At 33.5% G+C, this 62,956-nt stretch overlaps 1 protein-coding gene across 2 annotated transcripts; it reads right to left on the reverse strand.

Annotated features, from left to right (window-relative positions):
- Positions 1 to 1,161: 1,161 nt before the first annotated feature.
- On the reverse strand, positions 1,162 to 53,912 carry LOC101898905 (protein spaetzle). Of its 2 annotated transcripts, XM_059126615.1 has the most exons (8): positions 52,724 to 53,912; positions 11,647 to 11,850; positions 11,414 to 11,581; positions 8,925 to 9,053; positions 3,157 to 3,193; positions 2,727 to 3,090; positions 2,400 to 2,663; positions 1,162 to 1,938 (listed from the first exon to the last, which is right to left on the reverse strand). In XM_059126615.1, exons 1-7 carry the CDS (start codon positions 52,781 to 52,783, stop codon positions 2,480 to 2,482), a joined length of 1,146 nt encoding a protein of 381 aa, XP_058982598.1. In that variant the 5' UTR covers positions 52,784 to 53,912; the 3' UTR covers positions 1,162 to 1,938; positions 2,400 to 2,479. The 2 variants fall into 2 exon arrangements, with proteins under 2 accessions (XP_058982598.1, XP_058982599.1); XM_059126616.1 differs by lacking the exon at positions 8,925 to 9,053 and having other exon boundaries at positions 52,724 to 53,911.
- Positions 53,913 to 62,956: the final 9,044 nt, after the last annotated feature.

Genomic DNA, 62,956 nt, shown 5'->3' on the forward strand with positions numbered 1-62,956 from the left:
CATTTTTCACGGATTTGTCTAAAAATTGGTATTTGTCATAATGGGTTCCAGCTCCGGTGGCGAAACATTGCATGTATGGGTCTACGATTTGGTATAGCCCCCATATAACGGTACCTTCCGATATTGGGTAAGTTTTTGCCACATTTTTTCACGGATTTGTTTAAAAATTGGTATTTGTAAGTCATAATGGGTCCTAGTTCATGTGGCGAAACATTGTAGGAATAGGTCCACGTTTTGGTATAGTCCCCATATAATGGTACCTTCGATATTCGGTATTTTGATGATTTTTGCCACATTTTTTCACGGATTTGTTTAAAAATTGGTATTTGTAGGTCATAATGGGTCCTAGTTCATGTGGCGAAACATTGTAGGAATAGGTCCACGTTTTGGTATAGTCCCCATGTAATGGTACCTTCGATATTCGGTATTTTGATGATTTTTGACACATTTTTTCACGGAAAATTGGTATTTGTAGGTCATAATGGGTTCTAGTTCCTTTGGCGAAACACTTTATGTACAGGTCCACGTTTTTGTATAGCCCCATATAGCCGTATTTCTCGATAATTGGTATTTTGATGATTTTTGGCACATTTTCCCACGAATATGTCTAAAAATTGGTATATGTGGGCCATAATGGGCTCTAATGTTTCCTTTATCCTAAGGTGAAGGGTATTAAAAGATTGGCCCGGCTGAACTTAATGTTTTTTTTTACTTGTTAGCTCTACTTACTACCTCGTAATTATATTTTGTGTTGCACAGTGTAATAGAGGGTATTTTGACGCTAAACCTAACATTTTTTTATAATTTTTTAGTATTTTTATGATTTATCTAAATTAAAACTATTTTTATGAATACAGAGCACCATTTAAATTCACTCTTAAATCATTTACTTATCTTTAAATTCAGTAACCATAGAAAATTAAGTATGATATGGCTGCTTTTATTTTGTTTTCTAGGCATCCACGCTTCTTTACATAATTTTCCTTTAGGTTTTCCTCAAATTTAATTCTTATTTTCCCAAGTGAACCTTTAATTTTGTTCTTGATGTATATACACACATGCATACATACCCTCAGTCAAGATGCGACCCAAACGAACGCATATGTTATTCTTCACTTGCGCTCAACCACAATGTGTCAACACCAAAACAAGCCAGACACGTAATCCAATGGAAAAAATACAGTTTAATTTATTACAAAAAAGGAAAATAAAACAATAAAAACGTTCTACTCTACTTTTCGTTATAAGAAAATTTAATTAACATATAAAAAGTATAAATTGTCTTTTGGTTATACATACATATAAGCTAAGAGAATGTTGTAGTGTACAATTTGGGAGGCTTATCAAATGAATTTCTGAGCATTTACTTCTCCTCTACTTAATAAATCTTCTTTTTACAAATATTTAAGGAAAAATATTTAACAATTTAAAAACAAAAATTACTTAAAACTCTGCTCAAAGAAACAACCCCAAACACTAGCCCGAAAGGGGGTTAGTTCATACATATTTACATAGAGTCAAATCACTGGTCACTTTTTGAAATCGTATTTAGAATGCGCATTAAAATGTCATTTTGACAGTTACATGGGTGCTGTGTAAACTTTATCACAAACCTACAGCAATGCAAATGTACATAAAGAGTATTGTAAATACATACATACACATGTTTGTGGTTGTTTTTTGAACTAAAGTTGGACTTAATTATAAATTCAGGGTACCAAAGGCCCCAACCCTGCCAAAAATAATTTCTATATTATTATTTTTGTTGTTAGTTGCTCTTAACTAATTATTTTTTTCTTTTAAATAAAATTTACTGTAATTAAACCCGTGTAAATATGACATGAAATTACTAGAAAATTGTGAACGCGAAAATAATTCTCTTAAAACCTAAGAAATGGACAATTTGGCCTGCCATCCATCCTGTGAGTGTTTGGGTTTCTGAAATTAGATAAAAGAGGATAATATTTTTATGTATTACTAAATTATTTAAAAGGCGTCGAGTTTGGCCCGTCCAAATATTCCACCAAGAGGTAAAAAAACTTTAAAAAAATATTCAATAGAATCGGAATACCATAAGGTGGATGGTATCGTTATATGGAGACTATAAAACCTGAGTCTACTTAGTTTTTCTAGTTTTTAATTCCGAATTTGAAAAAATTTCCCTGAAAATTTGGAAAAAAAATCTTTGATATTACGAATATTGGAACGTAAAGTTTGGAAGGTTCCATATTTTATCAGTGCCAATTTTAAATGCATTACAATATCTCAAAGAGTTTAAGCAGAAGGCATGTACATTCAATTGGAAACGCTAAAATGAATTGAAAATGTCGACCAACTGTATGACCAAGGTAATATTCTATCCAAAGTGTATTATTTTTTGTAAGAATTTCATTACATACCTTAAAATCACAATCGAGTTTCATTAACATTATTCATCCAGTTCTTTTAGAGCAATGAACTTCAATATAAACAAAACTATTTAGTAGTTTTTCAATGGTTTCATCACACATTTGCAACAGGAAGGGAACTTGAATGAATTCGGCAACACTTTTCCATCTGCTATCGAAACGAGGGAACGATAAATATAGCTCTGTTTGCAGGTTATGTTATAGCCAGGCGGCGGATCAATCTTCTGTTTTGGTCCACAAACGGAACCTTCGTTACTGCAAAAGGTGAGAATAATTTGACTTGATTCTGATTAACGTTATTTCAAAAAAAGTACTCACATGCACTCTTCGATTTGTATAGCCTGTTTGTATTTATCCGTATTGACAATGAGTGTCCAATTCGATTCTATATTCCAACCAGCCTGGGGTGTAATCAACGTGGTCCGTGATTCACAAAGCGACTCAACATTCGGTTCGTTGTTCATGCGCTGACTGAAATCGTCCGGACTTATGGTATCTTCGCCAAAGAAAATGTTCAAGTTGATGAAATTCTTTTTTAATATCTCCTCTACAACCGTTTCGGGCGGATAGTTGCGTACATCGGTACAAAATGTTGCTTTGCCCTCAACGCAATCATCCGAGCTAATGACGTAATTCATATCCAGATTTTTCTGTTCATCTTTTTGTACCGGATGACTATAGTCTGTAAATAAAATAAGGAAATTGAAAATTCATCTTTGATGCAAATGCATAAACGATGCATACTTACGAGAATCATCGTGCGAACGATCTGAATACAAGTTACCCTGAAAGGAAATGTGATCGAAAGAGAAAATACAAGTTATAACTGTTTGTTTATTTCAGTGACGTAAATGAAAAAATTGCTTGTACTGGTAATTTCTTTTTCTAAACGAAAATTGATATAACGATGTCAGGAAACGATAAAAAGGATATTTGTCTAATCTAACTGAGGACTTTAAATGTCCTTTCCGCATGTCCATATATGTTTTCTAACTGCCTAAAAGGTTGCGTTTGCAAATTTGTTAGTTATCGGAGCGACATTTTTTTCCTTAGTGACACCTACATAAGGTCGACCAATGAACCCATCTGACAATCAAGTTTGTTGTCAACAACATAATTGTAATTTGAAATTCAAAAAAAAGTCACCAGAAAGTACTAAGTTTATTATCAAAATATCGTCAAAAGTAATCTTCTTGGCTGGCCTTATATAGGCCATGATACACACGAAAGCTTTTTTATACCCTACCCTATACCTTCATTCGATTCGTCTTTAATTGTGCACTAATCGTGTAATATTAGTCCATATTGAATGAAATTTAGCAAATGCGACCAAATCGAGCCTAAAAGCAAGTATGTAAAAGTTAGTGAAGATCGGTTAAGATATAGTTTTAGCTAGAAGAATATTATTCGGACCCTACAGATACAGATCAGAAGTACTTCTGCCAAATTTTGTTTAGATTGATTCGGATATTGTTGTAGCTCCCATATACATCTTGATCCGATTGCACGTCAAAATTGTATGTCACCTATGACCGAATTTAGCGAGTAAGCAGACATGACAAATTTGGAGAAAATTGGTCCAGATATAGCTCTCTTATATACAGATCTGGTTTGGATACAGATCTTATATATATAACATCGTCCGATTCTAAGTTTATTGATTAAATTGATTAATTGGAATTAAATGCATTTTATCGAATTCGGTCTCATTTAACGTGGAAGCAAATAAGATACGAGAGATCGCATACAACTTTGAAGTAACTCCGTCAATCGATTGAGATTAAACAAAAGCTTTTATATGTTGGTCCCATCTGATTTAAAATTTATACTGCTTCAAAGTTGTAAGATAATTATTGTTTTGAACACAAATTGGCTACTACACAAATATTTAACTTACCCCCTTTGGTAATTTTATACCCACCACCATAGTATGGTGGGTTTATTAAGTTTGTCATTCCGTTAGTAACACCTCGAAATATATATTTTAGAGACAACAAATAAAAAAGCAGTAAGTTCGGCCGGGCTGAACTTTGAATACTCTACACCATTTGGAACGAATTAGAAAATTTTCAAAAAAATAAAATCCAATAAGTTTTTTTTTAATCTTTACAATCTTATATATATAAAAGAAAGTTGTGTTAGTTACTACGCTTATAACTTAAGAACCGCTGGACTGATTTTAAAGATTCATACAAATTCGGAATTGTCTCCTGTCCGAAAAGGATAATATCCAAAAAAATCGCTTAAAAATGTGATATAATAACATTTTCATTTTGACTTTTGAAATGTACAATAGTAATGTCTTATTTTGCATGATTTTTTCCCATTCTGACTTACTTTTTTCTAATGTATATTTGTAGTGTTTTTCATATTTTATTTTTGAATTTATTTAATTGACTTGATTTCTTGAGAACTAAAAATTGATGTCGGGTTACATGGAAGTGTAGTACTGAATAATGTGTTAACGAAACGGAATAGATGATATCGAAATAATTTAACGCGGTCACACCAAAATTAAAAGATAATTACTTTTTCAAAATCACTAAAAAATTACGAAGAAGAGATTTAAGCGCAAAAAATTCTTAAATAGGGAAAAAAATCGAAAAAATCTTTCAATGGAATCGAATTTTAAAATAATAGTACATTCTATTGACAAACTTTGTAAGGATCTTTAAACATTTGCTATAAAAAATCAGGGAACAAGTTGAAGATTTTTTCAATTTGTTATTCTTCCTTTGTCAATTTTTTTTCAATTTGTATTATCATATTGAATTCAATGAATTTTTTGTGAAAAAAATTAAGAATAATTTTTCACTATATACAATTTTTCATCAAAAAAATGAAATAGGATGTTAACTGACATCTACCTTTCAACTCCAGGGCCACCATCGTGGTTCAGCTGGAAGATGCGAACACATTCAAACAAACAAAAATGACCGAAAAAGCCTAATGGGGCTCATTTAAAAGCGTGGACCTACTTCTTTCATGTGACAATAGTCCGTCCAATGAGAGCTCAAAATGCAAAATTCTTTGGGAGTACAATCAGTAAAATACCAAATTTAAAGGGTGCAAAATAGTAGAGCTAATGGGACTTTTAGTAAGAAAAGGATTTCTATCCTTCTAGAAATTCTTCCCAAACATTCAAGGTACCTTAAATCGTTTTTGCAGGTCATGATATCGATCATAACTCACGGATAAGGGTACAACCCGATTTCATTTCAACCATCGTATGATTTAAGCTATTTTTGGGCGTAAGCGGGTAGAGAACCTCTTCGCATAAAATTTTCAATTTTCAGAGTAGGGCCCATTTTGGTCTTGACCACATTTATCAATTGATTTGGCTAAAAATTGTATTTATGCTACCCTGGGTAGGGAACCACAGATAATTGCCACATCGGAATTTATTTAAGTAAAATCCCCACATTGGTGTATCTCCAAGTCCACTTCCACATCTAATGTGTGGTCAGAAAAGAAAATTTTGTATTATATTGAATTTGTAACCCCCAAGAGAATATTGGTTGGGCTACGTTTTGGTATAACCCTCATATGGATGTATCCCTGATTTCAGCTATGACCGTGGTCTTGGCCACGTTTTTCAACTGATTTTGCCTTTATTTGGCATCTTGGCTTTTCTATTTCGAGGGTCTTGACCACATTTTCCAATCGATTTTGCTGTATTTAGGCTACTTTGTGAGTAGAGAACCATCTTACAGAAAAATGTCAACATAGGTAAATATTTTCGTACAGTCCCCATATAGTCCCCGAGGCCGCCGATCTATAGTGATTTTTACAGATTCGCGGACAACAACACGGGCATTGTTGATTCGTCATTGAATTATACTATGAACAATAATATAGACTTCTTGGGGACTCTAAAGCGCAATATAAGGTGCTATGGTAATGGGTGTAAAAGCGTAAGTAACTTCGACTGTTCAGAAATTATTTTGCCCTTCTTCCATAGGTATTTATTTCTATTTAGTCGGATCAATATTTATGTTAACATTTGTTCACCTTTATGAGCCAGATTTGTGAAATATTATACTATACAAAATTTGCATTAAAGACTAAAACTACGGGCCGGCAACGCGGACCGGGCCAGCTAGTATTTAATATAGGAAGGTGCCGATATATGGGGGTATATGTGATATTGGGGACCTATTAAGACAAATCTATGTCTGGGTGTAAAGTACTCACAAGGAACTCCTTGTGTGGATTTTCAGATAACTCCATTGGAAAAAGTGGCTAAAATCATCAAACTACTGAATATCGGGTGGTACCGTTATATGGGGGATATACGATATTGCGCACCTATATAGACAATTCGCTTTCAGGGAGTAAAGTGCTCACAAAGAACTCCTTGTGTGGATTTAGAGACAATACGATTTGAAAATGTGGCTAAAATCATCAAAATACCGAATATCAGGGGCACCGTTATATGGGTGCTATACGATATCATTAACCTATATAAAGAATTCTCTGTCGGGGGGTAAAGTGCTCAGAAAAAACCCCTTGTGTACAATTTCCGTTAAAAATGTGGCTAAAATCATAAAAATACCGAATAACGAGGGTACCGTTATATGAAGGGCTATACGATATCGTGGACCTATAGAGATAATTCTCTGACGAGGTATAAAGTACCCACAACGAACTCCTTGTGTGGATTTTCAGACAATTCCGTTAAAAAATGTGCCTAACATCATCAAAACACCGAATATCGGGGGGTACAGTTATATGGGGGATATACGATATCGTGGACCTAAATAGATAATTCTGTGCTGAGGTATAAAGTACCAACATGGAATTCCTTGTGTGAATTTTCAGACAATTCCGTTGAAAAATGTAGGTAAAGTTATCAAAATACCGAATATAGGGGGTACCGTTATATTGGGGATATACGATATCTTGGACCGATATAGATAATTCTCTTCCGAGGTATAAAGTACCCATAAGGAACTCCTTGTATGGATTTTCAGACAATTCCGTTGAAAAATGTTGGTAAAGTTATCAAAATACCGAATATCGGGGGTACCGTTTTATGGGGGATATATAATATCGTTTACCTATATAGACAATTCTCTCTCAGGGGGTAAAGTATTCACAAGGAACTACTTGTGTGAATTTTCAGACAATTCCATTGAAAAATGTGGCTTACATCTTCAAAATACCGAATATCGGAGGTTACCGTTACCGAAATCGTCTTAGAATTTTACGCTGATCAAGAATGTATATACTTTGTTGGGTCTAAAATGATTATTTCGATGAGTTACAAACGGAATGACGAACTTAATATACCCTCCATACTATGTATGGTGAAGGGTATAAAAAGTATATATATTCTTAATCAGCATAAAATTCTATGTCGATTTAGCAACGTCCGTCCGTCCGGACGAAATGAAGTAGGAATTGGTATTGAAAATGGGCCATGTAGGCCCACGTCTTCGTATTGCTCCCACATAAGGGTACCTCACGATATTCGGTATTTTGATGATTTTAGCGACATTATTCACCGGAATTGTTTCAACTTTGGTATAAAAATTTCGTAATGGATACTGCAGCCTGAGACAGAAAATTGTCTATGCAGGTCCACGTCTTCGAATAGCCCCCATATAACGGTACCTCCCAATATTTGGTATTTTGATAATATTAGCGACATTATTCACCGGAATTTGGAATTTGAAATTCGTAATGGATACTACAGCCTATGACAGAAAATTTTCTGTGCAGGTCCACGTCATCGTATAGCCCTCACATAACGATACCTCCTGATATTTGGTATTTTGATGATTTTAGCGACATCATTCACCAGAATTGCTTCAAATTAGGTATTTTGAGTTCGTAATGGATACTACAGCCTAATTCAGAAAATTGTCTGTGTAGGTCCACGTTTTAGTTACCGCACGTATAATAGTACCTCGCATATTCGATCACCGTATAGAACCTAATATAACGGCTACATTCTGTATTTTTAAGATTTTAACAGAATCGTTAACGAATTTAATTTTTATGAAAATTGCCAAATTCGCTCCAAATGGTTGGACTTGTTACCTACATTAAAACAGAAAGCGTACTGGTCGAACTCGTATTGGCAAACATATTTTATGTCTTTTGAAAAAAGGACACATTCTCAGATTCAATAAGTTCAGAAGCCAAAATCAGTATTGACTTTTCGTAATCGATTTGACATTATTGATTTTTTGTCATTTTCATTCGATCAATATTTAACGTTTACAACAGGGTCGTCTTTCACAACAAATAGTTCTCTTGGCTGTGATAAATAATAAATCTAAAATCGAATTAACTTTCAAATAACTGAATTGAAAATTATTTTTTCAGTAATTAATACAAAATCTTATTTTTTCTTGAAGGCAAAATACGAAAAGTGGAATAAACTATCCTGTATTGCTAGTCTTTATTTTTTTTTCACAAATCTATTGTTTAACTATGCAATTAGCTTAACATGCAGCAGAAAAAAGTCTTTCTCAAAAAATTAAAAAAAAAAATTAAAAAGGGTCTTACTTTCGGGAATGTTTGCAATTCCTTTGAAGGGACTGCTGTCAATTTTCCATTTGGATCCCTTGAAACTTTGAAGGTAGGAGCCTCTGTTATGGGTTGTGACCATAATGGATATGACGAGGATGAGGTGGCCTATAAGAAAAATTTTTGATTAGATGACATTCGAAAAAAAGAACCAGATTATTTAGGCCAGACTAGAACAACATAATTCGCTATTAATGATCCCTTATATAGGGCCTAACGGAAGGGCCATAGCAGAATGAACGTGCTATGCAGTATCAATAAAACAACAATCACATGTAGAGGGCTTTATCGACGCGTGAAATCGATTTTTTGTATTAGCCTTATTTTAATATATTTTATATTGTAGTCCTCAATTTTAGCAGTTAATTGTACATATATAAGATATGTATGTCTAAGAATATTATTTTATAATAATTAGTGTACAACATTTCCTTGATATCGGAATTGGTAAAGAGGACTTTGGAGGTTATTTTGTGAATTTAGAATAATTTGACAATTAATTTGATGTGGGAAATTTTGAAGAAACTACTTTGAACAACTTATACCTATTTAAATTTATTGCATATCAACGTAGTATCTGACTACTACTCGAACTACTCACATTCGTATTCGTTAAAACGTTTCTTGTAAAGGTCGCGTTTCATATCTCCTTAGGATAACGTAGGTCGACATTGTAAGTTGAAAAGTCTATGCAGAATGAAGGCGTTAAGCCATTTTACGCGTTAATTATTATCGAGCCAAAAAAGCAAAACAAAACTTTGTATTTTCTACTATTTTATTGAGTAAACTCCATTAAAATTCTAAAGTTAAAAGCGATTGAAAATCGATTTTTAGTTATTTTGACAACATTCAAAAATCTAACAGTCGATATTTTTTTATACCTTACACCCCATAGTAGTAAGGGTATTATGTCTTTGTACATTTGCTTGTAACATGGAGAAGGAAGCAAGATAGACCAATTAATTTTGAGGATCTAATTTTGAGGATCTTCATAGAATCACTTTTTGAGTCGATTTATGGATGTCAGTCCGTCCGTCCGCCCAAGCACCTATTGAAATTGGTGATAATCGGATCAGAATTAGATATAGCTAACATAAATGGCTAATATGTACCAAGCACTAAATGGCTAATATGAGACCATGTGACCAGCATTTTGGTAAATCCCACCGAATTCAGTCTAAAAGCAAGTAAATCAAATTTGGAGAAATTCATCCGATTGGGTTTTTAAGTCCCTCATATGCGTAATATGTACTCCAGAAGAATGATATTTGGTACCTGACATCAGATACTGTTCGGTAGTACCTCGGTTCATAGCTAAAGCTTCCATATATAAGTTTTATCCGATTTTGGGGTTTAAAGTGCCTCACAACCGTAATATGAATTCCCAAAAATTATCTTTAGTACAAGATATCAGATACAGCTCTGAAATAAGTATATCAAATTTTGTCAAGATCGGTTCAGATTTGGATATAGCTCCCATATATATCCTCAACCGATTTCGGGTTAATTGTGCACCAAATAGCCAATATCAATCTAAATGGCCTGAATTTTGGCATACCCAACCGGATTCGGTCTAGAAGCAAGTACATAAAATTTGGTAAAAATCGGTTCAGTTATAACTATAGCTCCCATATATATGTTTCGTCTGACTTGGTGTTTAAGTCCCTCACATTCGTAATATGTATTCGACAACAATGATATTTGGTATCAGATATCTTAAAGAGCTCGAAAATACCTCTGCCCAATTTTATCAAGATCTGTTTAAATTTGGATATAACTCCCACATATATCCTTAATGCCATTTCAGGTTTATTGTGCAAATAATGGCTAATATCAGCCCAAATGGAGTGAATTTCCGAACGTACGTTTCCATTTTGTGGAACCCGGCTCCGATACAAATTTTTTTTTAATACAATCCTTCTCCCAATCCTTCTCCATCAAAATCATGCACTCTATAGCAAACTGAGGCCAAATGTTATATGATATACTTGAAATAAATTCTTTTGGTACGGGGGCTCTATTAAATATGCATAGCGGTGTAGGGTCCGACTTTTCTTTACTGGTCGATTATATGAATGTTAGTACTTTTTATCTAAGTTGTAACGAATCTTATTCAATTTTGGTTAATATTCTACGAAAATATCTACATTATAAAAACTATCAACATCTAACTTTCTGAGTATTATATTTTGGTAATGTTTGCAAATGTTCCAAAAATCTATCATTCGACATTGTTCTTGATTATGGGTCCCTTATCTATTATTTTAAAACTTTTGCTTCGTTCCAGAACCTGAAAGAATCTACATGTTTTGATTTTCTTATATCATAAGGGGAAATCGGTTATTGTAGTAAAAAGTTTCATATTCTTACAGTTCTGGAACAGAGCATTTGTTATGCATATCTATTGGCTTAGAATATAGGTCGGTATGTTATAGTAATATCTGTCTCTCAAAAAAAAAAAATCTTACTTTCGCTGTATTATCATTCGGGAATGTTTGCAATTCTTTTGACGGAACTCCTGTCAATTTTCCAGTCGAATCCTTTAAAGCTCTGAATGGAGCCTCTGTTATGGGTTGTGTATATGATGAATATGACGATGATGATTGCGAATCATCCACCTCAAATGGGGAAGTGTTCTATAAGAAGAATTTTGATTAGACGCCATGCAAAACAAAACCAAATTATATTCCGAACAACTTACATTGAATATTGTCAATCCAGGAGGAAATCCAACTTGAAATATTTCGCTAATTAATTCGTCTCTTGTCTTGTCAGATCGGTGGTTCGTTTGATATGTTGGTTCCTCTTGGCTTGATTCGTATTGTCTTGTATCAGGTGCATTCGTTGGAATGTCTCTCTTCTGCATGTCTCTAATATTATATATTCTACTACACACACATGAAAGCTATAAATAAAATTAAAATAAATGGATTAATGAAATATGGATTGTTACGAGTTATAAATGTTTGTTTGGTTATTAGTAAACCGAGTTTTTTAGAATAAATGTGCATACATAACTGAGGACCCATATATTGTGATATGCATTTTAGCAAATTATATTGAAATTAATTGAATATCTATTCAAATTAAAGAAAATTCCATATTCAACTACTAAGCTGTTCCCAATATTTTTATACCCACCACCATAGTATGGAGGCTATAAAAAGTTTGTCATTCCATTTGAAACACCTCGAAATATACAGGGTTGCCCATATTCGACTTTTGGCCCATTCCAATCGACGAAACTTGTCCGCAGGCAACATTCTTTGCGTCAATTGAATTTTGTACGGGAACAAATGCAAATCAATGCGAACAATCCGTTGTAAAGTGGACCGAGCCGTGCCCAACTGCTGAGAACGGCGTTTTTGGGATGTTCTTGGGGACCTCTCAACACTGGAAACGGCAGCAATATTCTCGGCCAATCGCATTGGTCGACTTTTATATGGCCTCTTCGGATTAGAAAGGGCCTTACCAGTCGAAAGTTTTTAGTATAAACGCTTAATGGTGTTCTTAGAAGGCGCACTTCTCACATTTTTTAATGTTTTAAAAGCACGTTGAGTTTTCACAATGACTTCTTCTGTTGAATGTAAATGTAAGCATCCGATTTTCCTCAAATTTCACTCATCCCAATTTTTTACTAAAACAAGATCTGGTATGAAGATAGAATACATCGGTACTTCCTTCTGGTACCTCCATCGCAAAGGTTCAACATTAAGAACAACAAAAACGATCTATAATGTGAAATACGCATCCGATTCATTCTAAGCTTACCATATTGCAATATTTCCACTAACACACCACCTACCTTCCTCACAAAGGGTCAACATTTTGAACAATCATACCCTCTCTTCACGATTCTTTTTCACTTGGTTTATCTAAGTATTTCTCTCAATCAAAGAATAGGGATTTTATTGGTCCACTCCTCCTCACAAGGGCCAAGATTTTGAATAATTGTAGCCCTAATAACATTCGAAATAAATCCGAAATTTTCATCAAACTTCGTTTATCTCAACATTTCTGTTAACCATAGATTTCGGTTCACTCCTTCTAGTTAAACTCTTGACTAACAATGCATAGCATAAAATTCTATGTCGATTTTGCGATGTCCGTCTGCCTGCCCGTCTATCTGTCTGTGGAAATCACACTAGCTTCCGAACAAAATGAAGTCTGCAGGAATTTTGGTATTGAAAATGGTTCATGGTTTTGGTATAGTCCCCATATAATGGTACCTCCCTACTTTCGGTATTTTGGTGATTTAAGCGATATTATTCGCCGGAAATGTTTCAAATTTGGTATTTGAAGTATAATATAACATAATGGATACTACAGCCTATGACAGAAAATTGTTCGTGCAAATTCAAGTCTTCGTATAGCCACCATATAACGGTACCTCCCGATATTCGGTACTTTGAAGATTTTAGCGACATTATTCACCGAAATTGTTTCAAATTTGATTTTTGGAGTTCGCAATGGATACTACAACCTATGACAGAAAATTGTCTGCCTACCTCCCGATATTCGATATTTTGATGATTTTAGCGACATTATTTACCGGAATTGTTTAAAATTTGGTATTTGAAATTCGTAATGTGTACTACAGCCTAGGACAGAAAATTGTCTGCGCAGGTCCATGTCTTCGTATAGCCCCCATATAACGGTACCTCCCTATGTTTGGTATTTTTGATGATTTCAGCTACATTATTCACCGATTTTTTTCAAATTTCGTATTTGAATATTGTAATGGCTTGTGAAAAATTTGCCTATGTAGGACCCTAATATAAAGGCTACATAAGGTTTTTTTTTAAGATTTCAACAGTATTTTTAACGAATTTTATTTTATTTATTTATTTTTTTTTTTCCTTTTGAAAGTTTAAAATTCGTTGAAAATGGTGAAGGATATTTAAACTTCGGCCCGGCCGAACAGACAGCTTTTTTACTTGTTGTTCAATTAATTTAATATATTTTGATGGTGACATATGAAGGATCAAAAATTTTAATTAATCCTATTGATATACTTTAACAATTTTAATAGGTATTCTTAAAATAACACATAAGTTTAACAAACGTTTTAAGGATTGTATAAGTTTAAATATTGTCATATCTAATACCCGTTGCTTCTTTATTTTCAATTTATTATAGTTTATTTTAGGAAAATTATTTCATCTCAGTCTCATTAAATCATGTAGACATACATTCGATTCGATTTTTTTCTCGTTAATTGTTTAATTTGAATTTTTTTAACAGCAGATGCTGATCAAATAGAAATGAATATGAATAACCGAAATCGTGACATTTAAACAGATGTTTCGACTTGGGCAAATGTTTTTGTGGAAGAATTGTTTTAGAACTTGATGCTTTAAGTATTCTAGTAGAACGTCAAATCGCAAGTCAATAATTTTAATATTTTTTTTAGTTTAAATTAACTACCTGAATGAAAGCCTAATAGTTTTATGTTGTTTATTTACCTAAGCGTGTGCATCTAATTAAAATATGCATACATTTTAGAATCGATTTCAAGAAAGAAATTACCAAATTCAAATTCGGCCAATTCATGTCTCCAAAAACGTGAAATAATAAGACCGGCAAATGATTGATTTGAATTGTTTCCCTGGTTATATGACAGGATACCATATGTTCTCCACATTCATTTCTTCAATTTTAAGCAAGAAAAGAAATAAAGAACGTTTATATGATTTTTGTTAGAAACTCCGGCTATATCGTAGTGAAATCTAATAACTAGAGCGACCATTTGAAGTCATTTGTTCATTAGCGAAAACAACAAAAGTGACTAAATTATTGTTAATAGCCACTCTGTTGCAGAGTTCTTGCAGTCCTTTATTCACTCGACCATTATGGGAAAATTCTATTTACTTTGGCATTTTGACATAATAATTTGTATTTTTTGACATAATAATTTTAGACACTACGAAGTAGAGTCTGGTTTTATACTCTTAAATAGAACTACCAGATATTCTGTATTGTAACAATTTAAAGCACAATTTTTCAACGATTTTTATACCTTCCACCATAGTATGGCAAACTTAATATGTCTTTCCGTTTGTAACACCTCGAAATATACATTTTAGATCCCACAAACTATATGTATTCTTGATCAGCATAAAATTCTATGTCGATTTTGCGATGTCCGTCCGTCTATCCGTCTGTGGAAATCACTCTAGATTCCCAATGACAGGTAGTAGATTGATAAAATTTTACGCAAATGTGTATTATGTCTGCAGGACTGCAGGACGGGAGGTATTGAAAATGGGTGATGTAGGTCCACTTTTTGGTAAAGCCCCCATATAACCGTACCTCCCGATAATCGGTATGATTTTAGCAATATTAGCAAATTTGGTATTTGAATACTACAGCCTATGACAGAAAATTGTCTGTGCAGGTCCACGCCTTCTTATAATAATAATTAATACGTCGTATTAAGCTTTGTATGGCAAATTTGTAAACATGTAAATACAAAAATAAATAAGTAAATACGTAAATAAAAATGAGTACATAAAATATAAATAAATAAATATACAAAAATAAATGCATAAAAATACAAAAAATAGTACTGATAATAAATAAATAAAAGAATAAATAAATTAACAAATAAAGAAGTAATTAAAATTAAATTAATGAGTTCACGAATGAGTATTGAATGAAAATCAATTTAATCCATTTTTCTGAAACAAAGTTTTCTTTTGTTTTGAAATCGTTGCAGCTTATAGATTTTATTGAATTTTATATTAGCTGTTATCCTCATGAATAATTTAAAGAATTAGAGTGTTCAAACTACTGGAGGGGCAATAATAAAGTGTTGATAGGAAATTAGTTTTTTAGCTAATTCCGTAGTCATTCTATTTTAAATTGATTTTGAACTCGTGGTTTAATGTATTAGATCTCATGGATAGGCTTAGAAACAAACCAAATTTCAGCTCTCCTTCTCCCCCTTTCTCTAAATTTTCTGTTATCAGGTGGTTCTTGATGACTGCATCTCTCGAGTCCAGTTCATATGACTTCGTAGGAAGTTGAAATAGATAAACATTCCTAATACACATCCATGTTTATCTCGTAGTTTTAACTATGTTCCACTATCGATTTTTGTTTACATTTTTATGGAAATTTTTCGAATGCCCAAGACGATATAGTCAAATGTTTTTTATTTTATTTGTACAGCTGTTGTCGAAATGTTTCATCCATCAGTAATACAATTGAATGGTTATAAAAATATCTAAATTTTAACATTAAAGTTTCGATTTTGAATTCAACAGATTTGAAGTAACAGGATTACATAAAAATGGGACGAAAAATTATTACATTCATAACGAAACAGCCCATTAACAACTTAAAGATAAGTATACACAGTTTTGGGGTTTTTGTAATAAATAAAAATAAAACAAGTTAACAAGCAGTAAGTTCGGCAGGGCCAATCTTTTAATACCCTCCACCATTTGCAACGAATTTTAAAATTTTCAAAAAATAAAATCCTTAAAAAAATCTGTTAAATTTTTAAAAATGCCGAGTAAAGCCGTTATATTGGGGTCTATACGACGTGGACATACATAAACATTGTTTGTTATAAGCCATTATCATATTCAAATTCGAAACTTGAAATAAACGGTGAATAATGTAGTAAAATCATCAAAATATCGTATATAAGGAAGTGCCGTTAAATTGGAGCTGTGCAAAGACCTGGACCAGCATAGACAATTTTCTGTCACAGGCTGTAGCATCCATTACGAACTTCAAATACCACATCTCAAACAATTTCGGTGGGTATTGTACCTAAAATCGTCAAAATACCGAATATAGGGAAGTACTGATATATTTGGGCTATACGAAGACGTTGACCTGCACAGACAATTTTCTGTCTTAGGGTGTAGTATCCATTTTGAACTTTAAATACCAATTTTGAAACAATTCCGGTGAATAATGTCGCTAAAAACATCAAAATACCGAATATCGGGAGATACCGTTATATGGGGGCTATACGAAGACATGGACTTGCACAGACAATTTTCTGTCTTAGGATGTAGTATCCATTTTGAACTTCATTTACCAAATAGGATGTATTATCCATTTTGAACTTCAAATACCAAATTTTAAATTACTTCCAGGAAAAAGATCGCTAAAATCATCAAAATAACGAATATCGGGAGGTACCGTTGTATGGGGGCTATACGAAGACATGGACTTGTACAGACAATTTTCTATCTTAGGGTGTAGTATCAATTTGGAACATCAAATACCAAATTTGAAACAATTCCGGTGAATAATGTCGCTAAAATCATCACAATACCGAATATAGGGATGTACCGTTATATGGGGGCTATATGAAAACGTAGACCTACATGACCCATTTACGAACTACTGGAAAAATAAACATGTGTTCAAAATTTTAGCCATCTATCTCAAATTATTCAAAAGATAGCGTGATTACAATAGACAGACAGACAGATGGACATCGCTAAATCGACTTAGAATTTTACGCTGATCAAGAATATATATACTTTGTTGGGTCTGACATGAGTATTTCGAGGAGTTACAAACGGAATGACAAAGTTAATATACCCTCCATAGTATGGTGTAGAGTATAAAAAACAGAAATATTGTAATTCTAATTATACCCTACACCACAAGGTGGTCAGGGTATTATGTCTTTGTGCATTTGTTTGTAACAGCAAAAGGAAACGAAATAGACCCATAGTTCCTTTTGATGATGTGCATAGAATCACATTCTGAGTCGATTTATGCATGTCCGTCCGTCCATGTATTTTTTGTAAACAAAGTACAGTTCACATTTGTTGCCCTATCCAGATGAAAATTTTCACAAATCATTTGTTTGGCCCAAGGACGAGCCCGATTGAAATTGGAGATAATCGGTAAAAAATTTAGATATAGCTCCCATATATATCTTCGTCCGATTTGCCTTTTATTGTGCACCAAACGTGTAATATCAGTCCGAATAGTATGGAATTTTGCACGTACGATCAGATTGGACCTCAAAATAAGTGTGCCAAATTTGATCGAAATCGGTTCAGATATAGCTATAACTCCCATATATATTGTTCATCCGATTTGTTATTTTTGTCCTCCGCAGCCGTAATGTGCACTCTGTAACAACAATATTTGGGGAAATATATCAAATGCAGCTCAGAAATACCTTTGCTAAATTTTATCAAGATCGGTTCAGATTTGAATATAGCTCCCATATATATTGTTCATCCGATTTGTTATTTTTGTCCTCCGCAGTCGTAATATGCACTCTGTAACAACAATATTTGGGGAGATATATCAGATATATATATGACGAATTTGGTGAAGATCGGTTGAGATATAGCTATAGCTCCCATATATACTGTTCATCCGATTTGTCATATTTGTTAACCACAGCCGTAATATGCACTCTGCAACAACGATATTCAGGGAAATATATCAAATACAGCTCAAAAATATCTTTGCCAAATTTTATCGAGATCGGTTCCGATTTGGATATTGCTCCCATATATATATTTATACGATTTCGAATTAATTGTGCACCAAATGGGCAATACAAGTCCGAATTTAAAAGATGCAAATGCTTCGGCATATTTAGTCCTTTGAACTTTAAATTATAATTAAAATCATGCGTGTGTGATTAAGTTCTCCCATAAAAACTTTTAATTGTTATGCGCAGCTCTACTAAACTAGCACAGTGGTGTAGGGTATCATAAAGTCGGGCCCGTCCGACTTTAAGACTTTCTTTACTGTTTTTTTGTGTAGATATCCCGATTAAGATCTCGAGCAATATATATAAAATTTGAAATTAAACTGAAGGGAGGTATTCACAATTGAACCCAACAGAGATTTGGAATTCCGCTTTAATTGTTTCGATCTGTTGCTTAGGCAACTGGAATTGTTTACACAATCAAACTTAAAAAAACAGCAATAAGAAACAAAATAATTCATCATAAATGTTGTTTATCTTCATTAAGTACATTAAGAATCTTAGAAATAAGATTGTTTTTATTTTATTTTTTTTTTGTTTTTTTGTTTTTTATTTTTCTTTTTTTTATTTTATCAATCATAAAAATTGTGTGGTTTTAATGTTAATGGTTGTCAACTGTTAACCGCAACATATAGTTTGTATATTTCTCTTTCGTCTCTTTGTATTTTAATATTTCGTGCTTTCCCGTTTTTGTTTTGACCAATTTTAAACGCCATTCGAATATAAAATTAGCCACAAAAGTACGCACCAAAAAAAGAAGAACCATTAAAGTGTTGTACACATTTTTTCAGTTCACTAAAAGTGAGTTGAAGGTTCAGTCGCTGGTAAGTTGCCGGCTTTTTGATTACATAAATATGAGTAACCGGTAAAGGTATAAAAAAGATGGGAAGTAATGCAAATCAAACACCTGTACAATTATAACCGGTCTATATGTTTGAAGGTGTACAGTATGTGTAGTTTATATGTGTACAGTACATTGACTTGCTTTATCACACTTTTTAATGGTCATTAGTTTATATTTATTAAATCATAATTATTTACGTTGTTGGTGACGCAAATAATTTAGAAATAATATTCAACTCGTTTAATTTGATAAATTTTAATTGCAATACATAAGCAAGCTAAAGTGAAATTTGTGTAAACAAGAAAACGTGATAACATCTATGGGTTCTGAAGTTACCGGAAACCCAAAATAAATAATTAGAGTGAGAAAAAAAAACATCTATAGCAATTGGGAATTTGTCTGCAGAATTTTCCCATCGGGAATACGCAAGAAGCTAAACTTTTCGGTGGGGATTTTCCGCAAGGGAAAATTGAAATATTGCTTTGTTTACAGTTTTATGCCGATAAGAAATTCTACTTTAAACAAGTCCCATTGATAAATAACAATAAATCCCAATTGGGCGTATGACTATTTTTATTCCATGAACTGTTCGACGACTTAACACATAAGACGTGTAAATATTTCGAGCAAAACTTTTTTTGTTCACCGTATAAAAATCATTTTCAATAATGTACGCTGAGTACACTTTTGCTGATAAAGGCGCTAGCATTAATGTGTGCTGCTGTCACTAACTTCAATTATCCAGTGCAGGAAAAAAAAGTGGTTTCATACTGACCTGATGCCCTAAACTTTTATCAGGACTGGTATTTAATTGTTCACAATTTGTATTACCATTTTAAAATATTCTATCGGAAGAGCATAAATTTATCCATTAAGGACCTCTAACTTAATAGAAAGTGCACAAAAAAGGTAATTATGGAGAAGTACCTGAATATTTTGGCTATTCCAGAAATTAGGTACAAACTAGTGCATATATCCTAAATTGGATTCATTGTACAATGCATGAAAATATATATACCTTACCATCACTGTGGTCCATGTATTCTAATAAACTTCACCATAATGAGGAGGGTATATTAAGTTTGTCATTCCATCTGTAACACCTGGATATAAATCTTAGATCCCACAAAGTATATAAATTCTTGATCATCATAAAATTCTATGTCGAATTAGCGATGTCAGTCTGTCCGTCTTCCGTCTATGGAGATTACTTTAGCTTCCGAACGAAATACAGGACTCTTTGTATTGAAAATGGGCTATATTAGTCCACTTTTTGGTATAGGCCCAATATAGCGATGATTTGATGATTTAAGCGTCATTATTCAACGCAATTGTTTAAAATTTCGTATTTAAAGTTATAAATGGGTTCTACCATCTATGACAGAAAATTGCTTATACAGGTCTACGTCTTCGTACAGCTCTTGTATAACGACGCCTCCGTACATTCGGTATTTTGAGGATTTTAGCGACATTTTTCATCGGAATTGTTTCAAATTTCGCATGTGAAATTCCTAATAGGTACTACAGTCTACGACAGAAAACTGCATATGCAGGTCCATGTCTTCATATAGCCCCTATATAACCGTACGTCCCCATATTCGGTATTTTGATGAATATAGGGATATATTCACTGGAATTGTTTTAAGTTCCGTATGTGAATATCTTACTGGTCCAGTTCAAAAGTTGTATATTTAGGTCCACATCTTCGTATAGGTCCCAATATAACTGTAACTTAAATATTTTTATGATTTTTGCAGTGTTTGTCAACGAATAGTGGAAGTTCGGGCCGACCGAACTTGCTGCTTTTTACTTGTTATATAAACTGACATTACTATCCGATTGAGAAAAAAAATCGCACAGTTGAAATTGGTGGCAATCGCCCGATAACGAATTGAATTGGAAAATACGACCGAATTCAGCATAAGTTTAAGTCCTACAAACTTAGCGAAAGGCAATTCAAATGTCAACTGACCCTTCCGCAAAAACGGGGCGCAAAACATGGGGTGTAGCTTCGATTTTTTTTTCACGTAGTTCCGCCTTGTTAAAGCCAAATGTTGCCAATATAGGGTAAGTGTGCCTAAGTTCGGCATGTCCCAATAGTCGACAGTTTTGAAATTTAAACTTAAATACCTAAGAATAGAATTCTCTGCTTTCTTTCTGTAAAAAAACAATGAGCTCCGATCATTTATTACGGGAGAATAACGGTATTCGTCAGTGAGTGTCTTCCAACGCGTGCGACAGTGCTTGTTTGTAAAGAAAAAATTAGTGGTGGCGTCATCTTAATAATCGATTTAAGTAAACTAAATTTAATACTTTTGGAATCAGAAATATTTTATAATAGTAAATAACAGTCTAAAGATCATTTTATAACTAAAAAATATACAAATCAAGCATTTTTCTGTATTATTATTTAATGCCGACATTAGGAACATAAAAAAAAAGATTTGACAGTAGTCGGCAGGGGGTGCCGATTACAAGAAAAATATAATTTTTGACCAATTTCACCAAAACTTGAGGAAAGTATTAAAAAATAATCCAAAAACTACTCAAATAAAAAACCAGTAAAGAAAGTCTTAAAGTCGGGCGGGGCCGACTTTATGATACCCTACACCACTTTGCTAATTTAGTAGGGCTCCACATAACAATTAAAAGTTTTTATGGGAGAATACAATCATACATACTATGATTATAATTATATTTTAAAGTTCAAAGGACTAAGTTTGCCGAAGCATTTGTATCTTTTAAATTCGGAATTCTATTGCCCATTTGGTGCACAATTAATTTGAAATCGGATAAAGATATATATGGGAGCTATATCCAAATCTGAACCGATCTCGATAAAATTTGGCAAAAATATTTCTGAGCTGTATTTGATATATTTCCCTGAATATCATTGTTACGGAGTGCATATTATGGTTGTGGGTAACAAATATAACAAATCGGATGAATAATATATATGGAAGCTATACCTATATCTGAACCGATCTTCACCAAATTTGGCATACTAGCTCCTAGACTCAATTTGGTCGTATGTACCAAATTCCATCCCATTTGGACAAATATTGGGCGGTTGGTGCACAATAAAAAGCAAATCGGACGAAGTTATATATGGGAGCTATATCCAAATCTGAACCGATCTCGATAAAATTTAGCAAATGTATTTCTGAGCTGTATTTGATATATTTCCCCAAATATTGTTGTTGCAGAGTGCATATTACGGCGGCGGTGGACAAAAATAACAAATCGGATGAACAATATATATGGGAGCTATATCCAAATCTGAACCGATTTCGATCAAATTTGGCATACATATTTCCAGGCGTAATTTGGGTGTATATGCGAAATTCCATACAATTCGGGCAGATATTACACGTTTGGTGCACAATAAAAAGCAAATCGGACGAAGATATATATGGGAGCTATATCTAAATTTTTACCGATTATCTCCAATTTCAATAGGGTTCGTCCTTGGGTCAAACAAATGATCTGTGCAAAGTTTAATCTGGATCGGGCAATAAATGCGACCTGTACTTTGTTTACAAAAATACATGGACAGTCGGACGGACGGACAGACGGACGGACGGACAGACGGACGGACGGACAGACGGACGGACGGACAGACGGACGGACGGACATGCATAAATCGACTCAGAATGTGATTCTATGCAGATCATCAAAAGGAACTATGGGCCTATCTCGTTTCTTTCTGCCTGTTACAAACAAATGCACAAAGACATAATACCCTGACCACCTTGTGGTGTAGGGTATAAAAATGGTTTTGAGTCGGCAGTTGCTTTTATTTGTGCTTTTTGACCAACTTTTCTAAATTAAGTAGTTTTTTAAATCAACTATTTGATGTTTTAGAAAGCGGTGGCATTTTTGAAAAAAGTGTTGGCTATTTAAAGGAAAAAGATCAATTCACAAATTCCAAATATAAGAAAGGTACTTTTTTCTTTTTTTATTTAATCACATTTTTATTTTAATTGAAAATACGTCACTGAATGTAATGATAATTAAATAAAACACTATTTAAAAACGAAATTAATTTCAAATTCTTAATTAAACTGTGAATTATTAATATAGCATTGTTTTATTCTATCTATATATATTATTATATATTATTTTATTATATATATATATTATTATTATTATTATATATATATAAATGTAAGTTGTGTTAGTTACTACGCTTATAACTTAAGAACCGCTGGATTAATTTTAACGATTCACACAAATTCGGAGTTGTCTACTCTCCGAAAAGGATAATATCCAAAAAAATCGCGTAAAAATGTGATATATTAACATTTTCATTTTGACTTTTCAAATGTACAATAGTAATGTTTTATTTTGCATGATTTTTTTCCATTTTGACTTACTTTTTTCTAATGTACATTTGTAGTGTTTTTTTATATTTTATTTTTGAATTCGAATATTTATACCAATTTATTTAATTGACTTGATTTCTTGAGAACTGAAATTGATGGCGGGTTACATGGAAGTGTAGTAGCGAATTATGTGGTGGCGAAACGGAATAGATGATATCGAAATAATTTAACGCGGTCACACCAAAGTTAAAAGATAATTACTTTTTCTAAATCGCTGAAAAATCATGAAAAAGAGATCTCATTGCAAAAATCAAAAAAAAAAAACATTTTCAATGGAATCGAATTTTAAAGTAATAGTACATTCTATTGACAAACTTTGTAAGGAAGGATCTTAAAACATTTGCTGTAAAAAATCAGCGAAAAAGACTTTTTCAATTTGTTATTCTTTTTTTTGTCAAATTTTTTTTGTGAACAAAATAAAGAATAATTTTTCACTAAAAAAATTGAATAAGTGCGAAATAGGATGTTAACTGACATCTACCTTTCAACTCCAGGGCCTACATCGTGGGTTAGCTGGAAGATGCGAACACGTTTAAACAAACAAAAATGACCGAAAAAGCTTAATGGGGCTCATTTCAAAGCGTGACAATGATCCGTCCAATGAGAGCTCAAAATGCAAAATTCTTTGGGAGAATAATAAGTAATATACCAATATTGAAATAAAAGGTGCAAAATAGTAGAGCGAATGGGACTTTTAGTAAGAAAAGGTTTTATATCCTTCCAGAAATTCTTCCCAAACATTCAAAATACCTAAAATCACTTTTGCAGGTCTTTATATCGATCATAACTCATGGATAAGGGAACAACCCGATTTCATATTTATATAACCATCTATGATTTAAGTTATTTTTGGGGTCTTGGCCGGCCACTTTTTTCATTTTTTGGCCCTTATTTGACATTTTTGTTTCTAAGGGGGTAGATAACCTCTTCGCATAAAATTTGAAATTTTCAGACTAGGGCATATATTGGTATTGACCACATTCATCAATTGATTTGGCTAAAAAATTTTATTTATGCCACCCTGGGGTAGGGAACCATCATACAGATAATTGCCACATAGGAATTTATTTTAGTAAAGTCCCCACATTGGAGTATCCCCAAGTCCACTTTCACATCTAATGTGTGGTCAGAAAAGAAAATTTTGTATTCTATTGAATTTTTAACCCCCAAGAGAATATTGGTTGGGAACGTAGATTTGGGATGTGCATCCATATGAAATAAATTGTGGAAACATGAACAAATTACAAATATAAGAAAGTAGCACGGGACCGAATATTTGTTTAATCATCATTGAATTATCCTATGATGAAAATATGGAATTTAAGGGGTCTCCAACTTACAATTTAAATGGCAAATAAAATTAATTCCAATCTTATCATTCTGCCCTCAATTATGAGGTGGATAAAACTATTTTTACTTATTTAAATCACGCGAAATGCTATGACATGCTATATTGTTCTGCTATATTTTTGATTTGGCCTCTATTTGTCATCTTAGATTATAAGGGGTAGAAGAAAGTTTTCAATGTAGGTCGATGTTTCGGAGTAGTGCCCATATAAAGAAGGTACCTCCTAATTTAACCACATTTCAAAGAATTTGGCTAATAATGCGTATTAGGGGGATGAAAATCTTACACTAAAATTTCAACATATCTACAAATTTTAAAATTTTTATCCATGTTATAATACCCTCTCAAGTCCACCTTTTGGCGGACAAACAGACTGACATGGTTAGGGGGACTTATGAGGACTCTAATGCACAATCTAAGTTGCTAATGGGTTTAAAAAAGTAATTAACTTTGGCTATTCTTAAATCATTCAGCCCTCAATTATGTAGTATACAAAATACAGCAAATTCCAAATTACTGCTCATTTGACTGGAAGATTTTGCTACGATTTTTACCATATTAAAAATTAATTTGATCCCTTATATGGCGATAAGATTGATATATACTTTTTAATAGATTTGTATAGCACATCCACACAGTTGAAGCCCACGGTTTAAATATTGAAGCCCACTGGTTAAAAATGGGTACAGGTATTTTAAAACACTTTAAATCGACCTGTACGTGAACACTTATATCAGTCATATCTGTGAATAATTATGTTTGGGAATATATGCATAATAGACAAAAACTACGGGCCGGCAACGCGGACCGGGCCAGCTAGTTTGAAATAAAAATAAAAATATACAAAATAATATTTTGTTACTGAAATACCATATGCCGACTACTGGCAAATAGACATGCCGAGCGTTGGAAAATGATGCCGACTACTGGCAAAAACTACTATTTTAGTAAAATTGCAAATTTTGACTGTTTATTATTTCGAAAACTAAACAAAATTTGGAATCTGAACAACTTTATTTTTTTAGCAATTGAAAGATTTCACTCAGAATGTTGAAAGATTGAAAAATCGAAAATCCTAAAAGTGCCGACTACTGGTACACTTACCCTACTCCTCCTCATATTTCTGAGCAAAAATTCGTTCAACATGGCCCGATAACTTAACGGCAACTTCTCACTCATTACTCCCACCACCTTGGAAAGAGGGTATGTTAAGTTTGTCATTCCGTTTGTAACATCCCTAAATATTCGTCGTAGACCCCATTAAGTATAAATATTCATAATCAGCATAAAATTCTAAGTCGATTTAACGGTGTCGATGTGTCTGTCTATCTGTTGAAATTACGATTCAGTCCACATATTTGACGCAAAGCAACAAAATTTAGCACAACAATTTGTATCGTGTCTAGGCCGATTATGCGACTGGACAAAAATCCGCATTTAACAGTGACTATTTTTGGGTACATCGGCTTTTCAAAGCAAGCGTGCGGGTTTTCTTCGCTCCAATTGCGAAAATTTTGATTGTTTACACACGGAACAGGTTCCGTTTTTCTTCCAAAATCCGTAAGGAATTTTCGCACACATGTAGCAATATTTCCCAACAGCGAAGGGTTAAAATTAATTATCTTTCAATTCAAATATAAGATTAGGTCTACCATTCACGAAACAAGAAATAGCTAAAATAGAAATCGTTTTATGGCCGACCCTGTAATTGTCAGTAATTCTTAATTAATTCTTTCAACAAAAAAAAAAAAAAAAATGGGATAGAAGTAGTAGTGGAATATGGACCAATTTACACATGCAAGTCAAGTTATGTAATATAATATGAAAATTGTCTTCCTCGCCACTATCACCCCGTTATTTTTCAGATTTTATAAGTTGACTTGGTCTATAAGTTCATGACCTTTCTTAATTTCCCATACAGAGAGATACATTGCATAATATTATCCGATTCGTACTATAAAGTCTTTTCGGCTTTGCTTCCCGACTAACACTGTGGGATTTAGAACGGCTATCAGGTTACGGCGTCAGCTTACCTGAATTAAAGTGAGTAGATTTTGTTTTTTGCAAACCGAAATAATATTCAACATGTGAGTGGTAGCATTGGATTGTTCACCAGTGCAGTGATGATAAATATAAATACAAGAATACAAGTTATTTTTAGAATGCCTTCACTTCCCCGCAATAATAAAAATATCTTGTTTAATATATAAAACCTACAATCAAAAGCAATTAACATTTTTTCTCAGAATTTTTTTGCATATTTTTTCTGCAAGAAAAAAATCCCCGAACAGATACGTTTGCAATTTAGTTACAAAAACGATTTCTTAACTCTCCACTTGTTTTTGCATATTTAACGTTGAACGTTGAACAGCTCACGTTTTATTAGTCAATTGCAAGCAATTTACATTTTTCATCATTAAATTGCTAATAAAATACATTACATCTATTGACAAATATTAAAAAAGATTATGTTGTTAAATATGCCTTTTCTTCTCCATTAGGTTCGATTACTCAGTTTTATGAGCATACAAAGTCAAAACGTGATGACAATAACTACTGCAAGTATATTAATGGCAACGGAGAATGAAAAAAAAAATAAATAAATAAATTCCTTTTGAAATAAATGGTAAATTTAAAGGTTGGGAACGGGTAGGATTTGTATTTGTCAATCTCCTAGTTGTAAAGATTTTAGTAATGAAATGTAACTTAAATTCAAACGATATATTTCTTATTAATGAGACATTTAAAATTCAAAATGACTTGGATACAATGTTTCCGATATTTATATAATATGTCTGAATTCGAAAATGCAATGTATCACTTAATACAGTCTAACTTTTTATGGCCCTACCATAATAAAAGTTTGGAAATTATACTGAAAGTGTCATTCCATTCATAAAAAATGAGATAAAATGTTAAAATTTTGCGCACATGTGTATTTTGCTTGGTTAAATTCGCAAAATGACCGATATGCCGGTCCACATTTTCGTATAGGCCCGTAGTTTGATGATTTTAGCGACATTATAGACCGAAATCATTTCGTATTTGAAGATCTCTATGGGTACTACTACCCATGACAAAAAATTACTTATGCAAGTCCACGTATAGCCTCTATATAACGATACCTCACAATATTGGGTATTTTTATGATCTTAGAAGCGTAATAAAACGGATTTTTTTCAAATTTCGTGTTTATAGTTCGTAATGGGTACTACATCCTTTGACAACATTTTGCGTACGCAGGTCCACGTTTTCGATACATACCGACATTCGATATTTTGATGATTTTAGCGACGTTTTTCACTGGAATTGTTTCACATTTCTTATTTGAAGGTCCTAATGGGTATTACAGCCTACGAAAAAAATGGTTAAGTAGGTTCTCGTTTTCGTATAGCGCCCATATAACGGTTTACATTTAAACGCCATTTATTGACGAAAATTGTTTTTACGTTTTTCCAGATCCTTCGAAATAGTAGACGGTGTTGCTTTTTACCTGTTTTTTATACCCTCCACCATACATAGTTTGGGGGGTATATTAAGTTCGTCATTCCGTTTGTGGCTCATCGAAATAATAACTTTAGATCCAACACAGTATATATATATATTTAATTATCGTAAACTTCTAAGACAATTTAGCCCAGTCCGTCTGTTGTAATGATGCTACATTCAAAACGAATTAAAATAAGAGCTAAAATTTTGCACAGTTCTGTATTTTGTCTGCAGGCAGGTCAAGTTCGCAGATGGGCTATATCGCCCCACGATATCGTATAACCCCATATAACGGTACCCAATATTTGATATTCTGATTATTTTATCCACATTTTTCAATGGAATTGTCTGAAATTCTACACAAGGAGTTCTTTATAAGTATTTATCCCCCATATAACAGCACCTTCCGATATTCGGTATTTTGATTATTTTAGCTACATTTTTCAATGGAATTGTCTGAAAATCTACACAAGGAGTTCCTTGTGAGTACTTTATCACCAGACAGAGAAATATCTATATCGGTCCACGATATCATATTGGACTCATATAGCGGTACTCCCAGATATTCGGTATTTTTAAGATTTTAGTCACATTATTCAATGGAATTGTCTGAAATTCTACACATGGAGTTCTTTGTGACTATTTAATCCCCCGGAACCGATTTGTCTATATAGGTCCACGATATCGTATAGCCCCCATATAACGGTATTTTTATTTTTTTAAGTTGAGACCCGAAGCACTTTACTTAACATGCAATTTGCAATTGTCATGAAAGGAGGAATTTACTTAATATCCCATTGAGGAGGATATAGCGAAATATTAAATTATCTTATTTCCATGTAAGCAATTAATATATATGGATAGTTTAAACGGAATATTATTTCAGTTTCATATTAAAAACAAATTATAACGAAATACTAAAGCATTTTAACGTGAATTTATCAAAAAAAAAATCAAAAGTCGTATTACAAGTTTTTCTTAAGCGAGATCTTATAATTATTACTTAACAGTTCCCAGGTAGTGTTGATAATAATAAACAAAACAAGTATGTAATTCCCCGTGACAAAGTTTCATGCATGCTTATCAGTTGATTGTTTACATCTTACAAGCGAATTTGACAATAATTAATAAAATTGCGAATAATGAAATCAAACCTTTAAGAATCATGGGAAATTCTACATTCGTCTACTCAAGCATATCGACATGTAAGGGAAATTTTCGAATAAATTTTGCAATAATCCATAAAAACATTTTTATTTTGTATGAAACTCTACAATAATCCATAATAACATTTTTATTTTGTATGCAACTCCATTAAGAAAATACAGTACATATAAATGAAATACATACATGTTTGGGGGGGTATATTAAGTTCGTCAGTCCGTTTGTAACTCATCGAAATAATAATTTTAGGCCTTACAAAGTTTATATATTTTTGATCAGCGTAAAATTCTAATACGATTTAGCGGTGTCCGTCCGTCTCTCTGTCTGCTGTAATCACACTAGAGTCAAAACAAATTATGATAGAAAGCTAAAATTTTGCACCGATCTGTCGATCCCCGATATCGTATAGCACCTTATTAAGGTGCCCAAGTTCTAGTTGTCATTTAATTTACACAATATCATAAAATAAGTGAGATTTGTCATTTTCGTGTATAACTTGGAAATCTTTGTTAAAGAATAGTAGATTTTTAGCAAGCGTGCAGGAAACTGCAATATATAAGTTAACGTTAACTTCTTTATTTCTGTTTCTGTTGCGCGTGCAAGTTCGATGGCACTTAAATATGCTTGCAAAATGCTTACAATGCATTCATGTCATTCATTCGTATAAACAACAGATAAATGCTTACATTTTAAGAAACCTAACTCTAAGAAATAATAAAATCAAAAGTGCTAACGTTGCACTAAATACATTGTCCAACAAAACTTAATTTTAAGAATAAAGGAAAAATAAAGTCAGTCCCATTTTGTCACTCGAAAAAGAACGTTATGTTTAATTGGCGCCCAACGAAAAATTAAAAGCACCCAAACGGCTGCAAAGTTAATAAAGGCACCTCATGAAGCTGCAAACTGTCAACTAAAAATTAAAGCACCCAAACGGCTGCAAATTAATAAAGGCACCTCATAAGCTGCAAACTGCTAACTAAAAACATCAAAACCTGTGGAAGAAGGCACCTCATAAAGCTGCGTACTGGTAACTAAAAACATCAATAACTTGTTGAAGAAGACACCCTATAAAGGCTGTAAATCAACACTAAATCCCCAAAAGCTGTGGGAAAAACTTGTGGAGTACGAGAGAGTCAACGACATCCAGCCGGCTCAAAAGATTGAAGACACCCCCTTAGTAGCGGAAGCAAAAAGGAATACGGAGAATCAACAGGAGACGGCATGCTCTACAAAGTTTTATTGTAAGTTTAGAAAGAAAAGTGATAGTGTTTAAGTGAAGAAAAAAAAACTAAAAACATTGATAAAACAATTTTCCTATTATTAATTCTGAAAAGTTAAAACAAAACAAAATTGTAAAAATATAATTTGTGTTCTAAAAGGTTAACAACTAAATAGTGATCGTTTAAAATGTCCAACCCAAATAACCTTATCCGACCACCCATCCTTAACGTCAATAACTCCGACGGACAAAATAATAACGGACAGAATAATAATAACAATAATAGCGCAATAAATTCAGCAAACATGGAACAAACCATTGCCAGAATCTGTGCACAGCAATGCCAAATTGCCATAGCCCAATTTTTAAGACCTAGTTCAGACATAGCAGGCGAAGACGAAACTATCGACGTCAGATATAGAGAAAACTTGACAGATTTAGATAAAGTACCCGACGTAGTGAGAAGCTTGAGAGAATTTTCAGGAAAAGCATCGGAATTCAGCTCTTGGAAAAAGAGTGTCGAAAGGATCCTTAAGTTATACGAATCTACAAAAGGTACCCCAAAATACTTTGCCATCCTTAACACCATAAGGAATAAAATCATCGGTAATGCCGATGCGGCCTTAGAGTCTTACAATACACCCCTTAATTGGAGTAGTATTTCAAAGTGTCTAACGCTTCACTACGCAGATAAGCGTGATCTTACGACACTAGAATATCAAATGACAACCTTAATACAAGGTAACAACAGTATCCAAGATTTTTATCAAGAAGTGTATTCACACCTTACGCTTATTATGAACAAATTGTCATGTCTCGATGTAGGTAAAGAAGCTCTAGATATCCTAGCCCAAACTTATAGGGATAAAGCTTTAGACATTTTCATAAGAGGACTAAAAGGACAAATGTCAATTCATCTTGGCATGAAAGAACCGACGGATCTCCCACAAGCACTACAATTATGTCTCAAAATGGAAAATCAATTCGCTAGAGCACAATTTGCTAACTCACACAATCCAACAGTTAAAAATAATAGACTAAATTTTCAGAAACCACCCCATCCAAAAACTCATTTTCAAAATACGAATCAGATGCCATTTTACCCACAATTGGCATATTTGCCACAACACTCTGGTGTTCGACAAAATAATTCTAATCCTCCTATTTATCCTCGTAATAATTATAATCAACATAATTACCCCCAAAATCAAAATTTGCAACCACCAAGACCAACAGCACCAAAACCTCAGCCCAAGCCTGAGCCGATGGAAATAGATGCTTCCATGCAATCCCGAGCTGTTAACTACATGAATAGGCCAGCACAAAATAATAGATTTTATGGAAAGAGACCATCAGAACATTCTGACCAATTTAGGAGACCTGATAAGGCACAAAGAAATTTTCATGTAGACACAGATGAATTAGGTCCCACCGCTGAAGAATACGAAACAATGTTAGAGCAGTATGAAAATCAAGAACAATTATCTGATCTCAATGATTACATAAAAAATCAATATGATGTTCTTGACAACGATGACAAAGAAGATACACAAGAATTCGTAGATATTCATTTTTTAGATTAACGAATTCGTCCTTACCCTATTTTGAATGTAGGACGAATTCAGGGCAAATTCTTAAAATCTTGATTGATACGGGTTCAAATAAAAACTATATCCAACCTGGACTTATAAAAAATCCTTTAGAAAATAAAACCCCGTTTTTTGCAAACTCAGTAGGAGGAAAAACAGCAATAACACAACACACTTTTATTAATCTTTTTGACAAAAATTGTTGCCCTCTACAATTCTTCCTTTTACCAACCCTTAAATCTTTTGACGGAATTTTAGGAAACGATAGCTTAAAAAAATTATCTGCTGTCATTTATACGTCAAAAGACTACATGCTTATAGACAATAGAATAAAAGTGAAAATAAAGCAGAAATTATCTAGATCTGTGAACACTATCGACCTTAGGACAGACCATTTAACCCCACAAGAGAAACAAAAATTAGATCTAGTGATCCAAAGGCATAAATCACTCTTTGGGGAACCAAATCAAAAACTTACTTACACTACGACAGTAGTCGCCGATATTCAGACTACCAATGTCGAACCAGTTTATTCAAAATTTTATCCCTACCCTATGCATTTGAAAGGAGAAGTAGAAAAACAGATAAAGGAACTCCTCGATCAAGGTATAATTAGACCTTCACGGTCACCATACAATTCACCCATCTGGATCGTGCCAAAAAAATCGGATGCATCAGGCAAAGTGAAATACAGAATGGTGATAGACTATAGAAAATTAAATAAGGAGACAATTCGAGATAGATATCCCATCCCAGAAATAAATGAAATCCTACCACAAATAGGAAAAAATAAACTGTTTAGTGTATTAGATTTAAAAAGTGGATTTCACCAAATATTACTTAGGGAAAGTGATAGAGAAAAAACTGCCTTTTCTATTAATAATGCAAAATACGAATTCACTCGACTTCCATTTGGTTTGAAAAATGCTCCGTCCATATTCCAACGAGCCTTGGACGACATTCTTAGGGAGCACATTGGCAAAATATGTTTCATCTATATGGATGATATAATAATATTCGCAGAGGATGAAGATTCACATCTCAAGAATATTTCAACCATATTCGAGACATTAGAGAAAGCCAATATAAAGGTACAACTCGACAAATGTGAATCTTTGAAAAAAGAAGTTGAATTCCTAGGTTTCATAATATCCGATTCCGGTATAAAAACAAACCCAAAAAGGGTTGAAGCAATAGAAAAATTTCCACTTCCGTTAACACTAAAAGACTTAAGATCATTTTTAGGACTTTGTAATTTCTACAGACGCTTTATTAGAGATTATGCCAAAATTTCTAAACCTCTGACAATATATTTAAGGGGGGAGGCAGGACGTGCGTCCAAATACGTTTCCAATAAAATGGCCATAGATCTCGATCAAGAAGCAGTAGAAGCTTTTAATAAATTAAAGAGAATATTGTCATCGGAAGACGTAATATTGGCATATCCCGATTTTAATAAAGAATTTGAACTTACTACGGACGCTTCGCACTATGCAATGGGCGCAGTGCTTTCACAAGATAATAAACCAATTGTATTTTTGTCTAAAACTTTCAAAAAGGAAGAGGAACATTATGCAACAAACGAAAAGGAGATGCTTGCAATTACTTGGGCTCTCAAATCCCTCAGAAACTACCTTTACGGTTCTGCCAAACTTAAAATTTATACCGATCACCTTCCACTGACATACGCATTGAATAATAAAACAGCTAATTTCAAGCTAAGAAGATGGAAAGCCTTCCTTGAGGAATTCAATTACGAATTACTATACAAACCCGGTAGTACAAATGTAGTTGCCGATACACTATCAAGACCTCCTAAAGAACCAGAAGAGATAAATGCTCTGACTTCGACCCAACACAGTCATGAAAGCTCATCTCATAATTTAATACAATACACTGACGCTCCGATAAACGCATTTAAGAATCAAATTCTCATCTCTTCAGAAGATGATGAACCATCTTATAAATTTGAAATTGTCTTTCCAACTTATCACAGACATACTATAAATGAACGAAATATTACACCAGAATTTCTCAGAGACATTTTGAAGAAATATTTAAACCCATCGGTAACAAACTGCTTAAAGACTAATGACGAAATCTTGGGAGTATTGCAAGAAGTGTTCCGTGATAATTTCACACAATACAAAGTCAAATATTCAAGACAAATGGTAACCGACTTGAAAAATGATGAAGACCAAGAAAACAAGATTATTGCTGAACATAATAGAGCACACCGAAATAGCGTAGAAAATAAAGCACAGTTATTGACAAAGTACTACTTTCCCAGAATGCAAGCTAAAATTAAGAAAATAGTCGATCAATGTAAAGTTTGCAAAGAAAACAAATACGATAGACATCCTAATAAGATAGGCCTACAGGAAACACCTATCCCACAAAATCCTGGACAGATTGTTCACATAGACATTTACATAACCGAAAAGACATCCGTATTGACGGCTATAGACAAGTTTTCTAAATACGCTCAAGCAAAAATTCTGAAATCAAGATCAGCAGAAGACATTAAAGAACCACTTAGGGAATTAGTCATATCCTTTGGAATTCCTGAAATAATAGTTATCGACAACGAAAGATCTTTTAATTCCAAAGCAATAGTTTTCATGTTAGAAAATCAGTACAACATCAAATTGTTCAAAATCCCGCCGTACAGTAGTACTGTAAATGGGCAAATTGAGCGGTTTCACTCTACACTGTCAGAGATAATGCGATGTCTAAAAGCACAGAACTTACACAAATCCTTCTCAGAGCTTTTACATAGATCCATTTACGAATATAATAACACAATACACTCAAGCATTCAAAAGAAACCAGTTGAAGCATTTCTTGGAAAAAGGGCAAACATGAGTCAGGATGATATAGAGAAAGAAAGATCCGAAATTGCCCAAAGGCTTAAAGAAAAACAAGCAGAAGATATTAACTACCACAATAAGAAAAGGACTCAACCAAAAACCTATACGCCAGGAGAAATCATATTCGTAAAAGAGAATAGGAGACTTGGGACAAAGTTAAGTAAGGCATACAGACAAGAAATAGTAAAAGAAAACCAAAATACAACTGTTATTACAGAATCAGGAAAAACCGTACACAAAAACAATATCAGAAATTAAGAAATCAAATATTTTCAGATTTTTATTCGCCACGGCGACCGCCTATGTCAAGATTTTGGACTATACAAACTCTCAAATTGTTGCGTTTGATTCCGGTTTGGCAAAAATTCAAGATGGTAACTTCAGGATAATTCATATCATTGACATCGACAAATATCAAGAAACAATAAATTCCCTACAAAACATCCTTTCCCAGAACATAACCAAACACCATTTCCTTCATCCCTTCCTAACCCATGAGCTGATAGAGATTCAAGGATACTTGGACCGTTTGAAGCCAAACGTGAAAAATAAACGATCATTGAATTTTATAGGTTCAGCGTGGAAATGGATTGCTGGAAATCCAGACCACGATGATTTTGAAATAATAACTCAGAAAACTAATGAAGTTCTAGAAAACAATAATAAACAAGTTGTAATTAACAAATTGTCATTGAGAAAAATTAATGAGTTAACACAAATAACTAATGAAATAATAAAAAGTATAAATTACAGTGATGTAAACAGAGATAGATTAAGTTCAAAATTAAAATTTAAAATAGAAATATTAAAACAAGAAATTGTAAATATTCAATACGCTATCCATTGGGCAAAAATAGGAATTGTAAACTCATTCATACTTTCATCTGACGAGATAAATATTATTAAAAATATAATTGAAAAAGATTCAATACCGTTTGTTAATGTAGAAGAAATCTTTGAATTTGCTCAAATAAAAATCGCAACTAATAATCAATCTATCATTTATATTATTAGAATACCAATGACAGACAACAAAGTTTGTAATAGATTATTAATGAAACCTATAAAATTTGAGAAGTTCGTCAATAAATTAAAATTCGAAAATGTAATAATGTGCAAACAAGATTTAAAATTATACGGAATCAAGAGTGAATGCATGAAATACAATAATATAAGTATCTGTAATAGCATAAACTTAGAAGCTATAGAGAATAACACCTGTATTTCTAATTTGTTAAATAGCAAGACATCGAATTGCACGGTAACTGATAACAAAACAGTACCAACAGTTGAAGAAGTTTCTCCAGGGGTAATCCTGTTAAATAATTTCAATGAAACAATCCTAATAAATAATGTTGCACAAAGACTTATTGGATCGTATGTCATCCAATATAGCAACACTACACTAAGTATTTCCGACAAATCATATTCCTTTTTTGAAATAAGCCATATTCAACCATTACCAGCGATTCTGCAACCTAGGGAGTCTGTTCTCAGTATAGAAGAGACGCTCTCTTTAGAGTCAATTAAAGAAATTCAAATTAGTAACACAAAAGCCATAAATTTATTGGGAGGCAAATACGAGTGGGGTCAAACCACAAATTTTGGACTTACCTCCTTCGCGATAATATTGATAATCGTTTTCATTATAAGGTCCAAGATCTGCAAAAGGGGAAAAGAAATTATACTCACCCCGTCTATAGCAGATTCATGTCCGTATGACGCACGTAATCGTGTTCCTATGCCGGAAGTAGTGGAATTGCCGGGAATACGAAGAATTTCTCATATTCCCTATTTTTGACCGATCGAGGACGCTCGGTTTAAAGAGGGGAGGAGTTAACGTTAACTTCTTTATTTCTGTTTCTGTTGCGCGTGCAAGTTCGATGGCACTTAAATATGCTTGCAAAATGCTTACAATGCATTCATGTCATTCATTCGTATAAACAACAGATAAATGCTTACATTTTAAGAAACCTAACTCTAAGAAATAATAAAATCAAAAGTGCTAACGTTGCACTAAATACATTGTCCAACAAAACTTAATTTTAAGAATAAAGGAAAAATAAAGTCAGTCCCATTTTGTCACTCGAAAAAGAACATTATGTTTAATTTATATCTATGTATGTACGTATGTAGTATTTTTTTTAGCAGCTTACTCGTTCTTCCCCGTTATAATCATATCCTCAATTAAATTGTTGTGTAGTTTTTTTTACTGTTAGGCGTTGCGGGTCAATGCTTCTTAATAAAATCATATTTCAATATAATTTGACAAAATTTACTTATACACCAAGTTCAGTCACACCTTCCACATTTCATTGAAATTGGAGGTACAGACCGTATTTGGTGCATCAAATATGTTAATTTGTCAAATATGTTGTTGTAACCAAATTCCGCCACACATTCTGAATTTCATTGGAATCGGACACACATATCGTGTTTGGTGCATAATATACATGAGATCGGCCGAAATATTTATATGTGAGCTTTGGGTATAGCTCTACCGATTTAAATATAATTTGGCAAATTTATTTTTGTACCCAATTTAGTCACTCATGCCGAATTTCATTGGAATCGGACATGCGTATAGTGTTTTAGTTTTTTTCAAAGATACCTCCGCTTCTGGTGCTATATCTCGAGTTCGAAGTCGGATATAAATAAGTAAAAAAGCTCTAAGTTCGGCCGGGCCGAACTTTGAATACCCTCCACCATTTGGAACGAATTTGGCAATTTTCAAAAACAATAAAATCCGTCAAAATCTTAGAAACACCGAATGTAGCCGTTATATTAGGGTCAATACGACGACATGGACCTGCATAGGTATTTTTTTCATAAGCCATTAAAATATTCAAATGCAAAACTTAGAAAAAACAAGTACAAAAGCAATAAGTTCGGCCGGGCCGAACTTTGAATACCCTCCACCATTTGGAACGAATTAGAAAATTTTCAAAAAAAAAAAAAAAAATAAAATCCATTAAAAATTCTTTTAAAATCTTTAAAATATCTAATATGGGGGAATATACGATATTGTGGACCTATAAAGACAAATCTATGTCTGAGTGTAAAGTACTCACAAGGAACTCCTTGTGTGGATTTTCAGATAATTCCATTGGAAAAAGTGGCTAAAATCATCAAAATACCGAATATCGGGGGGGTACAGTTATATGGGGGATATACGATATCGTGGACCTATGTAGACAATTCTTTTTGAGGGGGTAAAATGTCCACAGGGGACTCCTTTTGTGGAATTTCAGACAATTCCATTGAAAATGTGGATAAAATCATCAAAATACCAAATATCGGGGGTACCGTTATATGGGCGCTATACGATATGGTGGACCTATATAGATAATTCATATATAGACATCAAAATACCGAATACCGTGAGGGTACCGTTATATGGGGGCTATACGATACTGTGGACCTATATAGATAATTCTCTGCCGAGGTATAAAGTACCCACAAGGAACTGCTTGTGTGGATTTTCAGACAATTCCCATGAAAAATGTGGGTAAAATCATCAAAATACCGAATATCGGGGGTACAGTTATATGGGGGATATACGATATCGTGGACCTATATAGACAATTCTTTTTGAAGGGGTAAAATGTCCACAGGGGATTCCTTTTGTGGAATTTCAGACAATTCCATTGAAAAATGTGGCTAAAATCATCAAAATACCGAATACCGTGGGGGTACCGTTATATGGGGGCTATACGATATTGTGGACCTATATAGATAATTCATATATAGACATCAAAATACCGAATACCGTGGGCGTACCGTTATATGGGGGCTATACGATATTGTGGACCTATATAGATAATTCTCTGCCGAGGTATAAAGTACCCTCCACCAAAAAAGTATGGAGGGTATATTAACTTTGTCATTCCGTTTGTAACTCATCGATATAATCATTTTAGACCCAACAAAGTATATATATTCTTGATCAGCGTAAAATTCTAAGACGATTTAGCCATGTCCGTCCGTCTGTCCCTCTGTCCGTCTGTTGTAATCACGCTACAGTCTAAACGAATTAAGATAGGAAGCTAAAATTTTGCACAGATCTCTCTTTTGTCTGCAGGCAGGTCAAGTTCGAAGATGGACTATATCGGTCCACGATATCGTATAGCCCCCATATAACGGTACCCCCGATATTCGGTATTTTGATGATTTTACCCACATTTTTCAACGGAATTGTCTGAAAATCCACAAAAGGAGTTCCTTGTGGGTACTTTATACCTCGGCAGAGAATTATCTATATAGGTCCACAATATCGTATAGCCCTTATATAACGGTACCCCGATATTCGGTATTTTGATGATTTTAGCCACATTTTCAATGGAATTGTCTTTGTACAAGGGGTTCTTTGTGAGCACTTTACCCCCCGACAGAGAATTCTCTATATAGGTTAACGATAACGTATAGCTCCCATATAACGGTACCCCGCTATATATTCCGTGTGTGGATTTTTAGACAATACGATTGGAAAATGTGGCTCAAATTATCTTTTGATAATATCCACACACTGAGTTCTTTGTAAGCACTTTACCCCTGAAACAGAGTTGTCTATATAGGTCCACAATATCGTATATCCCCCTTATAACGGTACTCTCCTATATTCGGTATTTTGATGATTTTAGCCACTTTTTCCAATGGAATTATCTGAAAATCCACACAAGGAGTTCCTTGTAAGTACTTTACACGCAGCCATAGATTTGCCTTTATAGGTCCACAATATCGTATATCCCCCCATATATCGGCACCTTCCTTTATTAGATATTTTAAAGATTTTAAAAGAATTTTTAATGGATTTTTTTTTAATTTTTTTTAATTCGTACCAATTGGTGGAGGGTATTCATACTGCTTTTTTACTCTTTTTTTTTTTAAATTTGAGTGACTATTTCACCATGCTTTGTGTATCAGATGTTTGAGTTATGTTATCTACCTTTCGTCGATATAAATATTTATTTGTTGATTGATTTAGGCAAATTTCGGATTCAAAATTATTTGAAATACAAACGATATTATGTACACGTGTTTTTAGATATTTACATATACATAAAAATTTTATGCAATGAGTCATAAAGCACCTGGTCAGTCCAACGATTTTGAAATATGGCATAACTCAATATATAGACTTTTTGACTTAGTAAATTATGTCATACTTCAATTTTTATCAAATTTCGTTGTTTTTGTGAAATAATCATTTTTAATTTAGGAAGTAAAATCTCAATCGATAACATAAAATGAGTTTCACTCGAAACGCAATTTTGTGAAATGTGCTTGTAGCAAAAAAGTAATAAAAATCAAGACATGCATTGTTTTTGAGAACTGACTATGTGAACTGACTTTTTCCTCAATTATATTTTGTGTGAGTATTCCAAGATTTTGTATTGGTGATCTTTATTCAAATTATTAATCAGAGTTAATGTTAATGAGGAACAAAAATTCGGTGACATAGATTTGAACTATTTATATCTTCGGACAAAATCCGCTATGAGATATTGGATACGGATCAAGCGATACCCGTCCCTTTGTCTGGTTGACTGGGCACGTTATGACATTCAAAAGCGTATCCGAAAAGTTTCAAATTTAAGACATCGTAATATTTCCATTGAAATTACACATCCACATCGAAAATTGATAATATCGGTCCATTCTTTCTGGTACTTCCCGCCACGAAGAACAAAGGTTTTGAGTAATAATGGATCTCTTTAAATATAAAACGACTCCTCAAGTTTTTCCAAAAGCACAAGATTAACATATTGCATCTTCGATATAAGGTAATTATGGAATAAACGTTGATCAAAACAAGTTAAAAGTATATGTCAGTATAGCTGACAGATGAGTACCCTCAGTCAAATTTTTAGATATACCAAGTTTGAAAAGAATACTGTCCTGAAACCGATTTGATCGAAAGAGGCCTAGATTCTAAAACCGTTATTTCGATGAAGTACGTTTTGGCCGTAACAAATGATGTATACCCTCTGTAGTTATTGGATCAGGGTACAATTATGAAAAGATGTGGAGTTCTTTCAGTGTGAGTTCAACCTACAATTCCGTCTATATTTTGACCAACTTTATTTATACAATTGTACTTTATGGATTACCTGCCTATTAAAAAGACTCAATGTTTCTTTATCCTATATTTAGATATAGAATACAATCTATATAAAATTATTTTAAAAATTATACAAATTCAAGCAGACCATTGACTATTTTCTTAAAATAATATTGCGTTATATCCTAATATACATATATCTATTAAATAATTTTGGATAGCACTTGACAATGAGATAATTATATGATTATTTCAAATAATGACAGTATATATGTTTTTTTACAAAATACAATTTCGATTCATTTTTTGCTGCATTTTGCTTTATTGTCATACTGGAAAATCCAGATTTTCTATCATCTGCTAATATTAACAAATTGCTATGGGAGAGTATACCCTCTGACTCATGACATCCAATAGCGGATTTGCCAAATAAACTTGTGTTTAAACAATGTGTTTATGAGAATAATTTAAACAAGTAAAAAAGCTTTGAATACCCTCTACTATTTGGAACGAATTTGAAATAAATAAAAAACGTTAAAAATGCTGTTAAAATCTTAAAAATACTGAATTTAGCTGTTATATTAGGGTCTATACGACGAAATGTACCTGCATAGGTAACATTTGTCATAAGCCATTACAATATTCGAATGCGAAACTTAAAAAAAGGTAATAATGTAGATAAAATCATCAAAATACCGAATATCGGGAGGTACCGTTATATGGGGCCTATACGAAAACGTGGATCTGCACAGACAATTTTCTGCCCTAGGCTGTCTACAAACTTCCAATACCAAATTCGAATCAATTCCGGTGAAAAATGTCACTAAAAGCAACACAGTACCGAATATCGGGAGGTACCGTTATATGGGTCTATTCGAAGACCTGGACCTGCACATACTATCTCCTGTCATAGGCTGTAGCATCCATTACGAACATCAAATTTGAAACAATTCCGGCAAATAATGTTGCTAAAATCATCAAATACCGAATACCAGGAGGTACCGTTATATGGGGGCTATACGAAAATGTGGACCTGCACAGACAATTTTCTGTCCTAGGCTGTCTACAAACTTCCAATACCAGATTCGAAGCAATTCCGGTGAAAAATGTCACCAAAAGCAACACAGTACCGAATATCGGGAGGTACCGTTATATGGGGCTATTCGAAGACCTGGACCTGCACAGACAATCTCCTGTCATAGGCTGTAGCATCCATTACGAACATCAAATTCGAAACAATTCCGGCAAATAATGTTGCTAAAATCATCAAAATACCGAATATGGCGAGGTACCGTTATATGGGAGCTATACTTAAACGCCTCATATAACATACAGTTGAGTAAAATTTTATCAATCTACTTCAATTCGTTCGGAAGCTAGAGCGATTTCCACAGACGGACGGACATCGCTAAATCGACATAGAATTTTATGCTGAACAAGAATACATATACTTTGTGTATTTGTATTTCGAGGTGTTACAAAAAGACTGACAAACTTAATGTACCCTCCAAACTATGGTAGAGGGTATAAAAATTAATTTGTCCATTACATGGAATTAGGAGTTGGATTTGCTTAGAAATGCGAAAAAATAAAAAATTTTGAATTTGAAATTGATGCATATGAAATATATATAATTGGCCGCGCCAATATTGGAAAGGCTATAAAACATTTCGTAGGTTATGTAAGGAGAACTCTGGAAGCTATTTATAACTGAAGATCCCTCATATAAATATTTTAAATACCTGTGAAAGACTTGTGAAGTTTTGGCTGAAAGAATTCATATTTAGTAAATTAGAATTGTTCTAATTATGAGTATACGCTGATCAAAGTTATATACTTTTTCCGATGTTCGACTAATATTAGTATTTATTTTCGTATTTGCCAATTTAAAATACACCTCATTTAATTCGTGTAATACAAAGAACTCATATGCGCCACCTTTTGGCGTCATTGCGTCTATTCACAAAATTAAATAAATTTGAAAGATTTTAATAATTTTGCTTTCTTGTCATGCGGTTGATTCACATGCTACAGTGATTAAATCCGCTAGACAAATAAACGAGATATTCTATAAATAATATTCTAACAATATGCCTTAACTGGGGAAGATCTAAATAAAATATACCTTCAATATGTAGAATAGATTTGTGAGTATGAGATGAGTTGACAATATATATGTACACACATAAATTCCAATAAAATGGCTTGTTTTTCTGTGTTTTGAGTGACAAATAAATTAAATTCGAATATTGTTTTTAAATGGAATACAATCTTTCTGGAAAAATTAAATAATATTATTGAAAATAATTAAATATTACGTGGACATTCACGTGAGTATCACGTCGACTTATTACTCTAAACACTTGTTATATGTATGTCTATTATTGTTGACATTATCTATTTATTAATTAAAAGACGATAATATACCATTTTTTTACCTGCAGCCAGCTCTAGAAAATATTTTTGGAACAAGCCTTCTAGATAGTCAAATGAACAATATAACCAAATATAATATTTACATAGTCATGTAATTTGCACACGAATGAAATATAAAGAAATAACAACACCGCAAACCAAACTATATAACAAATACCAATTTTTAGACAAATCCGTGAACGAATGTTACAAAAATCATCAAAATACCGAATATCGTATGGTAGCGTTATATCGCGGCTATACCAAAACGTTTATCAATATATCTCATTTTCAATACCAACTATCCTAGACACAATACAAATTGTTCTGCAAAATTTTGAAGCTCTACGTCAAATAATGTGGACTGTATGGTGATTTCAACAGACAGACAGGCAAACAGACAGACGGACATTGGTAAATCGAATTTTATGCTGATCAGGAATATTTATAGTTTATGGTGTCTACGATGAATAATTAGGGGTGTTACAAACCGAATGACAAAGTAAATATACTCTCCTTTTCAAGGTGGAGGGTTTAAAAAAATCCTCCGACACATTGACAGAATTCGGACATACTTCTGTCAGACTTGTCGGAAAAAACTTCCGACTTTGAGAGACGAGTCAGACGTCCGATATTTGATTCACTGAGATTATATTACAGACATCGCTATATCGACTTAGAATTTTACGCTGATCAAGAAAACCATGTTTTTTTTGAAGATTTTCAAGTTTATTCCAAATGGTGGAGGGTATTAAAAGTTTGGCCCGGCCAAACTTAAGCGCTCTTTTACTTTTTCTCAATTTAGATGAAATTCATAAGGTCAAAGAAGACTAGGGAATTAATTCACCCACTTGATTACCTCATCAATTAGCCATGAGATTGATATTGAATATTTGCATTTAAATACCAACCTCACATAGTTAGAAGTTGTTGAACGATTTTTATCAGACAAATTAACACTCACTGACCTACCTATAAAAAATGTTGCCTCCTTATAGATGTGCATTGAGAAATTCTAAATCTGCATATTGGCAAAACAAAAAAAAAACACCTTCAACACTTTAGTTTATTGTTGGAGAACGGAAATTGCAAATTAATTCATTGATATTAGGTCATAAGTTCTTTGAATAAATAGTGGGCAGTGTGTCCTCCTTCTTTCATTCATCAATTGTTGGAATTAATATTCAACATATTCAGCTAATGTAAGTCAAAGGGGTTCGAATAAATTATTTGTCACCAATGAAATTCAACAGACAGGCTTAGCCTTAGCGCAGGGGTTTAATTTCGAACTAGAATTTGTACTGACATATTAGAAAATGAACATTGTTCACTAGATTAATTAGATTACATTTTTTAAATAAAAACAAATAAAAAAGTAACTTTTTATACCCTCCATCTTTTGGTAAAGGCATGGTAAAGGAAACCGTTATATGGGGGCTATACCAAAACGTGGACCAATACATACAATGTTTTGCCACAAGATCTAGAACCCATTACGAAATGCAAATACCAATTTTTGGACAAATCCGTCAAATAATGTGCAAAAATCATTAAAATATCGAATATCGGGAGGTACCGTTGTATGGGGGTTATATCACAACGTGGACCTATACATACAATTTTTCCTCACACGACCTTATGACCTACATAAACAAATTTCTGTGACAGAAAATTGTCTATTTAGGTCTAGGTCCTGGTATAGCCCCGATATAACGGTACCTCCCTATATTCGGTATTTTGATGATTTTAGCTGCATTATTCACAGGATTTTTTTTTCAAGTTTCGTATTTGAATATGGTAATGGCATATGAAAAAAGTTGCCTATGCAGGTTCACATCTTCGAATAGACCCCAATATAATGGCTATATTCGGCATTTTTAAGATTTTAACAGATTTTTTAACGGATTTTGTTATACCCCACACCACAAGGTGGTCAGGGTATTATGTCTTTGTGCATTTGTTTGTAACAGGTAGAAGAAAACGAGATAGACCCATAGTTCCTTTTGATGATATACATAGAATCACATTCTGAATCGATTTGTGCATGGCCGTCCGTCTCTCCTTCCGTCTGTCCATGTATTTTTGTAAACAAAGTACAGGTCACTTTTATTGCCCGATTCAGATTAAATTTTGCACAAATCATTTGTTTGCCCAAAGGATGAACCTACTATTGAAATTGGAGGTAATGGGACAAAATTTAGATATAGCTCCCATATATATCTTTATCCGATTTGCCTTTTATTGTGCACAAAACGTGTAATATAAGCCCAAATAGTATTTAATTTTGCACATACGACCAAATTAGGCCTGAAAATAAGTATGCCAAATTTTATGGAACTCGGTGATTATCCGATTTATTATTTTTGTCCTCCACAAACGTAATATGCACTCTGTGACAACGATATTTGGGGAAATAAGACTTTGATTATTGACTTTAAGACTTTCTTTACTGTTTTTTTTTTAATTAGTTCTAAATGTTGGAGAGTAAGACTTTTTTACTGTTTTTTTTTTTTTTTTTTTAATTAGTTCCAAATGTTGGAGAGTATTCAAATTTCAGCCGGCCGTTTTACTGGTTTATATCTAAGCGAATCGAATGAAAAATATATTTTATTAGTATGCATTATTACTTTTTAATATACAATATCTACCGAATGGCCAAGGCTGTAATTTTGAAAAACCTTAGCATTTTTAAATACGATTATTTCGGCATTACAAAGCGATATACTTTTAGGACATATTATTTCGGTGTTAATAAATGTTTTTGATGTTTTGTTATTGCTTTTCTTTAACTTTGCCACTGAGGTTTGCAAAGAATTGTAATGATTTACTTTTTAATACAATAAGAAAGCTATGGGAAAATCCCAACAATAATGAACATAAATGTATGTGGTAGTGGTTTTTACGAAATTTTTATAAAAAAAACTGAATTGAAAATTGGGCTTAAAAATAAAAAATGGGAAAATCCTTGATTTTTATACCCAACGACACAATTTTTGGCGGGAGATTCTTTCTTTAAAAAAGGCGTGGTTTAAACAATGAACTTTATGCTGACGACGATGAGTGGCAAGCGCAATTACAAGTTTAAAGGTTCACAAGGATAGGTTTAACTGCAAACAATCTCCAACAAAAGGCAGTGTTCACTCGCTCACAGTCTTAAAGGGAAAATGCAACGAAATCAAAAGCAGACGTTGATTGTGAACAGATGTAAAGTTTTGACATTGAGTAGCAGGATGATAATATTAAAATTTAGGTAGGTTTGACCAAACATGACTTAGAACATGGCTTTTTATGACACTAAGACAAGGAGAGATGTAAACAAACAAGAAGTAGAGTGAAGCAGGTTACATTTCAGAACATATACAGGACCAACCGAGGAACATAATTTATTTATAATTAAAACAAATAAGATAGTACCAGTGAGTCTTACCACAAGACTTGTTTAAACAGATTACTCACATTTCGTCTTTTGTTTCACTGTCAAACGCTTTTAATTTGGCGTATAATTTAACAATGAATCGTCTTGCAAATCATTGAATCTTATTTTTATTATTTCATTTTTAAAAATGAGTTAAGCATTTTCAAAAGCTGTAAATGGTAGAATTGTTGATTTTGGAGTGAAGATCTGTCAAAAGCATTGTAAAACGTAAATTTAAATATAGATGATATACAACATTTTTTGATCAAAAGCGTTTTAACGCTTTTAGAATATTTTTATGGAGCTATGTTCAAGCTCATGTCTGTATAGACAAGGCTATTTTTTGTTCATGGACTTATCGGCCGTTTTATAACTTTTACATTCCGTTTGTAACTCCTCGAAGTACTGATGTTAGACCCAACAAAGTATGTATATTGTGGATCAGCGTCAAATCTACGTCGATTTAGCGATGCCGTCTGTGTGTGTCTGTCTGTTGTAATCACGCTATATTTCCAACGAATTGAGAAATTAAGCTAAAATTTTGAACACATGTGTGTTTTGTCAATAGGCAGGTGAGGTTCGTAGACATTAAAAAAAGATATTCAATCCCGATTGTTTTACTTTTAAAGGTTTTCCTTACCTCGTGGTGGAGGGTATTAAAAGTTCGTCGAACTTACCGCCAACATAGTATGGAGGGTCGAACTTATCTCCACCATAGTATCGAGGGTATATTAAGTTTCTCATTCCGTTTGTAACACCTCGAAATATACATTTTAGACCCCACAACGTATATATATCTATATATATAAATGTAAGTTGTGTTAGTTACTACGCTTATAACTCAAGAACCGCTGGACTGATTTTAACGATTCATACAAATTCGGAATTGTCTCCTCTCCGAAAAGGATAATATCCAAAAAAATCGCGTAAAAATGTGATATTTTAACATTTTCATTTTGACTTTTGAAATGTACAATAGTAATGTTTTATTTTGCATGATTTTTTTTCCATTTTGACTTACTTTTTTCTAATGTACATTTGTAGTGTTTTTTATTTTTATTTTTGAATTCAAATATTAATACCAAATTATTTAATTGACTTGATTTCTTGAGAAATGAAATTGATGGCGAGTTACATGGAAATGTAGTACCAAATTATGTGGTGGCGAAACGGAATAGATGATGTCGAAATAATTTAATGCGGTCACACCAAAGTTAAAAGATAATTACTTTTTCAAAATCGTTAAAAAAAAATCACAAAAAAAGAGATCTCATTGCAACAATTCTCAAAACGGGAAAATATCGAAAAAAAATTTCCAATGGAATTGAATTTTAAAATAAAAGTACATTCTATTGACAAACTTTGTAAGGATCTTTAAACAGTTGCTGTAAAAAATCTCAACCGTCCAATGAGAGCTCAAAATGCAAAAATTTTTGGGAGTACAATCAGTAAAACACCAAATATTAGGGGTGCAAAATAGTAGAGCGAATGGGACTTTTAGTGAGAAAAGGATTTCTATCCTTCCAAAAATTCTTCCTGAACATTTAAGATAGCTTAAATCGCTTTTGCAGGTCATGATATCGATCATAAATAATCATCGTATGATTTAATCCATTTTTGGAGTCTTCGCCACTTTCTTCTATTTTTGGCCCTTATTTGGCATCTTTGTTTCTAAGGGAGTAGAGAACCTCTACGCATTAAATTTTCGGAGTAGCGCCAATATTGGTCTTGACCACTAAAAAATTGTATTTATGCTACCCTTGGGTAAGGAACCATCGTACAGATAATTGCCAAATAGAAATTTAATCATGTAAAGTCCCCACATTGGAGTATCCCCAAGTGTGTGATTAGAAAAGAAAAATTTGTATTCTATTGAATTTGTAACCCCCAAGAGAATATTGGTTGGGAACGTAGATTTGGGATATACATCTATATGAAATAAATTGTGAAAACATGAACAAATTACAAATATAAGAAAGTAGCACGGGACCGAATATTTGTTGAATCGTCATTGAATTATACTATGATGAAAAATATGGACTTTATGGGGTCTACAATTTACAATTTCAATGACAAATAAAATTAGTTCCCATATTACGGCAATGGGTGTAAAATAGTAATTATATTTGACCATTCTGAAATCAGTCTGACCTCAATGATGAAGTCATGCTATGTTGTTCTGCTATATTTTCGATTTGGCCTCTATTTGTCATCTTGGATTATAAGGATTATAAGAAAGTTTTCAATGTAGGTCGATGTTTCGCATTTTACCATATTTCAAAGGATTTGGCTAAAAATGTGTATTTGGGGGTGAAAATCTTACACAAAAATTTCAATATATCTACAAATTTTAGAATTTTCTCCATGTAATAGTACCCCCTCAAGTCCACCTTTTGGCGGACAAACAGACCGACATGGTAATGGGTTTAAAAAAGTAATTAACTTTGCCTATTCTTAAATCAATTAGCCCTCAATTATGAGTTGTACAAAGTACAGTAAATTCCAAATTACTGCTCATTTGACTAAAAATTAAAAACTAATCGACCAGTACGTGAACTTTTATAACATTCATATCTTTGAATAATTATGTTTTGACAAATATGCATAATAGACAAAAACTATGGGCCGGCAACGCGGACCGGGCCAGCTAGTATATATATATTCTTGATCAGTATAAAATTCTATCTCGATTTAGCGATGTCCTTTCGTGTGTCCGTCTGTCCGTGTGTAGAAATCAGTCTAGCTTCCGAACGAAATGAAGTACATTGATAAAATTTTACTCAAATGAATACCATGTCTGCAGGACTGGCCACGTGGTCCACGTTTTGGTCTATCCCCCATATAACCGTACTTCCTGACATTCGGTATTTTGATGATTTAAGATTTATTCACCAGAATTGTTTCAAAATTGGTTTTTAAAGTTCTAAATTGATTCTACAGCCTAACACAGAAACTTGTTTGTGCAGGTCCACGTCTTTGTATAGCCGCCATATAACGGTACCTCCCTATATTCGGTATTTTGATTATGTTAGCGACATTGCTCATCGGAATTGTTTCAAATTTGGTATTTGAAGTTCGTAATGGATACTGCAGTCTAAGGCAGCAAATTGTCTGTGCAGATCCACATTTTGGTATAGCCCCCATATAATAGTTCCTCCCTATATTCATGATTTTAGCTACAATATTCAACGATTTTTTTAAGTTTCGCATTTGAATATTGTTATGGCTTATGACAAATGTTAGCTACGCAGGTTCATGTCGTCCATATTATTATTATTATTATTATTATTACTATTACTATTATTATTATTATTACTATTATTATTATTATTACTATTATTATTATTATTTGAAATTTTAAGAAAATGGGACACAAATTTCACATTTTCAACCTTTCGTGGTTAAGCTTTGAGGAACATGTGTTAAACATAAACAACAACCATATATCCCATATCCCACTTGCCATACAAATGCGTATCCAAGATACAGAAAGCGAGGCTCATAAATATTGACCAAACTGCAGGAGTGCAACCAACTCAAAATAAAAATAAATCCAAAAAATAACAGAAATTCTGTAATGCATGAAAGCTAACTTATTTGGCTGAATCATAAAAACTACCGAAAATCTAAAGGAACCGTCTGAATTTGAATAGCTTTATATATTCTTTTTAGTCCACCATACTAGGACGGTATATTAATTTTGTACTCATATTAGATTCAACAAAGTATAAATATTTCTGATCAGCGTAAAATACTAAGTCGATTTATGTTCGCCTACCTGTCTTTTATAATCACGAAATCTTATGAACGAACTCAGATAGAAGGCTAAGCATTTGCAGTATTCGGTATTTTAACGATTTAAACCTCTTTTTATACCGATATTATTTAAAATTTGGTTCTTCGGTTCTATTTCTTGTAGCAGATTATTGTTTATAAAGGTTCGCGTTTTCCTATAGCCCCTATATAACGACACCTTGCGAAATTCGGTATTCTGATGTTTTTAGCCACGTTTTTCAGCGGAATCGTTTTGATACAGTTCGGTTCGTTAGTAGTGGGTTCTACCTCCTGTGACAGAAGATTGCAGGAATATACCCACGATTTCTGATATCACACATAAAACGGTACCTCCGAATATTTTTTTTTTACCCTCCACCATTCTATGGATGGTATATTAACTTTGTCATTCCGTTTGTAACTCCTCGAAATACTCATGTCAGACCCAACAAAGTATATATATTCTTTATCAGCGTAAAATTAAAATTAAACTAAGACGATTTAGCCATGTCCGTCTGTCTGTTGTAAACTTTCGAATGAATTGAGATAGAAGGCTAAAATTTTGCACACATGTTTAGTTTTCCAGTAGGCAGGTTAAGTTCGTAAATGGGCCATGTAGGTCCACGTTTTCATATAGCCCCTATATAACGGTACCCCCCTATATTCGGTATTTTGATGATTTTTGCAACATTATTCACCGGAATTGTTTCAAATTTGGTATTTGAAGTTCGAATTGAATACTACACCCTAAGACAGAAAATTATCTATGCTGGTTCAGGTCTTCGTATAGGGCCCATATATCAGTACATCCCTATATTCGTTATTTTGACGATTTTAGGTACAATACCCACCGAAATTGTTTGAGGTGTGGTATTTGAAGTTCGTAATGGATGCTACAGCCTGCGACAGAAAATTGTCTATGCAGGTCCAGGTCTTCGTACAGCTCCGATATAACGGTACCTCCCTATATACGATATTTTGATGATTTTAGCAACATTATTCACCGTTTATTTCAAGTTGCGAATTTGAATATGGTAATAGATTATGACAAACAATGCCTATGTAGGCCTACATCGTATACACCTCAATATAATGCCTATATTTGGTATTTTTAAAATTTTAACAGAATGTTTTAATGATTTTATTTTCTGAAAATTTCCAAATTCGTTCCGAATGATGGAGGGTATTCAAAGTTCGGCCCGGCTGAACTTACTACTTTTTGACTTGTTTTTTTTTTTTTTTTTGTTTTTTGGTGATCTCAGAAACATATTTTAACAGATTTGTTTTGAACCGTTTTCACTGGCAAAATCCCAAAAAGACCCGATATTCAATTCCAATACTTTTATTTTTAAAGGTTTTCTTTACTTCATCGTGGTGGGTATGGAAAAATCGGTACGGCCTAATTTTATTGTTTTTTATCTGTTTAATTTTCAATAACAAAATCTGCTCAAAATATACAAACTCAATATTAAATATTACGAGCTTTGACTTAATTTTCACTGACGAAGCATAGCCAGTGAATACTGTTTTTTTTTCTGTCGATTAGAGTCCAAAGAGCATGCATGTAAACACTTATCTAAAAAAACTGCCGAAATCGCCAACATGTTAATTGAGTTGTGTAATCGTAAACAAAGAAGAAAAGAAACATGCCAATAAACTGTAAACAAACCGAGATAACGAAGAAATACGACTCTTCCACGGTTCCACACCATACTTACCGGATTCAAGAGAAACAATATTGACAAAAGAACTGGAAACTGTGTGGAGAATTGCGCCATGGTTGCGGGTGCAAGTAGTTATTGTAGTTGCTGGGTCAGCCAGTCAGCTGTGGTGGAGCGATGTGATACGATTAATTATGTATGAAGTCGTTTGTTTATTGCAAAGCAAAAACTCGGACCGAAACAGCAACTGATGCGGTGACACTGCTTCTGCTACTACTACGACTACTGATCATCAAATCTTGCCGGTTTATGACAATTTATTTTTTGGTTTTGTTTTTCAATGAGCGTTTGATCACTTTCGTTAATTTCAAAATGTTGTTTTCTCAGTTGTTGTCTTCTTTTTCTATTATTGTTTGGTTTTATTTTTTTAATTCGGTTACTAACTCTGGCCAAAAACTGGACAGAGGTGTCGGGGTAGTTTCTGTTTTTATGCTAGGTTTTGAATTTCTCCAGAAATTCTTGTTAATTAGAAACGTCTTGTGTGACGTTCGTGTTGTTCAAAATTTAATAACTTGATTTAACACGGCTTGTTGTTTTAAGTAGGTAGGTAGGTTCCACAAACAATGTTTGCTTTTTATTGTTTAAACATTCGATATTGTTATTCACTTGAGTAGCTGTGGCAGCTGTTGTTGCTTACTGTCAATGACGAAACCCGCTTCTCATCTGTTTGACAATTAAGAAAGCGACTGACGTTTTGTTTCGTTTAGTCTCGTTTTATATTTTCGAATTCTTTCTTGGCTTATTTCCTTCGATGTTTACGACGATAACAACACCAACTAAAAATTCGGTTTGCAGACAGGCCACAACAATAGCAACAACATGAATGCAGTTCGATTACTAAAAGAGGCATTAAGCAGACACCGTCAATTTTTAATTTCTCAAATAAAGCAATAACAAAAACAACAACAGCATTATCCAATCCAAAAACAGCACTTGGCTTCTTAATTTGAGTAAAAGTTTATCGAAAGAAATTTGACGTCACAGCCATTTGATCGCTTGAACTTATATTCGATATTCAACAAACAAATCAAATTTAATTCTAATAAATTATTAATTAAAATAACACTTTTTGTTGTATATTTTGAAATGTGCCTAAATTATTTGACGATGTTTTTCGATCGACAGACCGGACACCACCACTAAGCGAGCACCACACACTGTCCGTTACAACTAATGAGACGAATCGCCGGCTACACACGGTTTCTGGTGAGTATGGCTTTTGAACTCAAATAAGCAAGTGCGGTTTTGGGAGAAACGCTTTTAGGTTTTGAATAACACCAACAACAAATTGACTCTCTGTGTTTTTTTATTGGTTAGTGGGCTTGCATTTGTGAGAACGGGTAGGTAAAATTTGACTCATTTTTGTATGCACTGCATATTAGAGATGGGAAGTAATGATTGTAACCTATATAGATATATCGGTCCACATTATGGTACAGCCCCCATGTAACTGTACCTCCTCATATTTGGTATTTTAACGGGATTAGACACATTTTTATACGAATTTGTCCAAAAATTGGCATTTGTAGTTCATAATGGGTTCCAGCTCCGCTAATGGAACATTGTACATTGTAGATATTCGGTATTTAAATGGTATCAGTCACATCTTTTACGATTTTTTCCAAAAATTTGTAGTGCGTAATGGGTTGTAGCTCCGGTGGTGGAACGTTTACGAATAGCCATCATACAACGGTACGACCCATATTCGGTGTTTTGATGATTTTTTCCATATCTTTTCACGAATTTGTCTAAAAAATAGTAATTGTAGTTCGTAATGGGTTCTAGCTCCGGTGGCGGAACATTTTACGCCGTTTTTGTATGGCCGCCATATAATGGTACCTCCCGACATTTTGTTAATTTCTGCAACATTTTTCTAAGAATTTGTTTAAATAATCGCATTTGTAGTTCATAACGGGTTCTAGCTACGTTGAAAGAACATTGAATATCTAGGTCCACGTTTTTCTGTAGCGCACATATAACCGATACCCACCGATATTCGGTATTTTGATAATCCTAGTCACATTTAGCCACGAAATTATTTCAAATTCCGTATTTAAGAAGAGTTAGTAGATGACAATACTTAAAGTATAGAATCATGCATAGAGGTTCCCGTTTTGGTACGACCCCCATATAACGGCCTCATCCACTTTATGGTTTTCTGAAAAGTTTGACAGCACGTTTGAATTCAGATACTTATATATACAAATGTTTTCTTTACCCAAAGCTGGAGGGTATAAAAAGTTCTTGCCAATATTTTCATATGAATTTGTTTAATAATATCGTATAGTACTAAAATAGACTTTAATTAAATGGCTTCAACAATATATACATATTTACAGGGTGCGATGAAAACACTGCAACCAGCTTCAGACTGCTGTCATTTATAAGCCACTCGTCCGAAATCTGTTACAATTATTCCAGTGACAGCTCATTATATTGTTTACCAGCGTACAAAATGCTTTTGTATTTTGAGAATTTTCCAGAAAAAATGTTACTCGAGATGGATTTCAAGCGTGATTTCTGTATATTTGGCTGGAAAACCACAAGTTGCTATCGTTAGAGCACTTCAGCATTTACATGTGAATAAATCATTTGTGTCTCGTACCATCGCTCGTTACCATGATACTGGTAGCTTAGTTCGACGTCAAGGAAGTGGAAAAAACATATCGGAATATTCCATTCGGCAAATATTGAAAAATGAGCTCGGGGTAATGCCATTGAAATTCCAAAAAGTGCAAGAACTTACACCGCAACATAAAGAAAGTATACTCAAAAGAGCAAATGAGTTTCTTCGCTTGGCCACAAGTGGTGACCTACTGAATTTGGTTTTCACCGATGAGAAAACATTCGTTGTCTAGCAGTTTGCAAACAAACAAAATGATCGTATTTACTTGCTAAAGAGGTCAGCTGAAAATGTACACCTTCGGTAGGCCACCAGAGCTCAAGCACCGGCCATGGTGATGATGTGAGCCGCCATAACAACCAACGGTCGCTCTCCGCTCGTAATAATCGACCGTGGCCTCAGAATAAATGCCGAATATTATCGCGAAAATATTCTGGTTGTATTAAAGCCTTGGGCACGTGCTTCGCCGGGAATGGACAAAATACCACAGAACAACATTCGGGCAGCGTGTGACGGTTTCATTGGCCGTTTGAAGGCTATATTTCGTGCCAAAAGTGACCAATTCGCACAAATCTAAACTTATTCTCAAAGTTGATGCCATTTTCGACATTTTTGCTTCCATTCAATAAAGTTTAAAAAATATATTTTTGAGTTATAGCGTTTCACTTCATTCTTTAATGCATATTTTTTAAAAAGTATTGTTGGCTTAAATATTTGATGTATATGATCATTTAATATAAGAGTTAGAAACCTAAATGATAAAGCAAATCTGTCAAAAAATATATATCACCCGCTTATGATAGCCTCATGTAAAAGCTTTCGAATATCGCTCTGCCTTTTGTTTAATTTTTTTTCCACTTCATAATTGAGGGCAAAATGATTTCAGGATAGTCAAAGTAATTACTCTTTTTCACCCAATACCATAGCACCTCAAATCGTGCGCTAGGGTCCCCATTAATGCTGTGTTTTTGATCATAGTAGATCATTATAGTTCACAGCAAATTTTGAAAAAGATCTGCTAATAGAACTTGAGGCGAGCTTGGAGAGTTCCTAGTGTTTAATTCGCATATGCTAAATCGCAATAAAATCGAAATAAATACTTCTTTCCAGAGAACGGCCCTTGTAAGCCATCATCCACACCAAATATGCCTGATGAGTGGTGAGTGTGATAGTGTCTATTTAGCTTTCCTTTTCGCTGCAAATTTCAGATCATTAGGCTCGTCTCGAAAGAGAAACGAACACATAAATCATAAACATATGATCTTCGCCTTAACAAGGCAAAACTCAAAAAAAAAAAAAAAAAAAAAAAAAAAAAAACAGTGAAAATGTACAATATAACTAAATATGCCATCGCTGGTATACATGCACTCTCACTTTTCTCATGTATCGGTTTCACATGTCGTGAGTAACAAAGCTGAGCTACGTTAAAGCTTGGAGTAGAATGACGGTGAGGAAAGCTGTTTTCTATGTTTTTATATTTGTTTTAGTTTCATTTACTTGTTATTTGTTTATTCAAGTTTGTTTGTAGACATATTTATATACTACCCAGAGGCGTCACACTGCGGGTACAATATACAAAAAATATGTGTATTAAAATAAAGCGTAATGTTCTTTCATTTTAAGTAAAAAAAGGCTGAACATATTAATTTGGTTTGATTTAAGGATGGATAAATGATTTACGGTGTCACCAATGAATGAGACATGGATCATTTTTTATTCACAATTAAGAAAAAGTATCTCACTTTCAAACGAATGTGTCTCTTTGGAAGGATTGTTTATACTTCTGTCTGAGTTTTTTTATCAAATCGCCTTAAAAATATGATTTTATATAATCTTGTGTAAAAGCTCTTCAAAATATGATACAAGAATATAAAGGTTTAAAAAAAGTCCCATCATAGATAAATAAAATGCTCAAAGTTAGTAAGGAGAAAGGAATAAATGGATAATTTGCCTTAGAACTCTAAATATTGACATCTGTTAAATAACGGTATGATATTTTGTCATGTTTGACAAGTCTCAAACGTTTTTATGCAAAACCGCATTAGCATTTTGACCAGGGACATTTGCCCAATTTTTACGCACTCCGTCGTGCTGTTAATTATTGTGGTCAATTTCACAGCAAAATATGGTCATCCAAAATTCCCTGTACTTAACTCTCTTCACAGGCGTGTCGATCGCCTTCCATTGTGTGATAAGGATTTTTTCTGTTTTTGGTTCATTTGAAACCCTAAGGCCCCTCTGTATCTCTAAATTTAGACTCATCTATATGATTTGCTTGTCTACGAAATTTGGCTATATTCGTCAAAGGAATCAGTATAAAAAAGCCAGAAGTTCGCCTTTTGTGTATTACGGATATCGCCTGTAAGTAATGTTGGTATTTTTTCACACAGAAATAGTGGTCCATTCTACCCGCTGTCCCAAACTGTAACTTCATGCGAGATTTTGTGTCCATTGGTTTCTATTTGTGACCTTTATAACTGCTGCAAAACCAGGAACATTTTTAGTTGCTGGTCCATTTCAACCCCTAAATATATTGCGGATATCTTTGAAAGCAATAGGCCTAGCCCTTCTGAGCCTAATCCTACCCTTGCAATCTGTATATAATAACCCCAACCTGTGTTATAAGGTGAAAAAAATATTACAAAATATACACTTCAATATTGTAAGTCAAATTGATAAAAAATATGAAAAAATAAAAAAATGTCACAAAATACTAAAAAATCTATATTAAAATCATTATTGGCATCTTTTTATATGATTTTTTTTTATATTTTCTTCTTTTATGCCAAGAGGGCATTCTGAATTGACAACATTTGTCAAAATCGGTCCAGCCATTCTTGAGATATAAGCATTCTAACTGACATCCCCTTCCTTTGTATATACACATTGTATATATTTCGCTATATATAACCGATATATTTACTATCGGCATCTACGTAACGGTCAGAATTGACCTGTTCGTCTATTTGTGATTTCGCCGGGATTAAAAATATTCGCGGTTTAATGGAAAATTTGACTTTTATTTAACACAAATGTTATGGTCTATTTCATCCACTAAATAATACCCGATGACCATCAAAATTGGAAGGCTTCTGCCCAGCCCTAGGCTCTAACCCATGCTAACTTCCGCTTCGATTGGTCTATAAAATGACCATCAAAATTGGAAGGCTTCTGCCCAGCCCTAGGCTCTAACCCATGCTACTTCCGCTTCGATTGGTCTATAAATGCGACCTGTATAGCAACTGAAAAATCAGCACATTTTTCAGTTTTTGGTCCATTTCAATCCAACTAAATAGTATACGATCATCTCAAAAAGAAATAGGCTTCTAATCTGGCCCTAGTCCCACATCCATTCTAAATTTCGTGAAGATCGGGCCATACTTGCGACCTGTAAAGTGATTACATATTAACATGTACAGACGGACGGACGGACATACATAGTACACACCAAATTCCGGCGGTTGTAATTTATTGCTAATTTGTAATTACAAATTATAAACAATTCCGAAAAAATTGGGCCAGTATTATTAAAATGACGAATATCGGGAGGTGCCGTTATATGGGGGATATGAGAAAAGGTGGACCTATGTATACAATGACATAGATGGTAGAACTTATTACGAACTACAAATACAAAATTTCGAACAAATCCGACAGAAAATGTAGTTACATTATCAAAATGCCAAATATCCGAAGGTACCGTTACATCGGTGCTGTTTAACTCGGGGGAGTAGAAGAAGAGCTCCGTCAGGGACAACAACAAGTGAAAAAAATAAACAAGTCAAGCGACTTAGAATTTTGTGGTGATCAATATCACTTTCCCTGCGAGCATTTGGAAATGATTTACTCACTCCCTCTCTAAGATACCACTTCTACGACTCTTCTAATCCTAATAAATGCGATAGTATGTACATTTATAATAAAATAAAATTTACAAACGAAACTCCTGTTGTCTATTTTCTATCGTCACTGAGTTACTACAGCGATAGCTTGCAGTTAAAAATATAAAAAAATATTAAATCTTTTTTTTCGCTCCCAATAACTGTCGAGGACGTGGCTTCTGTTATAATGTAGCTTTTACAGAATGTTGGTATCAGAACTACGCTTTATTTTTAAGTCGTTAGACTATTCTTCAGCTGCAAGTGAGATAAGTACATAAATCTTATTTATTTTCATGTGGGAAAATTACAACTTCTTGGTACATAGAAATACTAGTTTAGAAATGATATGGACTTAATATAATTTTTACTTAATCATATATATTAAATATCATATCAATCAACCAAAAGAGGAGTAACATGCAAGTTTTTACTCTCACAATCTCTAAATATCTTATTATTTAGTGCTTTACAGTATTATTGTTGGTAATGAATTTATAATGATATAAATATATCAACTTTAGACTTCACGCTCTAATCTTTCTTTCGGTGTTATTTATAGATAAAACTAAGATATTGGATATTGTGTGTGGCAATACATAAATAAAATTCATGCCTGTAACAATTGTTCAACGTGGTTAGCTCCGTCAGACTCTATCACTAACTGCTCTAACTTAGTTCTTAAAAAAAGTAAACCATAATCAGTGCCTTTAACCAGTATTGTCGTTCATGCTAAATTTCTAGCTCTAACCGATCGATATAATCGCTTGTTATAAGAACTATGACTATTTTGCAACAAAAACCAGTAAAGAAAATCTTAAAGTTTGGCGGGGCCGACTGTATGATAGTCTCCACCACTTTGCATATTTAGTAGAGCTTAACATAACAATTAAAGTATTTATGGTAGAATTAAATCCTACAAGCTATGATTATAGTTATAATTTAAAGTTCAAAGGACTGAATATGACGAAGCATTTGAATCTTTTCAATTCGGGCTTGTTTCGCCCATTTGGTGCACAATTATATGTTTGGTGCTATATCCAAAATTGACCCGGTCTCGATAAAATTTAGCAAAGGTATTTCTGAGCTGTACACATATTATATACTTCCTTAAATATTTTTGTTACCGATTGCATGTTACGGCTGCGGAGGAGAAAAATAAAAAATCGGTTGAACAATATATAGCTATATCTGAACCGATTTCGATCAAATTTGGCATAATCTGATTGTATGTGCAAAATACCATACGATTGGGGCTGATATTACACATTTGGTGCACAAAAAAAGCAATAGGCTTCATTCAACAATTGATTTGTGCAAAATTTAATCTGAATCGGGCAATAAATGCGACCTGTACTTTGTTTAAAAAAATACATGGACAGACGGACGGACGGATTCTATGCAGATCATCAAAAGGAACTATGGGTCTATCTCGTTTCCTTTTGCCTGTTACAAACAAATGCACGAAGACATAATAACCTGACCACCTTGTGGTGTATGGTATAAATATTTAATTTAGCTCCTAAATCTTTTAATATTCAAACAAATCAAGCTCATTTTTGTTGTACAATTTGTGGCAACTAGCAAGGACACAAACCAAGATTGTTGTAACAAAGAGTATACCTTAAGGCGCATATAAAAAACTAGCATTAGCAAAATAAAATACATTTGCAATACAGATAAATTTTAATGAAATCTGAGAACAATTGACAAAACACTTTTTATACCCAACTCCACACTGTGGTCAGGGTATTATTCCTTTCTACATTTGTTTGTACTATGGAGAAAGAAACGAGATAGACCCATAGTTACTTTCAAGGATACTCATAGAATCGCTGTCTGAGTCGATCTATCGATGTCCGTTCGCCCGCTCGTCTGCTGTCCATGTATTTTTGTGAACAAAATGTGGCCCAAGGACGATCTATTGAAATGTGTGATAATCGGTCCAAATTTAGATATAGCTCCAGCGTAAGAAAACAAACGAAACTCCTCGAAATAGTCATAATAAACCCTACAAAGTATATATTTTCTGGATCATGATTTTTGCCACATTATTCACCGTAATTGTAACAAATTTCGTATTCAAAGTTCATAATGGGTACTTTTGCATATGACAAAAAAATTCGTTTGCAGATCCCCGTCTTCATATAGTCCCATACAACGGTTTTCCTTTAAGTGGTAGTTTTCGGTTATTTTTTTTGAAAATTTTCAAGTTCCTTATATCTTTCTAAACCATACTCAAGCCGAGAAAATGGTGGATGATATGGGTAATAAGATGGAAACAATAGAATAAGTGTGATGAGTATCACGACACACGAAGTGTGTGATGAATACCAAAAATTGAGAAAGGCAGAAGTTCCAAGCCATTTAAGGCAGCGGGACCAGATATGGTCGGAATTTTTAAGGCATGTCTTAAATTTGCGTATACCCCAAAAACCTGGTAAGGCAAGTTACCCAATAGCTGAGTCTTATCGACCGATTAGTCTAACATCGTTCTTACTCAAAAGCATGCAACTCACAATCGATATTGTGATTAAGAGCAGAATCGCATATGATATGCTGAAATATAAAAAACATGCATACGTTAAAAGACGTTCAGTGGAAACCGCAATACATTTTACATGAGGTTCTACACCACGTCGAGAGCACCTTCGATAGAAAGATGTATACACTGGCAGTATGCATTGATATCGAAGGCACTGTCAACAACGTCGGCACAGATACACTTATCCAATCCCTAGAAAATTTCCAGGAAAATTTCTATTTTATGGAATCGATTGATAAGTTGTGGGCTATATGACGTTAACATAAGGGATACAGTTGGCCAACCGATAGTGATTTTAACACCTCTCCTGTTGGTTACTACCATAAACAGTCTTTTAAGGACTTTAATCGACGAAAGATTTGACCCAGACTGCAAACGACGTTGTAATACTTTTGAGAAGAAAGAACCCTAAATTGTTGTACAGAGGGGCCGAGTCGGCTCTGAAACTCGCAAACAACTAGGCCATACCAAGAGGTCTTAATGTAAACCCGGGATAACTGAGATATCGTTTCAGCAGGAAACAAAATTTGGCCGCTTCGATAAACCAGTCTTCCTTAATAAGAAAATCAATATTCACAAAAAGGTTAAATATCTGGTCGTTATTCTAGATAGGAAACTTAATTGGAAAGACCACATCCAAGAAAGAGCAAATAAAGCTCATAGGTCCTGGACAATCCAAGGATGGCACACTAGCTATTCAAAAGCGTAATTTGGCCTGTTCTAACATACGCAACAGTAGTCTAGTGGACAGCCATGGATGAAAAATGTAATAGAAAACAAGTAAAAAAGCTGTAAGTTCGGCCGTGTAAGTTAAATACCCTCCACCATTTGGAACGATTTTGGCAATTTTCAAAAAAAAAATAAAATCCGTTAAAAATCCTGTTAAAATACCAAATTTGAAACATTTCCGGTGAATGATGTCGCTAAAATCATCAACATACTGAATATAGGAAGGTACCGTTATATGAGGGCTATACGAAGACGAGGACCTGCACAGACAATTTTCTGTCATAGGCTGTAGAATTCATTACGAACTCCAAACACCAAATTTGAAACAATTCCGGTGAATAATGTCGCTGAAATCATCAAATTACCGAATATCGGGGGTACCGTTATATGCGGGCTATACGAATACGTAGACCTGCACAGACAATTTTCTGTCTTAGGCTGTAGTACCCATTACG

This window comes from Musca domestica, unplaced genomic scaffold, assembly GCF_030504385.1.
Source record: "Musca domestica strain aabys unplaced genomic scaffold, Musca_domestica.polishedcontigs.V.1.1 4, whole genome shotgun sequence".
Taxonomy (NCBI): Eukaryota; Metazoa; Arthropoda; class Insecta; order Diptera; family Muscidae; genus Musca; species Musca domestica.

Coding starts and splice junctions, on each gene's coding strand:
- LOC101898905 (XM_059126615.1), bottom strand. CDS start 52,783: ATGGCGCAATTCTCCACACAGTTTCCAGTTCTTTTGTCAATATTGTTT. Junction 11,851..52,723: donor TATTGTTTCTCTTGAATCCG/GTAAGTATGGTG, acceptor TTTTATTTATAG/CTTTCATGTGTGTGTAGTAG. Junction 2,664..2,726: donor ATACAAATCGAAGAGTGCAT/GTGAGTACTTTT, acceptor CACCTTTTGCAG/TAACGAAGGTTCCGTTTGTG.